We start from the raw sequence: 72,089 nt of genomic DNA on the forward strand, positions 1-72,089 counted from the left end.
TGGTACTAGCGCCTCCAGCTCGGAGTTGGGTAACTCTAGACACTTACCTTTTGCATGCCTTTCTACTGCCGTAAGGCCTAAAGCTCAGAGGTAGCTAGAGTCTCACCTCACTGATGAGTTGCTTGCTCCAAGCTTGGAGGGCTATGGATGTTGCATGAAGGCATGCAGCCAAGCATTGCATTGGGTGTGTTCTGTTGTTGTGAGGTCCAAGCCGTTTGGACGGTCTCAAGGAATCCCGGAATTTTCAATCAAAAGTTTTCAAACCAGAATGAAGGTGGTCAGGATGGCCCATTTTTATTTTATTTTTTTGCTAGGTAGCAGCAGTAGGCAATGATCTAACATGGAGGACGAGAGAGCTTGGAGAAGGTGGGAGGAGAAGAGTGCATCCCAGCTTGTGGTACAGAAGAAGCGGTCCAACGTGACTAAGGTTGGAGCAGCCCTTTTGTTGCTCCACATGAATTTCCGATTATGCAAGCAGATTTCTTTGAGCTCACAACTATTCAGGACCGATTTGAATTGGCCCATTAATCGGCAAGTCAGGTTACTATTATTCTTGTCGTGCGCTTCGTATATCAGATTAAAATCCCCCAGGATGAGCCACGGTGATCCATCTGTTGGCTTAATGTTCATGATCTCTTGTAAGAAGTCCAACTTATCCCTATCCTCAGTCCTCACCAGGCCCATAAACCACAGAGGGCATGAACCTTTGGTTGCTTTGGAGGAGTTGCACTGAGGCTGACAAGGAGTGCTCCCCATAAACCGGATTTGTAAGGTTTATGGGGAGCACCAGAATGCCTCCCCTCACACCATGTGCCGGGAGATAGATATTACTAGCTACGAGTGTCGACAATTTGGTGTAATTGGCGGGGGAGACAATTTGCAGTTTTGTTTCTTGAATACAAGCAATCGCATACTGCGAGGAGTAAAGCATTTCTCTTAGGTTACTATGGTAATGGAAAAAAGATTACCATAGTAAGATCCAAATTAATAATTATATATTCCTCGTCTATGTAGGCTATAAGACTTGAACAACATTCTTGGTTACTATGGTAATATGTGGGTGGTGGCAACATGTCTGCTTGGGTGCTCCTATCTCAATTTGATTGGGAGGGTGGATGATGCCATGAGGGGAGAAAGGGAAAGAAGATGAGAGTAGCAAGGATGGGAACCAAATGCCACCCATGCTTGTCTCTCATCTCTCTCTGTGTGTGATTTTGGAGGAAGAAGAAATGATTTGGGAGGAAGAAGAATAGAGCAAGGACATAATGATATTTTCATGTCTCATTGATGGTTATCAGGTAAAAATGGCACATGAAGGATGTGAATTTTTAACTAGTGGCACAGAAGGAAAGTTTATTTTCTACTGGTCATCACAGCCAACATTTCCAAAATTGAAGTCTGAAGGGTGCTGATCAATGGAGGAAGCTTTGTAAATATCCTCTTTATACATGCCTTCGATTAGCTCTATATTCTATGGAGCCGGCTCTCTCCAGCTCAAAGGCCCCTTCAAGGGTTCAATTGGGCTCCTCTAGATGCCCTGGGCCAGATAGCGCTACCGGTCACCTTCGGTGGAGGCTCCGCTATGCGGATCGAGATGATCACCTTTGACATTGTGGACATGCCCTATACATACAATGTCATCCTAGGTCGGGTAACTTTGAACAAGTTCGCAGCAGACTCCCATCACAATTACCTTTGCATGAAGATACTTGGGCCCCTGGGTTGATCTCCATACACATCAATCAATACTTGGCTAAGTGCATCAAGTATGGGCACCCTGCCCCGCTCAACAGCCACGATGTGCATAACGTGGCTAAAGGTCCCCTTAAATAACCCTCTTAGACATGCCTCAAACGCCGGGTCCCTCTGAAGCCATGGCCGAAGGGGGACATCAAGCGTGTCCCATTGGGAGTAGGGAACCTCGACCGAGCTTTCCAAATCGGGGCATACCTCACTTTGGAGCAGGAAGCCCAGCTTATAGCCATCCTAAGGGACATCTCCGATGTATTTGCATGGTCTCCGCAGGACCTCCCTGGAGTCAGTCGCCACATCATTGAGCATGCCCTTCAGGTCGACCCGTGGGCCTAGCCTGTACGATAAGGGCTTTGCAAGCTGTCCATCGAGCGAGTGGAGGCCGCAAAGGAGGAGGTCTAGAAGCTGCTGGAGGCCAGCATCATCTAAGAAGTCATCCATTCGAAGTGGCTGTCAAATCCCGTCCTAGTCAAGAAGCCTAATGGGAAATGGCGCATGTGCATCGGCTTCATGACGCTCAATAAAGCCTGCCTACGAGACCCGTACCCACTCCCTCACATAGACCAGATGGTGGACTCCACCACTGGCTACGAGTTGTTGAGCTTCCTAGACATGTACTCCGGATACCACCAGGTGTGGATGGTTGCTGAGGACGAGGGAAAGACCAGCTTCATTACCCCTTTCGGAGTGTATTGCTACGTTCAAATGCCTTTTGGCCTCTAAAATGCTAGAGCTACCTTCTCCCACCTAGTATGGAAAATCCTGGAACAATAGTTAGGCAACAACATAGAGGTCTATGTCGATAGCATAGTCGTTAAAAGCAAGCTTGAAGCTGTCCACATTGCAAATCTACAGGAAACCTTCAAGAACCTTTGGGTCACCGACGTGCGTCCTAATCCAGAGAAATGAGGCATCGAGGCTAACCTTGATAAAATTTGTGCCATCACAGAGATGGCACCCCCACCACTTTGAAGGGGGTCTAACACCTGGCCAGTCGCCTGGCAGCCCTCAACCATTTCCTTGCTAAGTCCCTCGAGCACAACATTCCGTTCTTCAAAATGTTGAGGGGCTCTGAGCCATTCACGTGGATGATGGAGTGTCAGGACACCTTTGAGGCCCTTAAAGCCCATGATTCCAACCTGAAGATGCTCGCTATACCTCTTCCTAGCGAGGGGTTCCTCCTGTACATATCCACCTCCACCTCTGTTGTAAGCGTCGTACTCATATGAGAGGAGGAGAAGGAAGACCGCTCTATTCAGAGGGCGGTTTTCTACATTTTGGAGGCCCTAGCCGAGGCCAGGATGTGCTACTCATTGCTCAAAAAGGTGGTATATGCACTTTTGATGGCCTCCCGTAAGCTCTGGTGCTACTTCCTCACCCACAGCATCACTGTACCAACCTTATACCCACTGGGCTACATGTTCTGTAATTGAGAGGTGACATGACGCATAGACAAATGGGCAGTGGAACTAGCACCCTTCGCGGGTGCAGTTCGTGGCACGTACGACCATCAAGTCATAGGTCCTGGCTGACTTCGTTGCCAAATGAACTCCCTCGTCCGTAGGGCCCCCGGAGACCCCTCCCCAAGATATATGGATGTTATACGAAGCATACGGGTCTAGCGTCATGGGGGCCAGAGCCATCCTCATCTCCTCGACTGGCCAGCAGGTGGCTTTCGCAGCTTGTTGGAGTTCAAGGCAACCAACAACATCACCGAGTATGAGGCCGTCCTCCTGGGGCTCCTCAAGGCTCAGGCTTTAGGGGCCGCCAGGATCATTGTCAAAATAGACTTGTAGGTTGCTGCCTGGCATGTTGATAAGAGCTTCTAGGTCTAGCATCTGCAGTCGTTGAAGTACTTTGAAGCCATCTGCAAGGCCAAAGGGTTCTTCCAAGGCATCTCAGTGCAAAGCATACCCCGCACGAACAACCACCAGGAAGACACCCTAGCAAAGGCCACCACCAAAACGGATTCCTCCCTTTGGGGGCCTTCTTCGAAGTCCTCCACAAGTCAGCAACGGGTAACTACGACGAGGTCTCCATCGCCATCCTACCCATTGGGTCTTCAGACTGGAGGGTCTCCCTTTTTTTTCCAAAAGGGAACAAAGGAGCCTAATGACCCAGTTGAGCTCTGTGGTATTCAACAACGCGCCAGAGGCTATCTCCTGATGGACACAACCCTTTACAAGACCGAAGTCTATAGCCCCCTCCTCCGTTGTGTCACCAAGGAGCAAGGGGCTAACATCCTAAGAGAGATTCATGATGGGCGCTGTGGTAGCCACCTCGCGCCCCGTGCCCTCACAAGCAAAGCACTCCGCTAGGGGTTATATTGGCCCACTATCATGACCAACTCCGAGGAGCTCGTCCGCACCTACCAAGGATGCCATTGGATTAGATGATGGATCCACCATCTTTTGACCCTGCTGCACCCAATCGCTCCTGTTTGGCCCATAGAACACTAGGGGATGGACTTGATTTGGCCATTCCCTTACGCCAAAGGGAACCTCCAGTATGCGGTCGTGGCCTTGGAGTACTTCTCCAAATGGATTGAGACCGAACCCCTCATAGTAATCATAGCCAACAATGTCCAAAACATTTTCTGGAAAAATGTCATATGCCACTTCGGTGTCCCACGACACCTCACCATCGACAACAGGGCGTAGTTTGACTCTGGCCCATTCTGGGTGTTCTACGTCGACCTCGGCGTCGAGATGTGCTTCATCGCGGTTCATCACCCATGATCCAACGGGGTAGTCGAGAGTGCCAACGATAACATCCTCTCTATACTAAACCGACGTCTTGTCGTCTTTGCAAAAGGCCTATGGGTTGAAGAACTCCCAAAGGTGTTGTGGTCCCTCCGTACTACGGTCACCCATCCCATCGGGTTTACCCCCTTCTTTCACCTATTCGGTGACGAAGCCATGACTCTGATAGAAATCAAGAGACACTCTCTCCGGGTTCACTTACCAGAGATAGACGCTCCCTCCGGGTTCACTTACCAGAGACCACTAGGTAAAGAGAGGTATCCCTCAACCTTGCGGAGGGCACGAGGCTTCATCCTGTCCAGAACCTCGACCACTACATCATCGAGACAAAGGCTTGGTACAATCCTAAGGTCGCACCATGAACTTTCAAGCCTGAAGATCTAGTCCTCTAACACGTGCTGGCTCCGAGAAAACTCTGGAACAAATGGGAAGGCCCCTACCTCATCCTCACGTCCAATAGGCCAGGCTCCTATCACTTGATAGACACTGACAGGGGCCCCATTGAGCATACCTGGAATGCGAAAGCACTCCATAGATACTACGTGTAAGCAGGGAACAGATAGAGCTAAAATTACTACAAGAGCCAAAATTTCATTACAATTATTCATCCGATGGATCTTACATTTGAAAGGGGCTTCCACACGAAGGATACCCATCTGAGTTCATGGCCTCACAAGCAACCCAGAGGACAAAACACAAAAAAAAACTCCAACATACTACAAGGCCCTAAGGCCGGCAGGCACTTCAGACGTGGCGCCCTGCCTCGGAGGCTGATGTAGTAGTGGGCACCATCGAAGGATGAGGAGGTACTGGGGGACACCTCCTTGGACTCCTCCTTCACCTTCTCCTCTTACTTCTCCTCCTCATCGATCTCCTTCTCCAGGAGATCTTGGTCTATCTCCTCTTCATCATCAAAGATATTGACAATCTCAACAGGAGCAACCATTCAGGCCGAAGATTGAGCTAGAGCAACGGGAGGTGGCCCCTCTATAGGGATTGTAGCTCGATGGTGGTTGGCTCCAGTCCAGTGAGCAGGCCCCTGAGATCGCCTACCCTCATCAGCGATGGCATTGACAGTGGTTCACCCCGACCATTTACACCTAGAGTGGGAGGCGGTGCCATGGGAGCTAGGACATAAGTTGCGAAAAAAAATTGTCTTGCTCGGGGCCAGGAGGGTCGCAAGGACAGGCATTGCTTATAAAGCCTGGTCACAACAAGTCCAATTCCAACTTGGGAACACACAGCAACATAAAAGCCCTAGTTTTTCACACACATGTCCCATCGCATTTATTGCCCAAATTACTTTCGGTGCATGCCAGGGCAGCATGCGCAAGACCCTAGGAGTCAGATGGAGATGAGTCCCCTTGTAGCGAAAATGGCCCTATTAGGCCATGATTGTGATTTTGGTGGCTTGGTGGCTCATCGTGCTTGAGGCCTTATCTTGGTGACTTGGTATCTCAAAAGCCGTGATCGGAAGAGACTTGGTGACTAGGAGCATATCCTTTGTGGAGCTCCAACGTGGACTAGGGGTGGCTTGTGTGCCACCGATACCACGACTGTATTTACCTTGCAAACCTTATGAGCGGTAGAAGTAGACACACTAGATAAGCCTAGAGCATATTTAGATAAAAATTGAGATAGGCTTATCTTGTGAAAGTTTTAGAGCCGATAGTTTTAAATGTCCTAATTCACCCCCCCCCCCTCTCTTAGGACGTCCTCGATTCCCTTCACCCCTGACATCACCCCACCATGTTACATGGTCAGTGACGTACATGGTCCATGGTGAAGTTGTCTCGTGTATCAAACCAATTCTGTTGGAGTCAGGCACACTGCCTTCATTGCGTGCCATCATGTCCCTATGCCAGAAAAAGAGGAGAAGATCTCACCACCGTAGGGCTTCTGACGGCTTCACCTCCGTCAAGCCTTGTTGTGGCCATATGCCAACCCTTTCAAAGTTTAGCATTACTATTTACCTTCGACCCTTACATGGTGTATGAAAGGTGGTCATATCTACTGCTACAATCAGCTATTTGCCCATAACAGTAGACATTGAAACTACATTATATGTTTGCTCAATTATGCCACATATAGAATAACGGGCATGAAAACCCTCCACCACTTCAAAGGCATCAACCTCAGTCACATCGAGCTCCAAACCCTCTGCCACCTCGAACGCATCAGCCTCGGTCATGTTGAAGTCCAAACCCTTTGCCACGTAAAGGCATCAGCCTCAGTTGCATCGAGGTCCAAACCCTCTACACCTGAAGGTATCAGCCTCGGTCGTGTCAAGATCCAAACCCACCGTCACCTCAAAAGCATCAGCATCGGTTACGTCGAGGTCCGAACCCTCCACCACCTGAAGGCATCAGCCTCAGTCGCGTCGAGGTCCAAATAGTTTGCCACCCGAAGGCATCATCCTCGGTCATGTTGAGGTCATAACCCTTCACCACCTCAAATGCATTAGCCTTGGTCGCGTTGAGGTTGAAACCCTCAGCCACCTCGAAGGCATCAGTCTCAGTTGCGTAGAGGTCTAAACCCTCCTCCACCCAAAGGTATTAGCCTCGGTCATGTCGAGGTCCAAACTCTCTGCCACCTCGAAGGCATCTACTTCGGTCACATCGAGGTCCAAGAAAATGCACTCAATCACTAGTACCAAGGATCACTTGCTTCTTCTGCACCTAAGACACCTAGGCATTCCTACTATCGTACCCTCCAGCCGCCAATGACCACAGGGTGCGAGGGGGCCATGGAAAGGGAGAACCTCCAGGGTATAGGTGAGAGAAAAAGGCGAGGAGTAAAATCAGCACATTACTTTATTATGCATGTATCATATGTACAGAAGTTAGACTCAGTGATATGCCATACAGTCAATCTAGGCCTAACAAGCACTACAGACCACCGCGTCTCCCCAAAGTCGAGCTGAGGAGGACTGGCCCTCGCTTCTGGAGCCATCGGCTTCACAGAAAGACCTGCACCTGTGCACAAAGGAACGACATGAATACCCCAGGCTCGAAGACCTATTAAAAACAGGATCCCCCAAACTCGAGGAGCTGAGGGTTCTGCCTGGAAAGGGTATGAGTTGAAGGCTGTAAAATCTAGCTCCTCTGGCACCCCCGCAACCTCCTCAGCATCCTCTTCCTTAACTCAAGCCATGATGTTCGTAAGGATGTCTGATGGCACTAGTTCATTGGGGTCACAAGGGAGAACAAAACGTCAGGAGTCACGTGAGCTAGCAGCCTTGAATGCCAACCACCACTTGTCTACCCCTACGGAGCTTGGGCCGGTCTCCAAAGAAGAAACAGAGGGACCCCCTGGCTTTGCCTTCACCAAGGCATCAGCGGCCACCCTAGGTCCATGTATCCATGGGAATCACAAGGAACAACGAAGCGCACCCATTGTGAGGAAGGTAGTGTAGACCCGAAGGATTGGGATGTTTGGGGTCCCTCTCTCGAAGTGGCGGCCCAAACCCTCAGGATGGTTCCAGCTGTTTCAGGTCGCCGGCCTGCACATGTAAGTCCTACTCAAGGATTAGGACCATAGCCTTTACACTTTGGCATATCAACAGAGTAAAAGAAGACATAGCTCCTCTAAAGGTTAGTCAGCAAAGTCAGAATACATGGAGCAGGAAGGCCAGACCAACATGCTACATCTCCCCCCCCCCCCCATAAAAGAAGAAGAGAAATAAAAAAGTAAAGCCTACTGAGGACTACACCTCAAAAGGCCGACCCAGTGAAGCATCGTCCGCGTGTGGTGACTATCCCTATGGAGCGATGTCCAAACAAGGAGGCCGTCGAGGTGGTGGCAATACGCTAGAGGAGCCATTTGGGCACAGAGCCTGAACTACCAAACTTGGAGTCCCTCAGACACCGGACTTCACATGCTCCGACATGAAACACAGTGTCGCAGGCCAACCATGCCTCACCCATACTCTCTGGTCGAATCCATCCAAGGCAGTGGAATCTGCATTGAGGGTGCCTTGGGCCAGACGTCCTTGATCGCGAAGCCTAGGTTGGCTGCTCCAACGCGCCGACCCCTGCTCGGTACAGAAGCGCCAGCTGAAGTGCCAAGGCCACCCAGACACTTGAGCCAGCATTGGCCTCAGCAGTGTTGGCCATCACCCTTGCCGTGGACTGGAGCCAATGGAGCATCCGAACCAGGACATCCGGGCCAAAGGGCAATGGTGGGTCTTTCACCTTGAGGCTGGTCAGAGCACTATCTACGGCACGGACGACCTCTATGACGCGCTCGGCCAACCATTGGGCTCCACTCGCACCACATCCTTCGCATGCACTGATCGGCCTCAAGGAGAAAGGCTCGTGCTGCCCTCAGCTCTACTTGAAATGTAGCCGCCATGAATCGAAGGTCCTGGGGGTCACCTTCGGTGACCACACAGGCCACATTGGCCTCATTGATAGCCTCCAACGTGACCCGGTGGGCATCTATAGCCTCTTGGGTTGTGGACTTCATGCACTCTTGTCACACAATATCCTTTAGAAGGGAGGCCTTAGCACGCTCCTATCGCGCTGCCTCCTCCTTCAGGGAACCCTTCGGGTGCTCCCGGTGCACCGTCTCATCTTGTAGACGACCCTCTACCGAATCTGCACACTTTGTTACCTCCTCCAGGGAGCTTTGGAGCGCCACCACTTCCTCCCGTGCGGTGCCTTGGGCTTTCGTGAGGGTCTGGCGCTACGAGCAGCTCAATGCCTCCACTAGCAACAGTTGTTGTGTGATGCAGGAAAGGACAGATGAGACAACAATCCAAGGATCGGGGCTAAAAAAGACCTACCTCCTAAAACATACACGTCAAGCCTCCGCCTTTAGACATGTTGCCACCTCCTCCAGGGGCCTCCGAGTAGGAGATGTTACGATCTCTCCACTCCTCAAGAGCGACAAGGTCGAAGCAAAAATACTCAATGCCTTCGGGCGGAGAGTGAAGTCATCTGGGGTCAAAGCCTCGAAACCCAAGCTCCTCCCTGAGAGCACTGGGGCACTTGCCACAGAGGGTCCATCTCCCCCCACGACAGCCACAAGGTCTAGGCCATGGCCTAGCGCAAGGCCTTGAGGCGTCAAAATCTTCGCTTCTGGAGTGCTATTCAGGGGCACCAACAGAATACTCATCAAGCCCTCCGAGGGTGCCATGATCTCGGGAGCGGAGGATGAGGTCAGCTCCAATTAGGCTGCCTCTAAATACCAGAAGGAATATAAAGGTTAGGATCCTCAAGCACTGAAGCATCAAGATAACAAAACGGGGGCCAACAAAGGTCTTACCTACACCTCCGATCGCCACATCCGCGGGGTCTGTGACGTCCAATCTGGCAAAGGGATCACTAAGATCCCACGCCATAGAGTTGCCTAGGGATGCCTCGCTCCCTCCTTCAATCTGTCCATGGCCGGTAGGAATCGAAGGGGCCATAGCCCCCTGGTATCACGGCCCCTAGACTAGGCTCGTCCTCGGTAGCACCGCACGCAGACCCGGCTACACGCCTCTAGCGTTTCATCCCATCTGGCACGGCCTCAGATGAACTACCACACGAGCCCATGGGGCCAAGCAGAGTCTAAGCCCGGTGTGAAATTATCAAAGTTTCAGAGCTCACGGTGCTACCATGCTTTCCCACGGCCTGAGGCTCCGCTGGAGCTGACCATGCCAGAGCCACCATTCCGAGGCGGGAGCAGATCCGGTTGTGTCGCTCCTAGCTCCTCACCAGCTCCATGAGCTGTGGAGCTGGTCCTGCTCCGCGACGAAGGGCTGACCCAGGAATTTCTCCACCACCTCGACCGCTCGGTCCAACAGGAGGCAACTCTCTAAAAGAAAAAGGCGTCTAAGTCTCCATATTCAAAGCTATACAACAAAGAAGACTCACTTGAACTTGTTGTGGGCTTGGAATACGCGTTTGACTCACTTTCCCCACCTTGTTCGAAGATGTGGTGCCAACCCGCGTGAAGAGGCTAGATGCGCAACATCGTGAACTCCTCCGTGAGGTCACACATGCTCATCTTTCGGGTCAACTTCCGAAGAAGCACCATCCTCAAAAGCAACTGAGCCTCAGGGACATCCACCACCAGGGTCCGAACGTACTTAATGTCCCCACTGGTAGAACGGAGGGGGGAGACAGAGCCTACATCATAATAGAACCACCTCTCCATCCATCTGGTGCACCACCAATTATTGATGACCTTCGTTGGGAACATGTTCTGGCATTTCGCCCAGAGCTAGAAGTTCATGCTACAAAACTGAGGGCCTACGTCTCCCCGCCCTTCGTCCGAAGCTTCGGCTAGCAACTTGCTTCATGGATACTCGTGAATAGCTCTGCCCGACCCTCTCAGCCCTCCACTCGCATGGCCCATTCAAAAATGGCCAGGCGTGCGATGGCGTTGGCTGAGAGTTGGGGGAGCTCCACATAGAAGTAGCGGAGCACCCCTTTGAGAAGCGACATGGCCAGGAACTTGAGCTCTGCATCCAAGAAGGCCTCAAAGGTCACCACTTCATGACTCCATGGGGCCCAGATCGTGATACGTCCATGACTCCCTCAGATACACACATGGTGAATTCATTCCTTATTGTTCATATTTTCTTCATAGAGAATAAAATACTACTAAGTTTTGAGTTGTTTTGTTGCTTAGGAACATGGGAGAAACACCATAACCTTACCCGAACTTTGCCCCTTGATGACCAAGTCTACTCGGACTCGAGGCTAAGCTCTGATCGTGGTCGTGGTTGTGGTCGAGTCCTAGGACAACACTTTAGTAAAACAGGCATAACTCTCTCATACGAAGTCCGTTTTAGGCAATCTTGGATATTCTGCAAACCTTATAATGAGCCCTTTCCAATGGATATGAGCTCAACCACAACTGATAGAGTTCGAAGGAATAAGGTGCTGCGCCACTGTTTTGGACCTTGTTATGTCTTGCAATCGTGTCAGGGTCGGAGTCCAGGTTGTGCACACCTCTTTCCATGGTTGCACAACCCTAGGTCGACCTTCCTCACGTCTCTTCTATATATACACAGTAGCCATCGTAGTTTAGGCTTAGGTTTAAGCTTGAGTTTAGCTTAGATTATTCTGTTTTAGATAGTTTTGCTGTTTATCAGTTTGTTGAACCCCAACTCGTGTACTTCATTGGTAATTAGCAATATTTATATTGCATCTATATGTTCTTGCTTGTGTTCTCGATTCGCTTGCAGAAAAAACCTTCTTGGCGAGGTCAACCATGTCTTGGCACGATTGATAACCATGGAGTAGTGGTATACTGGTTGTGAGGGTTCTCGATCTGTTCTGTTTGGAGCCTTTGAATCATCAACGTCGAAGCTCTACCAACTGACTTATCATATTACCTTTCGAAAGATCGGGCAAACGCGCATCAGATCGCCTCACCCACCGGAAGGTGAGCCACCGACCTAGAGGGGATCTTCCCCTCCTCGACCATCCAATCGAGATCGGCTGTGGTAACGGTCGACTCCCCTAGCGCACTAGTATGTAAGGGGTGCTTCTTGCTAGCATAGTAGAGTTCTACGCCCAGCGACAGCACTGAAAGCGACGGGGGAACCGTGGCCCCCATGGCTCCTGCTGGCATGGTGGCCTGGTCCCCAGATGCCGCACGACACCTGGCAGGGGTTTGGATCTACCGCATGCACCAGAGTGAGTCATGATGCCCCTAGGATTACCACAAGGAGCGCACGACAACGATGAAAAGTAGATGCACAGTGGACGACGAGAGCGCTAGTGAAAGCAGGGGAAAAAGAGACGAGAGTGTTGGATGAGGACACCAACCAGCCATGACTCCTACCTTTATCCATACAAGGAAGAGCCGTTGCCACCTTGGGGCACGGGCGCATGTTCTATCCTGTCCTTTCCCCATTATAACCGGGAAGCGGAATCGCTCCCTATGACCCTCCAATAACAAGGCGCCAAACGTCCCACTACCGACCAGCCAGACGCGGCTACGTCATTAACCGTAGGTTGTGTGTAATGTTTTCTCTCGCAGGTGATGTCAGACACTCTGCCTATTCGCTGGACCAGCACTTCCTAGTTCAAAACCACCGGAGGGCCAAGGGCCCATGGCCATGGAGCCAAGGGTCGTCGGAGGCCCTACTCCGAGTACTGCGGGGACAGCCGCACCACTAGCCATCCTCGTAAGGGGATGCTACTGGGGGATCACCATCAAGGACCCCCGACGCCCCTTAGCTTCGCCAGTCTAGGCCCAAGGACCATCTGTCTGAGGATCCCTTCGGAACCCCATGGATCCGGAGGGGTCCCAGAGGCCATGCCTTAAGAGCCCTCCAAACTCTCGGAGCCACCGATCCTTCAGAAAGATCAACCCGGAGGGGTCCTGCATGCCCCCCACTTGCATTGAAATGGCTGGCATTTAATATCCGTTAGGTGGTGGCCACCCGACATGCTGGTGCAAGTGGTGGCCGCCTGATGTGCTGGTGCAAGTATCGGCCGCCTGGCATGCTGGTGCAAGTGGTGGCCGCCTAGCACGCTGGTGCAGTGCGACGCCGAAATATAGGACCAGCCACTGGGACCACCACCTCACTAGCCATAGCAATAATTTACAGGGCTATCCCTATGCCCTGTTGTACAGAAAAGAACTTGTATGTCTACCGGCCTCATATGGGCACATTTGTATATTTACACTCTGAATATCAGTATAAATACTAACCCTTTGCCACCAAGCCAAGAGAGACAAATTTCCCTGAGAACTTTAGGCACTCTTATCCTCTCCACTTCTCCAAACTTAAACCACTCATGTGAGTTGGTTCTCGTTGCACTTTGTTCTTAGAAGATATTTTCTTTACCCAACACTTTTGCAAACCAACCATAATACTCTACACAATCCACACAAAATTCTCATCGTCCCACTGTCCTACCTTCTATCATTCCAATGTCTCAGTACACTGAGTAATTCCTCACTGACATAAATCTGGCAATAGACCCCTTGCCAACTCCTACACCTAGCAGTCCAGCAGTGAATGATTTTTCAGCTAGTAGTGGACCAATGAACCTATTGACAATTTGGCTGCCTCTAGTGTTTTAGAGACTACAAGGTCTCCAAGATCTCCAATTCTGTCAGATTCTAGTGCACAAAGTCTAGATGCTGCTGATCAAGCTGAAGGACCACAAATAGGTCATCTATGCGCATCAGGCTTAGGGAAAATATAATCAAGCCAAAGGAGTTCAGAGATGGAACAATCAGGTATGCTGCTGCTGCTGAAATTATTGTTTATGAGCTGACAACAGCACAAACTGAGCCAAACTCTCACATGCAAGCTATGCAATTGCCCAAGTGGAGGAAGGCCATGGATGAGGAATACTCTACACTTATTAGGAACCAAACTTGAACTCTTGTTCCAACAAGGAAATGAATAAACCTAATTGATAGTAGTTAGCAGATGGGTCTTCAAATTGAAAAGAAAAGCTGATGGGTCAGTTGACAAGTTTAAGGCTCGGTTGGTAGAAAAGGGGTTCAAGCAAAGGTTTGGAATAGATTAAATGGACACATATAGTCCAGTTGTGCAGCCCACAACTGTGAGGATTATTCTATCTATTGTTGTCTCTAAAGGTTGGAACTTGAGGCAGATTGGCATTCCAAATGCATTTCTGCATGGAGTGTTACATGAAGAAGTCTTCATGCGTCAGTCACCTGGTTATGAAGATCCAAAGGTTCCCTCAAACTACATTTGCAAGCTGAACAAGACATTATATGGTCTAAAGCAAGCACCTCGGGCATGTCATTCATGATTGGCATGTCATTCAAGATTGACTTGCAAACTCCAGGAAATGAGTTTCAGTTCCTCTAAAGCTGATGCATCCTTATCCATCTATAATAAGAGTGGCCTAACAATATATATGCTAATCTATGTTGATGATATTATCGTTGTGAGCTCATGTTCAAGTGCTACTAATAAGCCTATAGAAGAACTAACCTGGGAGTTTGCAGTTAAGGATTTAGGAGCACTTGAGTATTTTCTAGGCATTGAGGTCAAATCAAAATCAAAAGGGATTATTTATCACAGAAAACGTATGCACAAGACTTACTGAAAAGGGCAAATATGGACAGATGCAGGCCAATCTCGACTCCTATGGCATCAGGTGAGAAATTGTCAAGAGAACAAGGAATTGCACTCACTGGTGATGATCAATTTCAGTACAAGAGCATAGTTGGAAGATTGCAATATCTGACAATAAACAAGACCTGACCTTCCTTTCTCTGTCAACCGTGTATGTCAGTTTATTCAGAGTCCAACCGATGTACATTGGGTAGCAATAAAGAGGATACTTCGGTGTCTCAGAGATTCTATTGATCCAGGTATGCAAATTCAGATATCGACAACAAGTCTCAATGCATTCTGTGATGCTGGTTGGGCAAGATGCCCAAATGATCGACGCTCCACCAGTGGGTTTGCAGTTCTGCTTGGATCCAATTTGATCTTGTGGAGCTCACACAAACAACCCACATTTTCAAGATCCAGCACCGAAGCAAAGTACAAGGCAAATGCAGATGTAGCAGCTGAGTTGGTCTCGATACAATCACTACTGAAAGAGCTGGATATTTTTCAGAATAGACCACCTATACTTAGGTGTGACAATCTTGGGGCGACCTATCTTACTGCAAATCCAGTTTTCCATGCAAAAACAAAGAGCATTGAAGTGGAATTTCATTTTGTTCGTGAACAAGTTGCTCGGAAAGCATTGGAGACTCGGTTCATTTCCTCCAAGGGTTAAGTCGCTGATATGTTCACCAAAGCACTGTCAAGAGTTCCTTTCAGACTGAATTGCAACAATCTCAACCTTCTCTAGTCGGTTGTGATTGAGGGGGACTGTTAGAATTTGTATTCTTGATAACGTTCAGTGGAATCTGTTGTAGGTGTGCGTGTGATAGCATATGTATAGCGCGGTGACCACGCCCTGTGAGCGAGTCGTGATCGCATATGCAGGCAAGGAGCTGTAGCCTGTAGGCGCCCCTGTAAATCAGATCATAACCGATCGTGTACATGCTGTAATTCGACTATAAATGGAGACCAAGATCCTCAATGGATCGGTACGTTCGTCAATTCATTTCTCTCGTCAACCCTTCTGGAAACCTTGCGCCGGTGGCAGAAACCAAAGGTCTCGTCAGTGATCACTGACATTGAAAGTGGTGTTGCCACCGTCGCGGCAGAGGAAGTGCAGACACCCGCTTAAGAAAACAGCCGGCTTCTTCTCCTCCACCCAACATAAGGGAGGCTATTGAGCATCAGGCCTCCAGTATGCAGGCGTGTCGAGGACTAACACCTCGCAGCTTGTGGAGGTCACCATGCCATTTTCAACTTCAGGGTAGCTGAACAAGCGCACAACTTTGTATGCGCGCCTCGTTCCGCAGTAACCAAGGCCAGAAGATACCTCCAAGAAGAACAGCGGCGGGTGAGTTTCAAACAGTTTATACCGCCAAATCATCTTCAACGGCGCCTCGCTGTCCGGGAGACGCAAGACCGCACCGGTGGAAGGGTTGCAGACCGCATCAGGACGACTGGACGAGGACGCTGCAGGCCTTGGTGAGAGGCACGGCCGCCCCTTACGGGAAGCTGTCAGGCATGAGCTTCTCGACCGGACCACCCCCGGGCCGCCAGAAGTAGAGGTGGCCGTCGTAGGACAACACCGGGGTGAGGAGCAGCGTGGGGCGGCCCCCCCGGTTGGCCCGGCGAGCGTGGAGGCCGACGAAGTGGGCCGAAGAGAGCGCAGCGCGCCACGCACGGGACACGCAGCGGAAGCGCCCGGCCGACTTGGCCGGCCGCTTCTGAATTCCAGTTCCATCTGCTTCTGAATTACGGTTCCAGCTCCTGAACAAGGTTCCACTTCTCATATTCTTTGCTCTTTTTTCCTTGACATGCATGGACAATCGTCTTTGCTTAAACACATGACTTCATCGTGATTCGGACATGCATCCCCACGAGATTCCGCTTTCCCTTTTTATTTCGCAGTACATTCAGTCACTAATTTACATCAGATATGCAGCAAGGGATTTGTGTTAATCCTTTTCAGCTAGGTAGTATTGGATTGGCATCAGACATGCTTGTACAATTCGTTCAGCCTCTTGTCCTCACGATGGTAATCGTGCCCCTCCCCGCGGTGTGGAGCCTGGTGAAGCCGGCCACCGTTTTGCCCGACGGGGCCAGCCGGTTGCCGACCGACACCCGCGGGGCGCACGCGAACTCCCCCACCGGGTGCCGCACGGGGCGGGCCGGCGGCGTGAGGATCCACTCGTTGATGTCCGCGAGCGTCACGGCGCCGTCCGCACCGCCGGGTTTCACCGCGGTGAACGGGTGCGCCACTGTCCCGGCACCGGCGGTGCACGACGCCTTCCTGCTCCTCTTGTTGCTATCGCCGCACCCGGTTTCTGGCGCCTGACGCTTGGACGAACAGTTGGCGCGAGTGGGTTGAAGCTGGCCGCTACCGGTGTCGCTGACCCGTGGACCCTCGTTGCTGTGGGGCGACGAAGAACTGCGAGGCTCTGCTTCTGGCCGTGCCAGAGTTTTGTCACTGAGTGTGGGCCCCGTTGCCGAAATGGAGCTGAGAGTGAAACGATCGTCTGCAGAAACACATTACTCTGTTGTTTAAAACAAGCAAAATTGATGGATTTCAAACATGAAAAATCTAAAAAAAATTCTTTTCGTGAGAAGTTTGCAGCGTTGTACTTCCTGCCTAGCTGATACTCTAAGTTACACAAGATGCATTGTGCTGCTAATCTTTGAGTGAGCCCAGACATAAATTTCAGAACCGCCGTGATTATTTAATAATCATCACAGTCTGTCCTAGTTGCTTGGAACCGTACCACTATGAAATGAATGAGAAATTGTAGTACCAAAGTCCTTGGTTAGAGTGAAAAAGGGTGAGTATAAACTAAGCTAAGTCAAAACTGAGCAAACCAGCTCCCGAATCCTACGTTGGGAAGATGCAGTACTCGTCTCCTTCAGAGTGCAGCAGGAACTGAAGCCCAGGACCTGCTCCTCGTCCAAGTCCCATAAACTCTGAAGAGGTAAGAAGTGAGCAACGATCGATCGGGAAAGCAAACACCATGATTCACGGGATTTAATTGCGGCATCCATGTGAATGTTAACATGGCAAGCTTGCACACTCACTTGGAGTAGTTCTTCCAGCTCCCCGGGCATCACCACCGCATCCTGCGGCAAGCCGGTGGCCGCAGTTGACGCCTCGAACGAGGATGGCTCCATGCCTAGTATACATGACAATAAACGAGTGACATACCTCTCATGGAATGATGGACGGGCTGCAGATGCGGTGCAGATACCTAGCATAGTATATACATGCTGCAGATGCAGTGTGACACCTACATTCGGGGATGAAGAGCTCGAGCTCATGCTCGTGGATATCAGGATCGCCGGCACCAACTCCCGCTGTTCCTGGACCGAAGTACCTGAGCTGTGGTTCCCATTCAAAGAGGAAGCAGCTGCTGGTGCTGGAACCCAAGCTTCTGCATGCCATGGTGTCCAAAGGCCACCAGGCCTGCCTCCCGTGCAGCTCTCTTTCTTAGGCTGTCGCCATGGGAAATAGTAGGTAACTACAGTAGCAAACTAGCAGTAGTGGACTGGTGGGGAAGAGAGACCGCAATCTGCGAATGTCAGACTGAGAGAGCGAGGAGGGGTGCCATGCGTGCTTAAATAGGAGGGCTTTTGGGAGGCCGGCCTAAAGGCGAAAGGGAGTGTCTGTGTGTACACTGCAGGGCATGTCGAGCACTGCAGGGCATGTCGAGCACGGTTAGTCAGGGGACGAGGAAAAAGAAGGCGTGGAAATTTTGCAAAGGGTAAAGGGGGCAACGAGCCAACGAAAGCGGCTTTGTCGTGCTGTGACTCTTCAACATTTCACTCTTTCCCTGTCTCTCCGTTCCAAGTCCTCCCTTTTTTTTGAATCTTTTCAGTTGATTACAATGCGATTATGCGAAGCTGGAGCCGGTTTGTTGAATTCGGATGTTGTTTTGGCCAAAACCTCTGAGAAAACCTAATAAAATTTATAGGAATGAGATTAATGACTAGAGGGGAGTGCACAAGCGTCTCAATAATTTTTTAAAAATCGATGATCTTCTCCTATTTGGATCACTCAATACTCCTCAAAACTCAAGCAGAAGTAAAAATATAGAGAAGTTTTAACAAGAGAAATTGAGACAATACGACTCCACTGATGATATATGAACCATAGATTCTATTTAAGATCAATACATATGTCTTAGTACTTGAAAGATCATAACTTGCAAAGAAACAAGAAAAGATGAACACCGAGCAACGAAACTGTCCAAATTGATTGTCTAGAAGCAAAAGAATTCAAGACCTCATCACATAAGTATGTGTATGTGAATTTAGATGCCTCTAGCAACAAGAAGAATGATCTCATAAGGTGCTGAAATTTCAGCCAAAAATCAAAACAAAAGTCAAATCCGGAAACCGAAAAATTTACAAACTTGCAAGAGAACCAATAGAGTGAAACTAGAAGGATGTAAGCACAATAACATAAAGAAAAATAAATTTTATTACAGCAGAGATCAGCCCTATTTTAACAGATTATAAAGATTTTTTCTCACATACTCTCACCTAATACATAAGCTAAACATTCATCTTTCTCTCCTTAAAAACCTAGCACAATGCTGTCATATGGATGGCACAAAAGGCTCATAATGGTTGTTTCATCTCGTCCCATAGCCCTACCCCTATATTTATAAGCTCGGAAAACTTAACCACTAAGTTTTCTAGTTTTTTCCCAAAATAGCTCTCTCTTGTAATACACTCCTACCTACTACCGAGAGTATTTTAGTCTATTTTCTTCTCAATTCATCAGACGATCGTGGTGCATCCATGACTTAGCTTTACCTCAACGCAAGCTTCGTGATAGTACCACGTACTCCTCTAGTCCTCCCACGTTTTGAGGCCAAACCGCGAAACCCTAACACATTTCTCAAAGTGTAACTCCCCACTTGCTTACACTTTAAGCAAGCGCTCCAATGTCGATGCGTGTACTCTGTCTTGCGATCCTGACCGCCGATAAGTCTCTCTTGCTCCCAATCCCTTGGACCGTCTTGTTACTTGTATCGGCATCCTCTTCGCTTGACTTTGTCAACACGCCGTCTCCATCCGCCTTTCATGCTTTGCTTGACCTTCACGTGTTCAGCTAGGATCACTCTTGACTCTACCCAGCCTCCTTGATATTCCGGCACCAAGCACTCTGCTTGGCCCCAATCATCCCATTGTCGACTGCCAAGTTGCATCCATCACCTACATACTATGAGATAAGCAAACATATATCTCCAACTCTAATTACAGTTAGTCCATAATCAATATGCTCAAATAAAATTCCAAATCAATTCAAATCACATCAAAGCTCATGCAAAATCGAATATCATCGAACCAAATAAATACTAATATTAATCACTTAACACAAATAAACCAAGACACATTTCAACTTGGTTTCTCAAAATTGTTTCAATTCTCCCATGTTGAGTTATGCAAAACAAGGCTATGACTGCTGTTTGAGCACACATTTCAGAGATGCATATATATTTATTGGCAATATTTCAAAAAACGCTAGACCTTAGACGGGCAAAGTTCATGCAGATTAGGAAGAGGCTATATTGAAACCATGACCTTTACTTGGAAACCCACCCCCACCATCTCTTTCTACTCATGACTTTGGTCACACTTCTTCCATCAGTCGTCGTCACTATTTCCCTCCGTCTACTACTCCCTCTCCTTTTTGTACACGCCCTCTTAAACCACGGTTGAAGATCTAGTGGAAGTTCTAGACTGATGACGGAAGTTGCTTCAATAAGTGGTGCTGGAATTGGTGGTGGCGACAACAGGCTCTAGCTTAGCTCGAGTAAGCTTGACAACCACACAATGTAAATGCCCTTTCCCTGATAAGAGGTTGACAAAATCTCGAGTAAGCTTAAGCCCAGCTCAAAAAAGATGGTATCGTTCAATATAACATCTTCTATAAAGGTCAAGCTAGCTCAACTCGACAATAGGTGGAAAGCAAGTGAAGGAAAATCATGTATGAGTAAGTCAATCCTTAACCCCCACTATTCGAGCTTGAGCTTGTTGAGCTCGCAAGCTTTTGTTGAGACTCGAGCCCAGGCATTTTGAAGCTAGATTGCGATCCTCGAGCTTTCTCGACAACCTTACGTAAAAACCCTAAACCCAAATCGCCTTGCCCACTCAACTTCGCCTCGAGCTTCTCACTCGCCTTGGATTGGTTTGGACCACCAAGTCCTAAGTCTCTTGTTGAGGCTCGCAAGTTTTTGTTTAGACTCGAGCCCAGACATTTTGAAGCTAGATTGCGATCATCGAGCTTTCTCAACAACCTTACGTAAAAACCCTAAACCCAAATCGCCTTTCCCACTCAACTTCGCCTTGAGCTTCTCACTCGCCTTGGATTGGTTTGGACCACCAAGTCCTAAGTCTCTTGTTGAGGCTGCCAATGGCACGCTGCTTGATTTATAAAATTTCGCATCAATTTTTTCAAACAATATTTATTGATTCCAGAGGGTTCGACATGAAAGTGGTAGTGCTGATTTCTTAAACACTATTTATTGACTATGAAGGATTAAATATTAAAATTGTGAAAAAATGATGGAATGTAACCTTGACTATGTATCTACATCCATACCACTCTTTTTTCTTGTGGGAGACCGAATTATTGCTACTAGGGCGTGCATCATACAGCAAGGTGAGACAAACGGAGGAAAATGGGCCCCGCGACACAACCCGGGCTCAATCGGATCTTTTGGCTCGAACCAAAGCAACATGGCCCAATAGCGCTAGGTCAAAGGGAGAGTTTTATTATTTTTATATTTTTTAAATCAAAAAATTATAAATATATGTGTCTATTTTAAAAAATTACAAATCTTGACTCATGCCGCCTATTGGAAGGGCGACATGGAGCTATCGGGCGTTGGAAAGGTGACAGGTCGACATGGTATGCCAGCGTGAACAAGCATGGCTACTTGTCGCCCACTAAATGAGGGAAAGATAGTTGTATTTTTTTCAATGCAATTAGGATTGATTTTAAAAAATGATATATTTTTAGAATTGATTGTTTTTGAGATATTTAACATCACAGTGGTGACGGATTGGTTGGTTGAAGTCCTATGTCGTGATGCTGATGTAACAGTTGGTTGGAGTCCTATGTCGCGATACTGACGGAGGAATGAAGCCTGGATAATAAACCGGATGTAGGATAGTAACATAGTAGAATAACATATGATACACACAACGTAGTCCATAAACTACTCCCTAAATATGTCATCGCTTGGGGATGATCCCCCTATGCTATAAGGTTGTGGCACCCTGCAACCTCGTGCTTTCATGTGGTCCACTGAGTAAGTAAGCGGGTCGATCATGATGACTATCTACGAAGGCTGGCCATTGAGAGCTGGCATCGCGTACTCATCCTGGGTATGTTGTGTGCCTACGGGAGGAGCGCCGCCAAGCCGCCAAGCTAGGAGGGCTCGATCTCATCCTACGTATCACCCAAGCCGTTGAAGGTGTCAAATCCAGCCGATGTATCCTTCGTTCTCTCCCTGATGACCTACTTTAGGTACTCCATCGATGCCTTGATGTCATCATAATCTGCGAATTCTACAAGTGGTTTACAGAGCAAAAACATTTAGCACGAATGTACATCATGAGCCGATCAAGCAGCATGGTTCAATAAGCAACGTCCTCAATGGACCTACAACTGAACATCTTCAAGATCTTCTGCGCCTTCTCATAGATCTTACGGAACACCCCACATGTTTTGGAGGTAGGAACATCTATCCTACTATCTAGACTCGACATTAGTAGCAGCCTCCATTAAGATCTGATACACGTGGTCCCTCTAGGGAAAAAAATGTTAGAGAGGATGAACATGGTTCTTTATTAGTTAAATCAAGAGCACAATTGATGTTTGTACTGAAGAAACATACCACCAAAGATTGAGTCCGGTCCTTGTGCACCGAGTAAGTGTTCCGTACGTGAGGCGCATGAGTCAGCACCTTGGACGGTGTCTACGTCACATGGGTCTGCGTCTGAGGTAGAAACTAGGCGACGTACTTCATGAATGCCTCCTCACAGTGTGGTAGGTTCTCGTCAAGCACATCCCCTGCTTCATTATCTCAGCCTGCTATCCACAGCGGAATACGTGGCGCCCGCATGGTGACGATGTACCCTTCCGTGACATCTTGCAATATGAGTTAATTTACTTGTGTGTGACTGGAGATTGAAAATAATGCATAGTACAATTTACATGTGCACATGAGCAGGCATGATCTCGGGGGGGGGGGGAGGGGGTAGGAGAACTGCTGGTACTGACCAAACTGATGCATCACCCGATGCGTCGCGTAGTCCTCAACAAATACCTTGAATACAATGGCCTTTCTTGTACAACCAGTACTCCCTGTCCCGCATGCGCAATGAAAATAGTCCATAGGAGCACACACGACTACATCATTGTAGGTGTATGGGGTCCACCTCACGTCGCTGGCCATGAGATCATCAAACCGAGCTGTGAAATCTAGGTACGCCCTGTGCATATGGGCGCTAGCCCATCTTAACTGAGTAAAGAAGGCTTGTTGGACTAACAAATTAATATATTAAACGTAGGCACAACAGAGATCTTACCCATCGTCGGCACCCACAATGAACCCATTGTGGGTCCATCCACACTATCCGACATCATGTCTTAGGGGATGTGGTCCACTACTGGTCGATCAATGGTGAATCGCTCGTATGACCACAACTAGAGAAGAATTGGGCAACCTGTGAAGATGGTGCAAAAATCCACCTTCATGAAGGCCTCTCATAGACCCTTGTTGGTCATGGTTAGCACAACGGAAGCCCAACTGTACTGGGGGACCTCTCCCAGTCCGACGTCGGCTATCTCCATGTTGTATGGGATCAAGATCTTCAAGACTAATTTGTCATGGGTGGCGGTGAATATGATCCACCCGAATAGCCACAACAAGTAGGCCTTCAAGTGACTAGAAATGGCATCATCATCCACCTCGGGATGGATGTAATCCGCCTATCAGTTAGAAAATTAAAAGCATTAAGCACATAAAAGAGAAAGATTAAGCACGTGAAGAAACATCAGATAAGTAATGTACCATGAATTAGAGTAGAAACCTCTTCGTAGGTCCATACGTCTTGTAACAGAGTAACGCTATGTACTGGGGGCACCATCCCTCTGGATAATGGCACTGAACCATGCTAGGATATCGTCATCGCTAGAAGGGACCTACATCCCTCGAACCCACCGCTTGGCCCGTGCAGGATAGGTCAAGCAGGAGCTAGACATCCTAGTATAGGCGTCATCTCCCCACACGAAAGATGGAACATGTGCGTCTTCGGCCTTTACCTATCCACTAGTGCAGCGAGCAAGGCATGACCAAAACTAAACCGCCATGCGAACTCTACTCGCCCAAGCCCCGTGTTCACCTCGACAAGCATGCAGATCGGCAGAAGCCCAGCCCCGTGCAACCTACAAACAAAATATAATGTAAGTTAAAGTACCACACAAACACCAGAAGCACGCGAAGGAAATGAATGGCAAATCTGTGGATCCAACGCTCGTCCAACCTCATGAGCTTGTCTGGAACCAACAATCAGAGTACTGGGAGCTCAGCCGCCTTAACGATGATCAAGTACGAGTGATGCCTTTCATCCATGCGTGGGTCAAGCAGGTCTGGGTGGTCGGCAGCCATACCGACCCACCATCATTGCTGTAAAAAAAATATAGAATAATAATACAACTCTCCAAAAAAAACCTAAGTCCAACAGTTATAACTATCTAAAAAACTACGTCCAATAATAACAACTATCCCTAAAAAGTATACATGCAACAATTACAGCTATCCCTAAACAACTAAGATCTACCGTTACAACTATCTCTAAAAAACTAGGTTCGACAGTTACAATTATCCCTAAAAACCTACATCCAATCGTTACAACTATCTAATAAACTATGTCTAACAGTTGTGTTACGTTGCTATCAAAACCTATACCTAAAAAACCTAGGTCTAATATAACTAAATCATAGATCTATTCCTAAACTATATCCAAAATTAGATCCAATGGCTAGCCTAGCTAGGTTGTAAAAAAAACTACTAAGATAAGAATATTTACTTTCACCAAAGATAGATTTTGGCAGGACTTCACTACTTTCTCTCCCCTCCCCTCCCCTCTCCTCTCCTCTCCTCTCCTCTCCCTATCTCTCTTCTTGCGTGTGGTGAAAACAACAAATGAGCACGGTAACCCGTGTGAGGCCAGCTACGCTGCTTTATACCACAATTTGTCGCACATTAGAAGAGCGACAGATAACATGTCGCCCATTCAATGGACAACAGGTCGGTAATGTATGATGTGCTTGCCACAATGAACTAGTAAACTGTTGGAAGGCTACTAACATCTCCTGTCGCCCGTTAGAAGGACGACAAGTTGATTGTCATGCTGTCCTTCCAACAGACTATAGAAATCTAGATTTGTAATATTTCAAAATAAATGCATATATTTGCAATTTTATTTAAAAAAAAAATCCGTAAAAGGGGAACCAAGTTTTTCCATGTCATAATTCGTGTGGTCAATTTCTAAAAAAAAATGGTTTTTACAAAATTGCTCATGCACACAGTCATCCTTTCTACATACTACAGAGATCACAATACTGCACACTCGCACATTGTACGCATAATCGTATTTGCAGTTGTACGTACCAGAATTCAACTCATAATGGTGATTTCAAATATTCTGACTCACCATACGTGTACCATATACGTGTCGGAAAGCTAAAGCACGCTTGCTCGGAATACGCAATTATGGTCTATTGCATTATTGGCATCTGTTCCGTGCCATGAAAAGCTTGTGGTATCATTCTATTGGTGGGTAATTTCTGAATTCGCATTTGAAGTGTTGCAAACGGAGAAACGGGCCCACGGTTATCTTGATGTATGCTAGCTCAAATCCATGTATACTTCCTCCATCTCAAATATAAGCTGATTGTCCTAAGTCAAGTTTTTTTTATGTTTGACCATCAATTTAAAAACGTATAAATTAACAACCTAAGGTCGATATTACTAAATTTATTATGAGAAATACTTTTATAGTATATAACTATTTTTATTTAAAATAATATATTTTTATAGATATTGTAGTCAATGTCTTAATAAATTTATATTTCGGAGCGGAGGAAGTACGTAAAAAGAAGCGTCTGAAAACACAGGCTACGAGCCTGCTGCTACTGTCTGCAGTGTGCGAACTTTAACCGCTTTTGCTCTGGTAAATGCAATCCTAGTTCCACGAAAATCTAAGGGCCAGCATGTCTGCAGCCTTTGCCATCATGACACTATTTCGACCTATGTAGCAATGGCAACAGTAAATTTTTTGGTTTGGATTTGATAATAATCAGTCCAATGCTTTATATCCGTAGCTAGTTGAGTCGAATTTTGAGCTGTTAAGTTGTACTAACTGGTACCTCCAAATTGTAGTCAGAAATGGTATGGCAATCAGTGTTACGCAGATACCCGAGTCAAAAAGTTTTTTTCGTCAGACACTTGATCCATGTTAGTCTCGAAGTGCTATTGGTTGGGTTGAAATAACTAGGAAGAGAAGCACGCTTCGTTGTGCCAGCTGTATATGTGTGTTTTGATTGGACAGCGAGTGAGAGAGAGGCGAAGAGGAAGACTAGACAAGGAAGAGGGGATCTTTGGTGGCAGCTCCTCGATCGGGCAACTGGCTGGTTAGATCCGAACGAACTGGGCCTGAGGTCGCGGCGGGGTTTGCTAGTGACCGAGTGACGTCGATGGTGAGCATGTGCGCATGGATGTAGGGTGTCGAACCAGGGAGGAAGACCGACCGGGGAAGAGGGGATAAGATAGAGATGCAGAGTAGGGTTAGGGTCCTGTTGACCTAGTCAAAATTGATCTTGGTCAAGGGCAAGCTCGAACAGAGGTCGTGACTGAACAATGTGACATGGCTTCACTGGTGGCAAGCGGTTGCATGACTAAGAAATCTTATGATACCGAAAGTTTTAATATGGTGTAAGGCTCCAGTTTGAGGCATTAGCTGCAGTTGGTAGTGATTGGCACATAGCTGATGGCAAGCATGGTAACGTGGTTATTTGGCCATGCGTGGAGAAGAGGAATGAAGGCACGAGACAATGGGGAAAATGGGTGATGAGGTTCACCTTGACACCAAGGATTTCGCTGGAGCATGTGTTGGCGTAGAGGAAGGCTGAAGCAGCGAATTCGCCGTTGGGGTCGAGGAGGAACCTGCCGGGGTCGGGGAAGAAAGTCGTGGCCGAGCTCAAATCCGGCGGGGATTCGGTAATTGAAGGCGAGATTCAGCGAAGAAGACCTTGAAGAAGCTTCCCCAAGCTCTGGTGCGGCTAGGACGACTAAACAATGGCGGGTGCACATGGATTTCACATGGTGGTAGGGCTTCCGCTGTTCTGCTCATGGGGGGGGGGGGGGGGATGGCACGGCTGCTAGATCTCGCTGGAGCACGTGTTGGTGCAAAGGAGGGCTAAAGCAGTGAGTTCGCCGGTGCGGTCGAGGAGGAAGTTGCCTAGGTCGAGGAAGAGAGGCGCAGGCAAGCTCGAATCCTCAGCAAAGGAGGCATCGTGAATATTTGGGCCAGTGACTGGAGTGTGCTGAGGCAGGTGCCGGATGTCTCTAGGCTTCAAGCGAGGAGCTATAGTGGATGGATGCCCTAGGAGTTCGTTGAATCTTGGAGCTTTAGGATATAAGATATATTTACTGAGTCTGGCACCTGAATTCGTGGAGAACTTCAACACCCGAATACTGCATGCATAAGTGACGTGTTCTAAACCAAACCAAATCAAATTCGAATCAAGATATTTGTGAACGTGACGTAGTGAACCGCATGCGGTACTACTGAGCCAATTTCATTGCATCTCATGACTTCCATTGTTGGCACTTGGTAGTAAATTGACCCATTTTGCCCTTTGAGCACGTGTGCGCCGTGATTTTTCCCCCCTTTTCTTCTTTGGTGGACATGCTACTGGTCTCTGAACCTTAGAATGGAAATGAATGGAAACGGTCGGAAAAAACTCCAACCATTTTTACTTTTACATTTTTTTTCTCGAGAACGAAATTAAAAACGAGAAAGCTGAAAACAGGTACAAATCCAGAAAATTCGGGATATCAAAAACAAACCAATCTAAACGAAAACACACCCGTCGAGAACCGATAATTGAAACCAGAAACACCTGAACTTAAAACCATGATTTGTAGTGTTATTGCCCAGTTTTCTTCCCGCTCCCGAGACTTCCGTGATTCGTGAATTACTTACTGTTCAGTCTAAGTTCAGCCAGAATTAACTTCGTTGAACAATATGAAACTTTGGTTGTTGTGGGTTCAGATTCTGGAGCTGAGCCGTAACAGTCTCATATCTAAGATTTGGTCTTTATGTTCTGTTCATAAGCATTTAAAATGTAAGCTTCTCAGATGTGATTGTGATCGCCAAATTGATCGTTATACTGAAATAACTACAAGTATTTTGATGTTGTTCATAGAAACTGACACGTATGTCAAGCTAGTTGCAATAAGTTTTTGGATACCTGATGATACCTGATCAATAAGTTCTTGGATGTACTAACAGCTACAGGAAACTAGTTCTTGGCCTTTCCAAGTTTGAAGGCCTTTTCAGCAGGTTGTATGTGCATGCTTGAACATCATCAAAGGCCACATCAGTCTAGATGATTCTCTCATTCCTCTAAAAAAATCTAGATGGACGTGAACTTGTGATTGAACTGCTGAAGCCTGAAGCGTTGCAGCATTAGCCTGGCTGTAATAGCTGAACAAGGTCATAAAAGTGGATGTGCCCCGATTCAGATTCTTCATGCAGTTATATAAATACAACTGCAGATGCAGATACATGAGGATTCTAATGGTTGAGTGCAATTTCACCTCCCGCGGGCGGTTTCTTTGTGCTGCTCCATCCTTTGCTACACCCGGTCTACCGTACGAGCTTGGAGAGGATGGAGAGGACGAGGTCGTCAGGGAGCTCGTCCAGGTAGTCCGGCCCTCCCGCAAGCCGCTTCCGGTGCCCGCCGCCGGAGCACTCGCCGCCAACCGCCGACTGCCCCAACGACGCCCTCTTCCTCTTCTGCCACACGGCCACCGCGATCTTGCCGCCGCTGGATTAGAGAGACCCGCTCCTCGTCGCACGGTTCGTCCCAGCCGCGCGCCGGAGGTGAGGCAGGAGGAAACGACCGGACGAGACGAAGAGGAAAGAAACGCGGTGCGGGGCCGTGCGGTTCTTGTGTGGAAAAGGGAGAGCAAGCAAAGCAGGCGGCTGGCCGGAGCGGGCGGCGCGCAGGGCGCAGGTAGGGTTGGTTGGAGGCGGCGCCAGCCTCTAGCGCGGTGAACGGGTGAAGTTTGGGCTGGCCTGATAGGATGTGGGCTATTTGGGCTCAATTGAAAAACGGAAATCCAATGAGAAATTTCTGATTAAAAACGAAAATTTGAGAACCCAATTAAAAATGAAAATTCGAGAATACGGTCAGAAAAACAGTATAATCATTTTAAACTCCGTTTTTGAATTAATTATCCTGTTTTCATATAAGTCTAAAAAAATTTAAAACAATTGAAAAAAATGTAGAAAACGAATCAGGATTTATGTTGACCGTTTTCATCTCTACCTGTACCTAGCCAGGCCTAGCAAGGACCACCCAATAACAAGCCGGCAGGCTTTGTTCACACAGCCTAGCACGAATCCCAGCACACTGCCCATTTGCCCGTGACTAACAGCCCAAGCAAAAGCCACGGCTGTGTAAGCAAAACCGGTGGCCCAGTCGACAAAAATTGCACCACAGCACCAGCCCATCGATGCAAAATCTGAGGCCTAGTTTGACAACAAGTGCACCTTGATCCTGTCAGGTGAGTCGAGATTGAACACCACGAACAGCCGAAAGCTACACACACGGTACCACGCTAGGTAGCATTGAACCTGCAAGTGCCCAGCAAGCCATTAAGCTGGAGAACGACGCAAGGGCGGTCTCAAGCACTCTCCTGGTTTTCTATCGGCCCTGCGTCGCTCTAGGGACGGCTCAGGCGGACCTCAAGCCTCCTGCTGCAGGCTCCCTCCCTCCTCCATATACCTCGCTGAAGCCTGCATAGTTGTAACGACAGCGGCGACAGGGCTACATCCCTTCGAGACGGCAGCGGCATCCAAAGGTGGCGCAGTCTATGGTGACGATCGAACCTGCTCCGTGACGGCTTAATCCGGTGGCGGTAACGGCAACCAGGCAACGGTGGCGGTTGGTTCCGCATGGGGTTGTCTGGATCCGAGGCGGTGGCCGTCAGATAGGGTGACAGCGGTGGCGCTAGGGATGATGGCCTTGCGTGGGCGACGGCGGCCATGCGGCGCAGAGGAGTGCGGTGGGGTGGCCATGGGGCTAGGCGACCTGAGGTTCGGTGGTTGTCACGATGCATCCCGGTGGAGGCCGGTTGGTGTTCAGCGTGAGCGCAAGATGTTCATGGTGTGGGATGCTTCAGGCGAAAGCCTGGATTGGAGCTGCCGATGCTAGTGACAACGATGCTATTGGGCGTCGTTATCCTTTTCGGAGGCGTCGCGATGACATCCCTGTTTTTCTCCACCCTGAGACGATCCTCTGGGTGAAAACTTTGATCTCTTTCGAGATCAGGCAATGGCGGCTTCTTTGATATCGTGTCCTCCATGGAGACATTGCCTTGGAGTTTCTTGACCTATGCTAGCGGGAACTGATGTTGAGATTAACGGTGATGTGGATATGGGTCTGGGGTGATGATGAAATTTCGACCTCCTTAGAGCTACGCTTCATGCTTCATAGCAGGTGGCAAACAGTCTTGGTTCATCGTGTTGGCGTGGAGTCAAAGTTGCTACGTTGTTAGGGTGTGACAAAGTGACAATGATGACACACAATGCGTTTTTTTCTTGAGGCTGTTTTAGTGGTACCTATGTGCGTGTATGCATCGATAATGAGGCATATGTTGAGATCCGTCGTGAGAAGTCGGAGCTGTTATGTTGTTATTGTGATGAGCTTGACAACGATAACTTATGTCAGACCCCGTCATCTGTAGGTTGTGTGGTGCTAAGCCTCGAGTCTTAGCTACGCGGTTGTACAGTTTTCAAAGCCTGATTTTTCTTTATAAACTAGATCAACTTTGTTCTTCTTTAGTGAATTACAGGAGTTGCTCGCCCTTTTTTAAGGTTCTTTGAAAAATAAAGGGCGGGTCTCTTTTTTGTCTGACGGCCAAGCTTTTCATGGATCCTGTGGCGATGAGGTGATGCGATCGATCACATGGTCTGTTTCTAGCAAATTGGTGCCCGGTTTCCCTCACGGGAGGTCTCGATCGAACTGTGCCTGCCCTACAGCACGCCCCAGTCTCAGTCTGCATCTAATCTAGCAGCTGGAAGGGATTAGCCAGACTGATTAAGTGGTAGGATCCAACTAACCTCCTTCACTAGTGTTGGTCTGTCTTTGATGTGAAGAAACCAACGATAGCAATGGGGTTGATAATCATATAAATTGATAGAACCCGTCTAGGAAATAAGAATCAGCCGTCTAATCATAGAGATTGCAAGGTTGTTCTTCTAAACTCATTCGTCAGTTGCACAATGCACACAACCTGGTTGTGTCTCTCACATGCTGATATGATGCATGATCATGCCATATGGCATTGGGGCGTGAACATAGCTCAGTTGATTAGTGTCTTTATGGTGAAATCTGCCCACCCGATTTTAAATCTTAGACTTGACACCTGATTTTATATATAGCTCAGTTGATTAGGGTCCATAGCCGACGTGTGATGATGTCCGCAGCAGCAGGACGATGCAGAGTGAATGAGCATTGTGCGGAGGTGGCAGTGGCGACGCTGCAGGTGGTGTTTGAGTCTCTGGCATGGGCGAGATACATCGTTAATGTCACTAACTAGCAATTTTTGTATCGCTAACATCACTGATGTCACCAAACGAACAAAACAATTAAACTAGTAGTTTTTGCATTGCTCCTAAATTGTACTCTACGGTTGTAAAGTATGATCACATAGCTAAATTGCTAAACTGAACATAAATATTTTTCTATTAGACTAAACAAGTTCTTGAGTAAATGTACATGCTTCTAAACTTGATCGATAAAATTGGACTAAATACACTAACCGGCATTTCATCAAACAGCTTTAGTGCACCACGCTAACTGCCATTTTTTCCTCAATATCTTCTACAAATGGATGCAAATCCTACTAACAAATGATCCTAATTGGTGATCATGACCGTAATGATGCGAGTTGTACCTGCACAAATACAGGCAAATCCTAACAACAGGAACCCACACACACAATGCCGCTTGGCCTTGAGCTTCCACCTGTCATGGCCAACGACGCTTGGCGCTTGTCCCGGCCAGTGATTCTGTGACTCCGTGAGCCTTCAAATGATCTTGATGCCGCACGTCACCATTCGTCGTCACTGCAGGATGGCCTGGTGATGTAGGAGCCGGGACTCCAGTCATGTAGATAACGACAATGCCGTTCTAGGACTTGGTCTTCTTTGTGATGCGCGCAACAGAGAACTTAGGCATGGACTTGCCGATGAAGAAGGAAACCTCAGTGTCAGCCTTGTTCAGTTACACGCAGCACCACACCTAGGTCGCAATCAGGTCGATCGCGTGGACGGACAGCCTGACGACGGCCTAGCTGGGAGGGGGTGGAGGTGACTCGATGGTGGCGATGCACTGTTGGGCCTGGTAGGCTAGCACGGAGGGGGTGGAGGAGCCTGGACACCGGCAGCACGTGGTGCTGGTAGCGGCAGATTACACCAGTGCCTTCACGCGTTAGACAAATAGGGCACACACACGATGAAATGTTAACAATGAAAGATGTAATTACCCTCATGGGTATATGTGGCTTATTTCACAATTAACAAGATAATTACTAAATTACCTTAGCAAATGGGCGGTTAGATAAAATCTATGATATCTCTCACCAACTGGTATCATAGTACACTGTAAAGACCCTCTTATAAAATGGCTACATATATCTTATTCGTATATGACTCATGTACTGGAACTAGAAGGAAGATAGATATGTACAACTCCTACCAGATATGGAGCAAAGCAAAACTAGAGACATATGAAGTAGACATTTTGGTACCAAGTCTAGAACATAGATAGTTGACTTGCTCTCTGCCAGCACAGTATATTCGAATTTTGTTTCATTTTTAACATTTAAGAAGCAGGAACATCGACATTATGCTTAATTACTGTGCAAAAAGAAAACGATGTAGGTGAAAAGTAAAGGCAAACGAAAAGCATGTTGGACCATTTCTCTTCTTGTTGGGCAGTTGTTCGTAGTACTGATGATAACACATGGAATGTTTGTGCTTTAGAAGCTAGCTAAACCTAGTACTCATGTGCAGGTGCGTCGAACCGAAGTAGCTTTAGTTTGTTGCTTAACTGCAATCCATGCACCACTAGACAAGTGTAGGCCAAATAGAAAATACTAAACATATGTGCGTCACATCCTTTTGGATCGTCAGTAGTTTTGAAGGATCGACAAAGCAGATGGTAGATCTAGAGATGGTTTACACCTCACACTAAGGTAAGCACTAAGCAGTAAACTAGAAATGATGCTTAATTCGGAGTTGTATCAAGTTGTTTAACACATGCATGCTTGACTGAGTTCAGACTTACATATTCATTGCTAAGCTAGGACAGCATATAGTACTATCTTTTTTTTCTTAGCTTGTGGATGCTTGACTGAGTTCATACTTCAGAGTACATTTTCTTTTGCAAGCTTGGAGGATATGCAGTGTTCCCCTTTTGTTTTCTTTCTGAATAAGAGACTCATGCATAATGCATTATCTATATTATCTTAAGATATTCTTCTTTTATTCTTCCTTCATAAAGCTTCCATGGTACAATACCAAATGGAAGCAGGATAAGGCACCCTGGGCCTCAACGCCCGTCTCCCTCTGTCCTTGTCTTCTTGGAAGCATTTCAATTCGGAGCAGGACAAATCGACACAACATGAGATGCATGTCGAGCACAAGCGACCAAATATTGAGCAACTCATGCATAAACTTCACCATTTTAACGGCTGAGGTATGGTCCAGTTGGCCTGGTTCAGTAGAAATTCCCACCTTGAAACAGGCATGCCTTTTTCCTTTCTACTGAAAGGGGAAATTGCCAAAATGTACTCTAGTTGATTGGTGTTTCGAGAAAATATCACTCCTTTATCGGTGACATGTGGAGTCATCTGTATCAATGATATGTAGATCATGATAGTATTTCATCGAAGTGTAATCAACTAAAGTGCATTTATACAAATCTCTCGTTAAAGTAGTACAGAAAAACCGCACCTTTTATTGTACATAAGAAATAAAATTGGAACGAACTCGTTGCGCCAACGGAACACCTATATGAGCACAAATATGCGTGTCTGCGTTACAGATTCTTGGTCATATTCAAATGGCTCCCATGTCTATTCATCTTTGTGGTGCAAAATAGTCTAATCCAACCTGCAGAAAGAGTAGACAAACTTAGCTACATCTCATCTTCCTCCCATGCCTGACTCACTGATCAAACGCGCATCAGAGGCGCTGCACGAGCAAATGCCCCTTCCGAGAGGGCTTGGTCGTGTTAGAGTGAGTGGGGCAGGGGCTTCCCATTAGCCAGTGCCCGGTGCCGATCGAGTAGGGGGGCGCGTCCACTTCCCAGGTCCATGCCTGCACACAAACAGCTCGGGCACATCCGGTTCAGCCGAAAGCTGCTGCTGAACTCGAGTGGAGGCTGACCAGTGGGGGGCCGTGATGCCTTCCACTAGGGAAGCGGGTGAGGGACGACCCGTGGACGCCAGTGGCTTTTGTCTCTGCGTGGTCAGATGGGACAAACCTGGTCCAAGAGATTGTGAGCGCTGTCTCGCTCGATCTCATGGCAATGCCCAAAATCACCTCGCTTACCGGCTATTTGTTTTTGGAACGAAACTAGAATCGTTCGTTCGTACAACCCCAACAGTTCTCAGGTATTTACATTCGTAGGCATCCGAGCACGGGCGGCCCAAAACGCCCGTCGATCGATCCATGCACGCGTTTGCTCGATCTGTACGCCTGTATGCCCTGTACAAACACCTTTAGGCTTATTCCTCAAAAGAAACACGTCAGGCTAGCGAGCGTCCACATTGTCCACTCACGCGAACCCGACACCCACACGGCACTTACACGCAGTGCGTTTCGTACCGCTAGCCATCGTACACGTAAATTCAATAATATTATAAGTTAACAATTTTTATAGAAAAATATTGAAAACAAAAATTTGAGTATGCATCTTAAAAGTTTCTCAACTGAGAAAACATACCCAATTTTTACCGAGAAAGAAAATAAACAAAAAAGAAAGGAAAGGACATGAAATCATTCTATATCAAATTATTATAAAAGATATAGGTTGATTCTAGTTATTGGATATATGAAAGAAATAATGGTTTCTAAATTGATTAGTTGCAAGTTTCTAGATTGATTGTAGGTTGCCAAATAATTATATTCATACGTGAATATGATCGATTATTTCTCTATGCGAATAAGTAAGAAAATAGAACGCAAATCAAACAGAACATGCAGGGAAGCGTTGGATTCGATCTGAAGGTGTTAGATGGCATACAAACACCAAATGGTGGCTTTATAGTTTAGGGTGTGTTTGGTTGGCCACTAAACTTGCCATGTCTAAAATTAGGTGTTAGCCACACTTGTGGCTTGACTAACTTGTGGTAAAATAGAAGTATTTGGTTTGTAGCCATGACACATGTTAGTCCGTGGTAAATATTGTGTGACACATGTTTAGATTGCTACCACAAATATTTGGTAAAAGTTGCGACATTGTTTGGTTTGTAGCCAACATTGGGTATAGTCATCCAAATAAATTAGAGTGGTGATGATACCTTCTCTTGTCATTGATGGTGTGGTAACTGCTCTTACAATGTGTATCTTGTGTGGTAACTATTCTTATAAATTTTTGTGTGGTAATTGCTTTTATAATGCGTGTGCTTGTATGGTAACTAGTTTTACAAATTCTTACAACGTGTGTGCTTGTATGATATTTACTCTTACAATGTATGTGCTTGTGTGGTTACAAATTCTTACAACGCGTGTGCTTGTTTGGTAACTGTTCTTATAGTGTATGTACTTGTATGATAACTACTCTTACAATTTTATAATATATTAGACATCATACCTCCTTTCCTGAGATCTTGTGATACTATAAAGAAATGCATAATTCATCAATGTTATTTTTCTCTAACAAAATTTGTCATAATTCGCACTTCTGTTGGCAAGGGAAGTTTAGAAAGACCGGGCATTGGATCTCCTAAACGTCCATTCATGTGATTTCAAGCCTCAACACTCGAACAAACTAGGCAACGAGTTTTGATTGTTCATAAATTATATCATGTAGATAGAAGATCGCAAATTCATCAGCCAAAAGGCAATAGCTAGTTACATTCACTAGTCATTAGATTCTAATTACACAAAAAGATGACTCCACAACTACTAGACTTTAGAGGCTACTAGCATTGCTGCATAGTTCAGGGTTATCGATTTCTACACACCAAAAATAATAATCCAACATCTATGGAATTTCAGAGGTTGATACTATCGTTGCTGCATAAGAACTTAAATACCTAGGCATTTAGAGTATCATCACCTGCATTGCATAGCCAACTGCGTGTGTCTTTCTTCTCCTTAGAAGATAGGTGCTCACCAAGAATCACCCTTTGGTCAGGGGTCAATGGAATTGTCTCTAACCTGTGCCACAAAGTAGCATGAGGGTCACCAAACCGTGACATTTGGGGAGGAGCAATGGCAACAAGTGTTTCTTGAAGTGATATCATTGTAGCATTAATTTCTTGAGTGGACTCTACAAAATGACTCTTGACCTTTGGTGGCTTCTTAGCAAGTGACTTGCTGCCCCTTGGACGTTTCTTACTAACTCGACTAGTGCTAAAAGAGCTGTTGTCAACACTTGCATGACGAGTTGGAGTTTGCAAAGTGTCAGAATCCTCACCAAGGCCTTCAGGCTGTGTATAGCAATTTAGATCAAGCAGTCCCCTTAAATCATCGCCGTCTGAATCATCACAATCATCCATACATGTTTGATGGTCCATAGCCAAAGAACCATCAACACTACAACCTGTGAATAGCTCCTATATCTCATCAAAAAACTTGATTAGTTTAGATAGAAAGCGCATTGCCCTGTCCTGCATGTTATGCAAACAGGGGTTAGGTTGCTATATGCACTACATTAATAGCTTTCAGAAAAGGAAAATATAGTATATGTATATTGATAGAGGCTTTTTCACATTCTAAAATAGTCAATAAGCATCTAGTAAGGTCAAAAGAATTTCCACTCTTGCTTAAAGTTGCTGCAATAATCTTCTAGTTTTCTTTGTAGTACCTATAGTGATGATCCACTTGATCAACTATCACCCACATAGCAAACTTTTTATTTAAGCTATCGGCACACTTCATAAGATGTTGCTTCCTAAACTTAAATTCTGCATGTTGTTTTTTAGGCTACTCAATACACCACTGTAACATGAACTTGGTTTGATCCTCATCCTAAAAAAGAGTCCTCTCATAAGAGCACATGACATCATCCTTCCACTTTACCTTGCTCATTGCTGCTTCCCATGGCAGAAGACATATATTGTAATTAAAAACACATGAGGTAAACCAACATGAAACAACCAATAATTTGAGCAAGAGAATGACATATAAGGGTGCAACTTAATATGGGATCAATCCATCTCATAAGAAATAGTACATAGTGCCAAAACATAATAAAGCATCACACAAATTTGTTTCATACATAGAAATAAAAAATCACATTAATAACATATTAATTTATAGATCTACTTCAACCTTAACTACAGGTTGTCATATTTTATCCTTCCATATCTTCTCAGCTATCTTATCTCTTTTGAGCACCCATGCTTGATTCTCCTGATGCGTGTCATGAATTTTTCTTCTGCTTTGTGGCAAGGCCGAGTACCAAGTAAGATCATCATAAACATACTCATCAGGACCATCATCTAAGATCTAGTTATGAAGCACACAATAAACACAATTTTCACTTGTGTTTTCAAAGGATAGATTGGCTAACTTGCAAAGGTTTTGAAACTATTCTTCAAGGTGCAAAGTGCTCTTTCAACCGTTGTTCAAAGTGAACCTTAGGTCAAAATCAACTGCAACTAGCACATTTTGGGTGGTAATGGACTTTCTACCCCTAAATTGATCTTCCATATGGATTGGTACACATGCTGTATAAGTGTAACATCCAGGGCTCCTATGCATCCCTATGAGAAAGAGACAGGTTTTGTCCAATTAGATAACCATGAAACCTACAATATACTTATAACTAATGGACCATTTTGGATGTACCTCAAAGTAAGGACCATGAAATCTGCCTTGACTAGTTGTTATCTTTGAATGTGTCTCAATCGATCTGATGCTTATGAGATCACGGGTAAGAAGACAAAGAGAATCTAAAACAAGATTAAAATACCTATTAGCAGTCTCACCGGATCTATTGAACTCAAAAACAATTGATCTGTTAGACCATTTTTGACCCACAACATGAATTAACATTGAAAGTTGTTCTTCTGCAGTAACGTGGAAGGTGTCCAAAAGCAGGCCATGTAATCTAAGCTCAGCACATAGCTTATGAAAAATAACATTCTGCATGTGCAACTCACTTATACAATGGGCCTCAGTTCCATAATATAAATGATTTAGATGTGTGATTCTTTCAACATCACGATTCAACATTGGAGCATATGTGACGGCTCTTCTTTTCCTTTTTCTGTTATTAATCTTATACCAAAACACAGAATCATGGCAGCAATCAATCTTTTCCTCAACATATAATGACAACAGTCCATGTAGTATTGTAAACACATTTTCCTTTGACCCATCTATGTATCTGGAGGATTGTTATTACATAATCAATCAGTTTGTCAAAGGGGATAATACCATATGCATACTAGCAAATGTTCTAGCATGATAGCAGGGGAGAAAAATTCATAGGGTAAATTATAAGCTCAATTATATAATATATTACTCAACCAAAAAACTATGCCCTTCCATATGCATCTTTGAGAAAAGAATATAACAATAAGATTTTACAGGGAACATCTAATCAAAATTAAAAGGTAATAAATAGTTGATATGCCATCTTCTCAATCGCACATGCATGCATCAATTTTAGAAGGGGAAAATATTTTTACCTTTGCTCTAGGCACAAAAGAAAACTTGCCACTCAATAGCAAAAATCTTTTGGTCGACAATATCCAGATTACATTAGGAAAAGAATGCTTCTTGTGTAGATTGAGCTAAGTTCTGATCTGCACGTAAACGAGATGGAAAGAGGTGAGGACAAGGATATGATGATTGCTGAAATGCACGAACACATGATCTCTGAGAAAAGAACACACGATTTCAGACTGCACAGTCAATCAAAAGTAAAAGCTAAGAAATTAATCGTATGTAGAAATTTTAGAAGGGGACTTTTTAACATTTTTTGTGTACCACGAATTGACCCTTCACCACCGATTCATAACTGACTAGCTTTGAAATTAAATCAAGATTCAAAATATGCTAGAAAGAAGGCTGCTTCTTTTGTAGATTGGGGAATCGCTAGATATGCACATATATGAGACGAAGTAGGGTGAGAAGATGGAGGAGATGCTAAAGACTACTTCGGTGGAGATGGTTGATTACCTTGCAATGGATGACTACAACGAGGACTCTTCCTTACTGGTGAGAAGAGGGCAAAGAGTTCTTCGCCATGGGGAGGTGCTGAGACAAGGACATGGAAGACTGATGAAATAGTCAGTTTTATGAGATTTTTTTCTGCTTAATTTGTGCGTGTAGCAGTTTTCGTGGGAATTTTCTTTAGCTCTGTTGGCACTCGCATCAGCTACGATGACGAAAAAGAGCGCCACGCTTTGACGGAAAAAGTGCAGCAAGAGTGCTTCCGGGCACTAAAAATTATGGCAAATCTAACTTTAATAGAAAATCAAATGCTTAACTAAACAGTTATGACAAATCTAACTTTAGTTATAACAAATAATGACCAGCAGTTTGCCCCTCCATGCGCGTACCACAGCTGGTTGTCCAACTGACCGCTCGTCATGTCCCAGACTCCCAACCCACTCCACACGAGAAGCAAATTCTATAGGATCTGATCTTATGAAAGATCATTTTCTCTATGATAACACACGTCTACTTACTCTCTTATCTTCAATCCAATCATTAGATTATGAGATAAATAATATAGGTAAATTCTCATAAAATTTTTTCTGAATAGATGTAGAATTTTGCTTTGCTCTATGCACTCCCGTGCGCCCGCCATTGCGCGCTTTGATCGGCGCGTCCCGGTTCGGCCGGTCCCGGCTGGCACACAGTGCCGAGATTCCCGAGAAACGATCGGGTCAGCGGCGCACAGGACTCGCGCCAGTGGGCGCACGCGCGGTGGCCGATGCGTGTGGCGCGGGGCTGTATGTACGTAGCCGAGATGGCCGTGTCGCGTGCGGCAGCGCCCCTCCTGCCGCGCTGACCCCGCTGCTCCTCGGTCGGTATTTGGCGTCCGGTCCCGTGCCACTCGAGGCAACGATCGCGTTGGAAATTGGAGCGGCCGGCGTGCCGGCCGGGCCACTGGCGAGATGCGATCGAGCTCTCGCCCGCTCCATACCGGGCTGAGCGCGCGCGGCTCCGTGTGGCGCTGTGACCGTAGTCAGCGTCGCGCAGCCTGTTACGTACCTGGGGCCGGCCCGGTCCCCGGTATTTGGAGGCCAGCGGCGTGTAGTGCGACGATACGGTCCGTCTGTCCGTGGGCGTTTCCACGAGGGAACTGCGTCGAGCGCCGCTGCCACACATACTGGCGGCCAAAATGCAGCAAGCAAGCGTCCTGCAGGCACAATTTTGGGACCTGGCATCCGGACATACGAGGCAGTGTTTGTCTGCCGGATTTGTTGGTAGCTTGATTTCGCGACTACTTCGTCGAATAGGTCAAAGAGGCTGGTTGCTCACTTGGCATTCAAAATTTTGAAATAGCTAGCTGATCTGGATTGTTTGAGATGCTCTTAGTCAGAATGGTTTGCAAAGATGAGTTAGACAGCTTAGGTGAAACTTATCGCCTAATCGGATTGTTGCTCAACGTTACCAGATCTTTTGAGATTTTTCTTAGTCTTATCGGCATTGGATGAGTTTGAGATACGTGTACCATCACCTTTATCTGTCTCAAACCATGTTTCTCTTTCCTATTCCTAGATGCATGTATCATTGACCAATAATACTGCTAGTAATGGATCACACGCAGGTGGTTACTGTGTAAGTATGATCGCGGATAAGTTTGACGTTTCCAATAAATAACCTGTCCTGGACTGCCGACTACTCCTATAACTAACTAGCTATGCTTCTCCTCTCGTTTCACATGCCGACACATGGAAATTCTGCGCTAGCTCTTTCTTGGAACGAGACAGGCCTAATCATCTCACTGTAACTATCTGCAATCATTTTTCCGCTATTCAATTTTGCGCCCGTACATCTAAGGACACTAGTATTAATCGTCTGCGACAAATTTCTCGGCCGGATCTGTTGTTCATCAGCAAGCAATACATCACCGTGCATGTCCGCTTTCACATGCGCTGTCTAAAGTATGAAATGCCACAAATGCTCAGCATGTGAACTACCGACTTCTGAACTTCTCGTCGAAAACTCGGTATGTTTAACACAAAATTCGAATATGAGAACCTGACCTATATGTCTTCTGTTCTGCATTTTTTGCCCCGTTGTTTTTGTGAGCTGTCAAAGGATCAAAAGGCTGGAGGGATCTAGCTGCTAGCACAACTGAACCTTTCTGTAGTCTTGTGGTCCTTGGCTTAGTACCTGCACATGAAAAGATAGCTCTTCGACTGGAGGAGATCATTCTTGTCGGTTTCGCTTTCCATCGAGCGATCAGCTCCTCTGGCTGGTCCTCCATTGATCTCTCTTTCACGCTATGGTAGGCCCGTCGATCCGGCCGGCCTTGCATGCATTGTGACGCAAAAAGACATGGACGCTACGTACAAATCAACCTAGCTGAGCTACTGCACCCAAAAGCAAGCCCATGCATGGCCAACGTGCACCCTCAATACAAGCAAATCATCACAAACATACAAGTAACCTAAATTATGTGTAGCTAAAGGCACTATGTGAAAAAATGCTATAAATGACGGATGATAACCGCTATGGATGACGAATCTCGTACTGTCACTTCGAACATGTTGTTGATGACTAGTTATAAGTAACGATTAAGAACATGTCACCAATTAGTTCATTGGTAATGGTTCAAAATTTGATCTGTCACTAATAAAACTTATTAGTGACGAGTCGTAACTCTAACCTGTCACTTATTACAAGTCATAAGTGACGTATCACGGTTATGATCCATCATGATCTGTCACTTATTACTGATGAACGGTTTTTGCGTTTTTTGACATGGAAAAAATCAAAAAAAAATCAACCAAGCCAACCTAACTCAGTGCCATCACCACTTGCCATGTGTCATTTGCAATTTTTCACACTGTTTTCATACTTTGCGTTCCGTGGGAATCAAACTCGTAACATACCTTCGCGCGCGTAGCAGCCTTACCACATCACCCTCACGTAAGTTCTAAAGGGAGCCAGATAAATATCCTTTTAAAATTGAGTTAATTTCACAAACCCACCACTTTCTTGGTCTAATAGTCACAAAACTACCGCTTTTTACGGCTATTTCACAAAACTACTACTATATTAGGGTTTCTTCTCACAAAACTACCATTTATGCGATTCCTTCAGTCTGCCATTCGGAATTTACTGTTTACCAATAGTACTGTTTATGGGCATGGCGGCCTTCTGTTTCTCTAAAAATTAGTGGTCTTCTGTCTTTCAAAAAATCCTATAACTTTTTGTACGTGTTCTATAATCCATATGCAACCAATTTTAATACTTGGAGTTTGTGGCCCTTACATTTTAGCATCAATATGGTAGTAGGCTAGTGTTGTATCAAGTTATGTCATATAGGATTATAGAGTATATAAGTGACGGGTCACAATTATTCTACTACTGAAACTGAGCCAAATATTTGTGAATACTATCATTAGTGATGGGTCATAACTTGATTTGTCACTAATGATTGATCTAGAAAACCCGTCACTGAGGAATTTATTATTGATGAACACCAATGATTGACCTAGGAGAACCCGTCATTGATAAACCATCATTAATGACAGATCACAATTACGATCCATCACTTTTATCATAAATAACAGGTCATATTACGACTCGTCACTTATGTAGTATTTTTTTTATCTATTTTTCACGTAACAAGGTTCACTTTGTGTAGAGTAGTCAAGTTTTCACCGGTCATCAATTATTCATATAAGATAACTCGTCAATGATGAGTCGTCATTAGTGACAGATCACAGCTACAACTCACTATTTTTATCATAAGTGACGGATCATATTACGATCTGTCACTTATATAGTATTTTATTTGTTTATTTTTCATGTAATGATGTTCACTTTGTGTAGAGTGGTCTGACATTGCATCTCTACAAACCACACAAGATTTCCCATTATTCCCTAGGGTTATCTGTAAGGGGTCACAATTGTTATTCTTCTTTAGACTTTTTCTCGTATGGATGGCCGAGGGTATTTCTAGTACAATTTGGAGGTTTTCCAATTGTGAAAACAAATTAGCGATAGAAAAATATTACAGGCCAAGAATTCCTAACAAGACTATGGCATATAAAAAGATGAATGGTAAATGTAGTACAACGCCTGCCACTTAGTAATTTAATCCTTTGGGATTATTGCATATCTGGTAACCAGACAAGAAACGGAGGTCCCTGGCTAGCTAGCTAGTGTGCTAGCCACGCCTTGGAATTGAAGGCTACTTAGCTTCGTGGTTACCAGAAGCACATGCATGTGTGCTGGCATGCTCGACAAAAGACGCAGGGCTGCCTAAGCTAGCATTCTGCATATGAACGTGTAGCGGTGAAGCAATTCTGTAGCGAGGCGATGTGAATGCAAATCTTGTGTTGGGGTGTGGTCAAGCCATGCATATGTCACGGTGTTTTGCTTTGTCTGGCGGCATTGGTTCTAGCTAGAAAACGTTCATGCTTTGTTGGTCACGTACCATACGGTTGCCTAGCAAACACAACTGTATGTTTAAATCTAGCCATGCAATTTACACGGACAAACCGATTAAACACCAGTGCTATTAAGATTTATGCAATGCAGTCTGTAGAAGAGTTTTTTTTCCCCTACCTAACTTAAGAATTGGGATACTCACTAAAAATATTAAGAAAAGAAAAAAATGGAGACAGTCACGTACGTACGGGCATGCATATCAGCAAATGGTAGGACCAGAAACCGACGTTTAGGTACAAAGACCATGGTTAGAATTTACCATTGAAAGGCATGCAAGTGTCATCAGTATTAACTGCCTGTATCTGAAAGACTGAAATCCCCGACTTTACGGGGAAAATCAAAGGAGATCTCCCTAGGCCAAAGGGAGGATCTCGTGGGAATATGTGAAGGTGAGCTCAGAGATGCATGAGACGTTGTGAGCACACCTAGGCCACCTTCTAAAGGCGGTCGAGAGGGCCGGGGGAGCTAGCGAATGATACGGACTAGTGGGCACTTGGGTTAGCATGCAGCTGGTCCTGCGAGACCGGCTGAAAAAGATGGCTCGATTTGTCCGGTGCTTTCCAGCTCGATCCTCACCCCATTACCCCAAGCTCAGTCCCAAATGGTTAACTGAAAAACTACTGCGATAAGCCAATTAATATGGCCAGGATGGACTAATCAGGATGGATGCCATGGATTGAGCAGTGTAAACGTCCTGCAACGGAAACCCTGGATTTTCTACAGTTGATCCGTTTGTGTAGGACTGGAAGTGGCAACTAGAGGAGGTGATATATGTCTCAATAATTTTTTTAAAATAGATGATCTTCTTCTATTTTTAATCACCCTATTGCACCTCAAATTTTGAGTGAAAGTAAAATACTCAAAGAGACAAAGTAAGATGGAAAATTTCAAGATAATATGACTCAACGGATGGAATATGAACCATATGTTCTATTCAAAAATATTTCATGTGTCTTTGTATCTAAAAACTCGTAACTTTGAAGATGGACGAAACAAAGACAAAATCATCGGGCAAGTAGACTCTCTAAGATGATGGTATAGAGACAAAGGAAATTCAAGACCCTATCATATCTGTATATGTATGTGAATTATATGCCTCTAGTATCAAGAAAAACAATTTATCAAGGTGTTAAAATTTAAGCTCAAAAAGAAAAATAAAATAAATAAACATCAAAAACTTGCAAACTTGCAAGGGAACCAATAGAAGGAAACTGGAAGTAGGGGAATTCAAGCATATGCAAAAACTTAAATTTCATTACTCAAAGAGGAACGGATTACAAAGATTTATCTCTTAAAACTTTCACCTATTACATAAGCTAATTACTCATCTTCTTCTTCTTTAAAACTCTAGCACAAGACTCTCATATGGATGGCTCAAGGAAATGGCTTCCCAACCAGCCATACCCCTCTATTTATAACCTAGGAAACTTAACCCCTAAGTTTTCTTGACTGTTCCCAAAATACCTCTCTCTTGTAGTACATTCCTACCTACCACCAGAGGTATTTTGGTCCATTTTCTTCTCCATCCATCGAACGATCACGACGCCTTCATGACTTAGTTTCACATTGACGTAAGCTTCGCGATGATGCCACGTGCACTCCATCCGCTCGTGGTTTTGTGGCCAAACCGGGAAACCGTTTTGCACGCTTCTTAAGGCGTGACTCACAGCTATTTACTTTGACCTCAAGCAAGTCTCCTAATGTTGATGCGTGTCCTTCATCTTGCGATCTTGACCACCAGCAAGTCTCTCTCACTCCTGATCCCTCGGGCCGCATTATCACTTATACCAGCATCTTTTTCGCTTGACTTTGTCAATATGCCACCTTCATTAACCTTCATCTCTTCCCTTGCTTGACCTCCACGTGTACCGCTCGGATCATCCTTTACTCCGCCCGACCTCTTTGATCATCCGGCACTAAGCACCTCGCTTAGCTACGCCGTCGACCCTCAAGTTGCATCCATCATCTGCATACCATGAGACCAGCAAACATGTATCTCCAGAACCATATAACATCATCACATGTTAGTCCAAATCGAAATCAAGTTGAAAAAGATCAAACGTAACAAAAATGTGAACACCGGATGGTCCAGCGTTCACACCAGTGCAACACCAAACCATCCGGTGAGTACAACTCCACTAGAACCTGGTTTGCATTCCTCTCTAAAAAATTAGTTCGGTGATCATAAAATCTCAACACCGGACAATCTGGTGAACACCTCAACATTTACCTCAGAACTGAAATGCTCCGGTGATACTCTCTGGTGTTCACATGCCCATCACCGGACCATCCAGTGAGTACATCATCACTGGAACTTAGTTTTTCAACCTCTCTGGAAATTTTTATTCGATGAAGCCTCTGGTGATCACCCGTGTACACATCGGACCATCCAATGAGGCTACCACACTAGACTTTCACATTTACACCATTCTTTAGAAAAATTAGTCCGATACTTACTCTCACCTACACCGGACCTTCCAGTGAATGAATTTTTCTCTGCCTCTGCGCTGAAAAGCTCCGATGCTCACATCTACCACACACTGGACTATACGGTGAGGTCAAAAGCCCTCACACTGGACTATCCGGTGAGTGTAAGCTTCCTGCACCGAGACAACGATACAAACTCCAATTCTTTTCAATTTTGATTAGACAAAATCAACATTGCAGTATATAACCATGCATATGCTAACCAACAAAAGCCACACAAACATCAGTCACTCATCACATAAGGTAAATCAAGGCATATCTCAACTTAGTTTCTCAATCTCCCCCTTGATGAGTACATTGACAACATCACAAAGAACAAAAGAAGGTTTGAAGATCGCACAAGAAGCTCATCCAAGTGACCAAAATCTCGAGAAAGAGCAAGAATATGTCACTTGGCATAAGAAGATTGCAAAGGCTCAAAAAGAAGAAGAGACTAGCCAAAAAACAAATAAAAACGCAAAAATGCAAAAGAATGCACATGTTCCATTTTCTCCCCCTTTAAGTCTTGCTTTCATTATTTTTCCCCCTTTGGCAATGCAAATATCATGGATAAAATATTATGCAACGCATAGATATGCAATCCTAATGAGCTTTCACAAGTATACCATAAAGCATTTGCAAGAGCTAGAATTATCAAATAGCTGCAAAACTAAGATGGTGGAGCTCACAATTGCATAGAGGCTCAAAAAGAGACAGTGACACAAGGACATAAAGCATTACAAGCTAAACTCGAAGAATTAGTTGGCGCATTGAAGTTCACATAGTCGAATCATGTTCAAAGTGACCACCATATAAGCATCTACTCGTGCCGAGGCAATACAAGCATGAAGAACTAGCCAATTTCAACCTCAAACTAGGTAATCAGGAGTTCAGGACATAGGGCTTTGCAAATATTCACATATGAAACCAAGACTTAGATTGATCAAGTGGTTAAAAAGAATTAATATTTAGGCACATTTCTTTCTTTTTCAATTTATCCTCAAATTGCTTCTTATCCAAGCAAAGTGTTGTTCGACTGGGTACGGCAAACACCTTGAGCTTTCAAGATAACCATATTGGATCACATTTTAGCATAAGAGACTTGATTTTTCATAATTATTCAATTTACACAATATATCAAAATGGTCATAAGATCAAGTTAAGTAGTGCTTTTACGACATAAGGAACACATGTTCTCCCATGGTTCTATCATGAGCTAAACATTTAACAAAGACAAAAAATGTAGTGTAATGTTCCCCAATCCACTGTCTTGAATCAAGAAGTTCTAGAGCAAGACATTCATCAAACTAGATTTAACACAAGCATTGACTAACCCTAAGCAAATATGAATATGATGATCAAGAAAGTAGAATTTTATAGCCTATATGATTCATAAAATTGTCAAATTTTATCTTAGAGAAAGCTAGCTTGCTCGAGATGTTTCATGTCAAAGCATCAAGAAGAGTCTAAGATTAAAATATTGTTCCACACAACTACTCAACTTAGTCCAAATTCAAGTCTAGCACAAGAAAATGCTAAAAACATACAAGTCAAAGCTCAATTACTATGATTATCTTATATGATGAGATGCAATGCAAATGCTCAATAATAAGATAGAGTATTTACAAGAGCAACTCCCCCTCACACAATGCCATAGGGATGACATACTCCAAGCTCTCCTCTTAAATAGGAAAATCTGGTTGCATCTAGAGGCTTGGTAAATATGCCGACTAGATAGTGTTGAGAATCAATATAACTCAACTCAATGTCTCCCTTCTTATTGTGGTCTCTCAGAAAGTGGAATCTCACATCTATGTGTTTGATTCTTGAATATTGAATTGGGTTGTTGGGTAAGCTAATAGCACTAGTGTTGTCATACAAAAGTGGTACACTCTTAAAATCCAACCTAAAATCTCTCAAGTTAGTAACCATCCATAAAATATGAGCAACAACTAACAGCAGCTACATATTCAGCTTCAACAGTAGACTATGTAACGTTAGACTATTTGCGAGAAGACCAATACACAAGAGAAGTACCTAAGAAATGACAGTTACCGGAGATACTCATCTTGTCAATTCTACAACCAGCAAAATCCGCATTAGAAAAACCTCGAAGAGAGAGAGAAGAAGTGGTCCACCTGCTCTCCATCTTCATCCGGATCAAGTATTGTCGAGGTAGCCATCGGTGTGACCAAGGGCTTCACATCGCTCATGTCAAACTTGTTCAGTAAATCCTTAGTGTACTTCATCTGGTGGATGAATGTACCTTATTTGCATTGCTTGATTTGTAGTCCGAGGAAGAAGTTAAGCTCACCTATCATTGAAATCTCAAATTCCCAACTCATAGTTTCTGCAAACTTGGCCACAAGAGCATGAGAAGAACCACCAAAGATGATATCATCCACGTAAATTTGAACAAGTAAGAAATCATTGCCATGTTTGAGAGTGAACAAAGTTTTATCTACATACCCTATCTCATACCCATTCTCTAGCAAGAAAGACTTAAGCCTATCATACCAAGCTCGAGGAGCTTGCTTAAGTCTATACAAAGCGTTCCTAAGATTATACACTCTATGAGGGTATTTGGGGTGCTCAAAATCTAAGGGTTGCTTGGCATGGACATCTTCTTCTATAAAACCATTTAAGAAAGCATTTGACATCCATTTAGTACAACTTGAAACCTTGGGATGCCTCAAATGCAAGAAGAATCCTAATGGTTTCTAGCCTAGCTACTGGTGCAAAGGTCTCTCTAAAGTCTATTCCCTCTACTTGAGTGAAATCTTGAGCTACAAGCCTAGCCTTATTTCTCACTACAGACCCATCCTCCCCCTGTTTGTTTTTCAAAACCCATTTTGTGCCAATGGGGTGAACATTTGGAGGTGGTTCTATTATGACCCAAACTTGGTTTCTCTCAAAATTTTCAAACTCTTCATGCATGGCATTGACCCAATTTGAATCAGATAAAGCATGTCCAACATCATAGGACTCAAAAGAAGCAATAAATGCAGGATCAGTAAAGTGAGCATGGTGAGCTGATCTGTAACGAGTTATCCTCTCGCTGAGATCGCCAATCATTTGGTGTGGCGGGTGACACCGCTGAATGTGCAAAGGAGCCTTATGCTGTGAGAGGACCTCTCCCTTAAACACTGCTGGTGTAGGCTCGAAAGTAGCTGAAATAGAAAAAGAGGTTGCAAGACCCTCTGCCGGTGTAGAAGAGGCAGGAGCCAGCTCAGGAGTGAATATAGTAGGAAGTAGTGGATCATCCTCGTCATCCCTAAGAGCTGGAAGGTCACCATCTAAGAAGATGCTTTCACCAATCTCATGGACACCTGCACACTCAAAGAAAGTACTAGCATAAGGGGTTGATTCATCAAAGGTCACATCATAGGGCTTCATGATGGTGTTAGTGTCAAAATTGAAGACCCTGTAAGAATAACCATGAAAAGAATAACCTAAGAAAATGCCATCGGAAGAATACGACTCAAACTTTTTAAGATTATCACGCTTTAGGATGAAGCATCAACAACCAAAGACTCTTAAGTGTGAGACCTTCGGCTGCCTCCCAAAGCACAACTCATAAGAAGTCAAATTTAAAATTAAGCACAAGAAAACCCTAATTTGAGATGTAGCACGCTATGCTAATGGCCTCAGCCCAAAACTTCCTAAGAGTCCGATGCTCATCGAGCATCATCCTAGCCATCTCCACCAAAGTGCGATTTTTCCTCCCAACCACGTCATTCTGTTGAGGAACGTGCGGGGTAGAAAATTGATACTCAATGCAGTGCTCAAGACAAATGATATCAAAGAGATAGTTATTGAACCCGGTGCCATTATCACTGCGAATAGCTTTCAATGCACTAGGAAGTTCCTCGAACAATCTCAAAGCCAAGCTCCGAAAGTGTGAGAACACTTCATCCTTACTCACAAGAAAGTAGATCCAAGAGTAGCGAGAGAAATCATCAACAATGACAAGTACATACCATTTCCCACCCGCTAAACGAACCTAGAAAGGACCAATAGTGTCCATATGGGGAAGTTCTCCCGGTCATTCAATCATCACTAGATTGACCGATGGGTGGGAGACAACAACCATCTTGCCATGCCGATAGGAAGCATATACAAGATTTTTCTCAAACTTGAGCTTAGGCAATCCTCGGATCAAGCCTAAGGCACTTAAATGAGTAAGCAAATCAAAGCTCATGTGCCCTAGTCTCCTATGCCATATCCAAAGCTCAGAAAAAGGTTAAGCAATCAAACAACGAGAAGAACTAAGAGACTCAGAAAAATTAACTCCAAAAACTCTCCCAACTCTGGAAATCTTGCAAATCAAAGTGCCAGACGAATCAAGAACTCGAGAAGTATCGTATTTGAAGCACACTTCCAAGTCCTCATCTAGCAACTGAGATGCAGAGAGAAGATTGTATCCCAGATGCTCCACCAAAGCCACATCCTTGAGAGTAAAACTCTCAATCATCCTTACCATACCTTTGGCTTTCACCCTTCTTTTCCGATCATCCCCGAAAGTATGTACTCATGCCGCTTTATCGGGGTGAGGCTGGAGAACCACGATGCATCTCTGGTCATAGGACGCGAACAACCGAAGTCAATAAGCCACTTGTTCTCCAGCCCTCCGCTTGCCACCTACATGCGAGAAGAGTAGTAGGTGGATGGCTCAGTACTGGGATTAGTCATAACTTTCTTGGGAATCCAGTACTAGATCATCCGCCCTGAGGTAGTAAAAACAAGTGCATGCAAATCAATCCTAGCACTAGCACACTGGGGGCGAGTATCACATCGAGGAGAGCGTGGTCCGCCAAAGCGCTGTGACTCAAAACTTCTTACACGTGAACCAAAACCATATGAGTCATGGCAGGATCCACGCTGGACAAAACCTCTAGGAAGAGGCTGAAAAACGCTAGGGACTCCTGAGTGGAAGCGAGGAAAAGACACATGTATACCAACAAAAGGGCAGTACATATCCTGGGCGCTCCACTCCCACTCACGCCGCTCATCTCTCCTACAACAAAAGCAAAACCTAACAAAGTGGCCCTCTCTCTGGCAGTAGGTGCAGTGGTAGCGTCTCTAAGGAACTTGACTACCGGTCACTCGGGGCTCTCTCACAGGCTCTCTCATCTGGCTATGAAACTCTCTTGGGTTGTGATGCAGGTTTCTTCTTTGTGGGTTATGGAATGAGTTTTTTGATGGTTTGTGGTGTGGGTATTGATTTTGGACTTCTCAGCTTCTAGGGTAGTAAGTGTGATGAACATAGTCTTACTATCCCCATTGTAAGCAACCCTCTCAAATCCCAACCCATGAGCTAAACCCGTCTTGTCAGCATACATCTTGGTCTTTGCAAAGATCAAATTCATTTTTCCCTTACCCTCTGAGTTGCCCTCTAACCCAGATGAGCTTGTCCTGAAAGACTATGCAAGTGGAACAATTTGACTGCACATCCTTCAAACACCCAACACTCGCCAATCTAGATTCTAGCTCTTTAAGGCGCTTGTCTTTCAGTTTAACATCCTTTGCAAGAAAAGGGTAATTTTTGCAAGCATCTAAGAGAGTAGACTTAGACTCCTCCTCAAGGATCTTCTTCTCGACATTTTCAAGCCGACTGGCGACTTGAGCATGTACACTCTGAAGCTCGGCAAGTTCAGTCATAACCAACAAACAACTCTCACACTCCTCATCATCAGACCTAGACCTAAGAAATGCAAGCTCAGAAGAAATAGACTCATTCTTAGGCTTAAGCTCCTTCAACTCACACATAACTTTCTTAAGTAACCTATCCTAGCTAATGAGAGTATCATTCAAGGTATCAACTTAGACAGAAAGCTGATCGTAGGAAGGTAATACCTCAGAGAGATCAAGCTCGAGGTCTCTGTCCTTGTTGTCATCCGCCATGAAGCAGGGGCCGGTGAAGTCCTTGTTCTTCTTCTTCTTATCCTTCACCAGCAGCTCCTCCTCCTCCGAGCTCTCCTCCTCTCTAGAAGAGGCGTCGATGTCGCTGAGAGTAGCCACAAACGTCCTAGAAGCTGTCTTGGCCACCTTATTGGTCATCTTGTCACAGTTTTTCTTGAAAAAAGGCTTCTTGTTCCTCATCTTGCGCTTGTTGTGATCATGGTCGCGGTCTTCCCTCTTCTTGAGGGCAGTCCGCCTTGAACTGGGTGGTATCACCACACTCAAAGCAGGCATGAGAACTACCCCTCCTCTGGTCTCGACGATTGTTGTAAAAGCGGGTGGACTTCTTCACAATGAAAGGAAGGTCCTCATCATCAAAAGTGTCTACCTACTCCTCTGTGATAGAAACCAAAGAATACAAAGCAAAATCACTCAATGAAAGATGGCGCATGTGGAACAATTTGGTTGTATATCCTTCAAACTTGCAACACTCTTCAATCTAGATTCCAATTCCTTAATGTGTTTGGCTTTCATTTCAACATCTTTTGCAAGCAAAGGACAATTCTTGAATGCACCTAAGAGAGTGGAACTAGACTCCTCCTCAAGAGACTTCTTCTCAGTAGTCTCAAGTTGACTAGCAACTTGAGCATGCAAAAAGCCTGAAGCTCGACAAGTTCTGTCATAACCACCAAACAACTTTCACACTCCTCATCATCATGCCTAGACCTAAGCAATGCAATCTTAGAAGAAATAGACTCATACTTAGGCCTAAGCTCCTTCAACTCACGCACAACTTTCTTAAGTAACATATCCTGGCTAACGAGAGTATTATTCAAGGTATCGACTTGGATGGAAAGCTGGTCGAAGGAAGGTAATACCTCGGAGGGATCAAGCTCAGAGTCACTATCGTTATTGTCACCCGCCATGAAGTAGAGGCCTATGAGGTCCTTAGCTTTCTTCTTGCTCTTCATTTGCGGTTCATCCTTCTCTGAGCTCTCCTCCTCACATGAAGAGATGTCGATGCCACTGAGAGCTGCCACGAACGCCCTAGAAGTCGTCTTGGTCGCCTTCTTAGCCATCTTGTCGCAGTTCTTCTTGAAGAATGGCTTCTTGTTTTTCATCTTGTGCTTGTCATAGTCGTGGTCGCGATCTTCTTCTTGAGTTTGGGACAGTCTGCCTTGAAGTGGGTAGTGTCACCACACTCAAAACAAGCACGGGAACTGCCCCTCCTCCGGTCTCGGCAGTTATTGTAGAAGCAGGTGAATTTCTTCACGATCAGTGCAAGATCCTCATCATCAAGCACATCCACCAGCTCCTCTGTGATAGAGACCAAGGAAAACAAAGCAAAACCACTAGATAAAGTGTTAGCACAAGAAACCTCAACTCCAGACTGGTTGCCACCGCTAGGTCCGGAAACCAATACCATGTTCTGAGACAGGGGGTTTCTGAGACCAATCCGAGCCGTCTTGGCTATCTCGGTGGACTTGAGCTTGCTGAAGAGTTTATCACAAGTTAACATGTTGTAACTTAATGACTCTTTAATGCTCGAGATCTTCACTTCTCATATGCTTCAATCCAGAGCATAGAGAATCTTGATCGCTTTCTAGTGGTCAGAATAGGGCAAAACACCAGTTGATCGAAGATTGCTAACAATTCCGTCAAAGCGAGCAAACATGGTATCCAAATACTCTCCAAGGCCTTGCACACATATTTTATATTCTTGGTTGTATGTACTTTGTCGTCTGGCCTTAATCGGATTAGTGTATTAATAAAAGATACTCAGAATAGTCCAGATCTCCCGGGTAGTATGGAGGTGTTGAACCCTGTCAAACTCATTCCGACTCAGGCTCAAGAACAAAATGTTTCCGATCTTGTTGTTGGCCTCATACTGATTGATTTGAATCTGAGTCGTGCGAGCAGCAGATATCTCATTGTTGGAATCAACCACCTCCCAAATTGCACTTCCTTGGCTTAAGAAATAAGCCTCCATACGCACATTCCAATACGAAAATCACGACAATCAAATAGCGGAATCTTCCCACTTCTCTCCATGCCGCGTATGGATCACAAAGTCGGTTAAGGTCAACAAGTGATCAAACCGGTTCTGATACCAATTGTAGGACCGAAAGTGGCGACTAGAGGGGGTGAATAGGTGCCTCAATAATTTTTTGTGAAATAGATGGTCTTCTCCTATTTTTAATCACCAAACGTACCTCAAACCTTGAGCAAAGCAAAATACTCTGAGAGACAAAGCAAGATAGAAAGTTTCAAAGCAATATGACTCTACGGATGGAATATGAACTATAGGTTCCATCCAAAACCATTTCATGTGTCTTTGTGCCCAAAAGCTCTCAATTTTAAAGATGGATGAAACAGAGATAAGATCACCAGGCAAGTAAACTCTCTAAGATGATAGTCTAGAGGCAAAAGAATTCAAGACCCCATCACATATATATGTCTATATAAATTCTATGCCTCTAGCATAAAAAATAACAACTTTTCAAGGTGTTAAAATTTTAGCTCAAAAAGAAAAACGAAAATTAACAAAAAATACCAAGAACTTGAAACTTGCAAGAGAACCAATAGATGGAAACTAAAAGGAGGGGAATTTAAGCATATGCAAAAACTTAAATTTCATTGCTCAAAGAAATATATCCTATTTTAGGTGGATTATAAAGATTTATCTCTTAAAACTTTCACATATTACATAGGTTAAACACTCCTCTCCTTCTCCTTTAAAATCCTAGCACAAGGCTCTCATACACCTCAACATTTACCTCAGAACTGAAAGGATCCGATGATATTCTCCGGTGTTCACATGTCCATCATCGGACCATCCGATGAGTACATCATCACTAGAACTTATTTTTTCAACCTCTCAGGAAATCTTTGTCTGACGAAACCTCCGATGATCATCCGTGCATACACCTGACCATCCGGTAAGGCTTTCGTACTAGACTTTCACATTTACACCATCCTCTGGAAAAATTAGTCTGGTGTTCACTCTTATCCACACATGACCTTCCGGTGAATGAATTTTTCTTTACTTCTGCGCTGAAAAGCTCCGATACTCACAACACCAGACTATCCGATGGGGTCAAAAAACCTCACACCGAACTATTCGATAAGTATAAGCTTCCTATATCGAGACAACGATACAAACTTCAATTATTTTCAACTTTGGTTAGACAAAATCAACATTACAGTATATAACCATGCATATACTAACCAACAAAAACCACACAAATACTAATCACTTATCACATAAGATAAATCAATACATATCTCAAATTAGTTTCTCAGTTTGATTTCATCTGGTCTCCTGCACGCATAGTCTCTCGCTGACGATTCTCCACGAACTGAAGCCTCGCAAAAGCCAGAAAGCTCAATCTTTATGGGGAAGAACGCTGCGGGTCCGCCATGGCTAAAGCGAGAATCTCATGGGAGTTAGCACAAGGTGCACACTTCAGAATTTTGAGTCCTGAATGATTAGTAAGAGATTCTTGCGCGCTTGGTGTCCGGGAGCCTTCCTGCCGCAGCTGCGCAGCATGCAGCAGGTGGCGATGTATATGGATATCGGGATCTCCTGATTTTAACTTATTATGACTTCACTAACGTGTGAGTTCGGTTCCACATATCAGTAAAGAGAAGTGAAATCAGAAGATCCTCATCGGACATATGTATATGTATATATATATGTATATGTATATATATATGTATATGTATATATATATATGTATGTATGTATGTATATGTATATATGTATATATGTATGTATATATATATATGTATATATGTATGTATGTATATATATATATGTATATGTATATATGTATATATATGTATATATATATGTATATATATATATATAGATGTATTTATATATAACTAGCTATAGAATATCCTATTCTATAGCCGGACTCAACTCACGTATCCGACTCGACCCGAATGATCCGATCCAACCCGACTGCTTAAATTGTGCGTTTAACATCCGCGCCATGGATAATGGCGCGGACACAGACACCCGTGCCATGGACAATGGCGCGGACACAGCCAACACCCGCGCCATAGACAATGGCGCGTATATTGTAGCGCGGACACTGCCAACATCCGCGCCATGGACCATGGCGTGGACCCAGCCAACATCCGCGTCATTGTCCATGGCGCGGATATTGTAGCGCGGACACGGCCAACATCCGCGCCATTGTCCATGACACGGACTCAGCCAACATCCGCGCCATTGTCCATGGCGCGGACCTGGCCGACATCTGGCGCGGACCCGCGCCATTGTCCATGGCGCGGACCCGCACAGCTAGCTACACGGGAAGGATCGGTCGGGATCACTTGGGTGCTATGGCTACAGAATAACCTATATTATAGCTAGCTACATATTATACTTGTCCTATATATAGATGTATATATATATATATATATATATATATATATATATATATATATATATGCAAAACGATATGATATGCCAGTGATGGTTGGCTGCCGGCGGCACACTGAACTTTTCTCTCGAGAGGGTTGCATGCGTTCCAGATCCCTCCGTCTTCCCGGCCATCATTATCCCAACCCCGGCCCATTACCACGCCACTAAACAAAACAAATCGCAACAGGACATGCTATAGAGCTTACATAAGTACACACTTTCTCCATGACCTTGTACATATATATGATACAAAACAATAAAGCAGATGTTTGTGATGAGAGTAAGCTGCCTTCTAGCCATGACTGTTTGTTGTGCGTGTTCTCGCTTTTAGGTGAGGGAGGTGGTTGGGGGGGGGGGGGGGCAGTGCCATGGCTGCATGCAGCCTGGCCTGCACTTGCATTCAGTAACAACTAGCAAAAGCTAAGCGTTCCATTTCCTCGTAGGTTCTTCAAGAGATTACTGATTGAGTTGCCCATCATGTGCTCATATGGTAGGGCCTGCAGGCCTGTTCTCGGCTACAATTTATAACTTCTGATTCCAAGATTACCTTAGCTAGCTCAACTAATGAACTAAACGCAAACGCGCGTAGTATTAACGCGTGCACATATATTGCATGTTATTTGTATGTACTTGGTGCTGTACTTTGTGAGTACGTAGACGCATGCATACATGCACGTTTAATACTTGATGATCGATCTAGCACTACAAAATCGTGCCAGAGTTTGGCTTCTGTTCTGATCGGAACTGAATTAGAGCACTGCAAATCTCGGTTGGTGAGGAGAGCGAACGACGCTGGTGATGCATTTGCATGTGAGGCTGGACCCCTACTAAAGCTCTGGTCACTTATCATCAAACCAAACGGAAACAGTTGATCACCATGAGAGAGTAGAGTGTTCCACACGATCTGCACCCCGCCTATTAATCGACATGCAGGAGTTTGTACATACATAAGTGTATATGTATAGTTGTATCGTACAAGGGACAATTCGCACGGACGACTAGCTGCATGGCATTGAGCTCCTCATCTTGTCAGGGCTCCCACATGCTTCGCCTTTGCCGATAGCTTGATACACTCATACACACAGGGTGTGGTTTGGCTGCTCATATAGTCTTTTTACTCATATAGATCGTATATACAGGCTAAAGCACGTAGGTTGAGTGGAGTCATAGAGTGTGATTGGTTGTCCATATGGATGAATGCTGGCTCGGCGGATGCATATAATCTTAGGGAGATCTGTGTTTGGTTATCCATATGCACTGTTACAGCCTGCCTCAGTGGATACAAATGTATGCCCGTAGCCAAGCTCGCGGGGCACAGCCTGGCTCGTCAGATGCAGTCTCTTGCATTCGCCCATGCAGGCATACCCACTTATCAATGTCACAAAATCATTTTCATACAGCCTTGCATTCGGTCAACTTTGAGGAACAGTGAAGTCCTAAGAGGATAGTGAATTAGAATACTTAGAAACCTAAATCATTAGCTCTAAAAACTTCATAAGATGAGTCATCAAACCACCAAGGCAAGGCCTCAAGCCGGATTAGCCACCACGCCACCAAGGCAAAGCCTCATCACTAGTCTCTCTTTCGGTTACTTACCGCCGTGATCACTTCATAACTTGAGCCACTAAGGCAAGCGTCTCTATGTCCCCGTACACGTGTCTTGCTGCCGCTCCACACCAAATCGGAGAGCCAACAAGCTTGAGCCATCAAGACCCAATTTGCTGGCGAGTCACCAATACTCTAAGGTGTTGACGTACCTTTCGGTACAAGTTATGATCACTCCTTGATCCTTTCTCCAAGCTGTAACACCTAGCTACAACTCACTTTAGGCCTATAAGCACTAAAAAATATCTAATCTTATGCTTAATCACCTTGGACAATCATTTTAATTACTTTGATGGCTTGGATGTCTTCTCAAATGTGTATGAGCTTCCTCTAGATTTCAGCAGCATGCCACACCTTCAAATAATTGAGTGGAGGAGTATTTATAGCCTCAAACCCACTAACTAGCAATTTTTCAATGGCTAAAAAAACTGTTAACACCGGATGATCCGGTGAGAATAACAGTACTAACACTGAATCATCCGGTGAGTACAACCTCATAAACTAGCCATTAGAACTCCACTCAATGCCTTTATGAATATCAGACACTCCGGAGTGCCTTCAAATCCACCACCGGACCTTCTAGTGAGTTATCTTGAGCCATCCGAGCCTTTACAACCTCTTTGTGTAAAATGTTCCAGTGAATTCATCTTCAGACACTTGTAGTTGTCTCTGTACGAAATGCTCCGATGCTATAATCTGGTGTGCACAAACCAAGCATAGGACCATCCGGTGGGTTGATCTTCAGTCTTCTGCACTTGCATTCTTCTCTACAGGAAATACTTCGGTGTTTCCCAGTGTAGATCACTGGACTATCCGGTGAGATCCTCAGTCTTCTCTCCTTTTGTCAGAAATACTTCGGTGAGTTCATGTCTTATTCACCGGACTATCCGGCGAGGCTATCAGTCTTTGGACATAAAACTCCGGTAAGTGCAAACCTCTGCACTGAACCTTCCGATGGAGCAAATCTTCCTGAGACTTTTCCAATTCAATCAAACTTTGTTCCAACTGTGATGGCTTCTTGATGTATTGTATATATAAGACCTATTAATATATATTCTTGACAAACATGTTAGTTCCAATGACTATGTTGTTATTAATCATCAAAATCACAATTATGATCTAATAGAGCTATTTTTGCTACAACCAATTAAATAGAAACTCAACTTAGCCTGTCCAGATACATACAATAAATCAAACACTCTTCTTGTCAACAAATATGACTTCGCTCAGCTTGTATATACAGTCTATATGAGTAAAACTCATGCGGACAACCAATTATATATATATTTATTGAAAAGAAGAGTGTTTAGTTGGTTGTATCTGTCTAGACAAGCTAGCTGAGTTTTTGTTTGGTTCACCTAATTTGAGGTCGCATGAGCGGATACAAGGGTTACTACTATGATGAGTTGCTTATACGAAATTAATTTTGTGACACTAATAAGTGGATCTGTCCGCATAAGCAAATGCAAAAGACTGTATTCACCGTACTAAGTTATAATAGTATATATAGACAATTAAATACGCTTGTCTATAAGATTATATATATTTACAATGTAATTTGCTCTCATAAGGGCAAACAATCACACCCACGGCTAACAGCTACAACGCTTGTTGCCGAGAACCTTGTCGAGCGCAGGGCACGGCATGGTTGCTGATTTGCATGTCGGGCCTGCAAATAAACCGAATCACTCCCCAGGCACGGAAGCGAGACTTGCACTGTTCAACTGATGAGCAATCTTACCGTTGAAGTGAACCTGATCGACGTATGCACTGATGTAGGTGACCAGAGGACTAACTAGAGCTTGACCATAAATGAACGTACGTACTACCTTCAGTAAAGAAAACGCAAGTGCAGTCTGAAGAATTACAACCGGCGCCTTCCAGCAAATGACCGGAGCTAATAACAAGTGATGGAGTGTAATCAGCAGAAAGCACGATATAATACAGGTTAATACAAACTAGCAATCAAATTGTTTAGATAATGAAAGGTACAACTCACAGCCTCCCAACGGACTGCACAAATTAACAATGCAAAGCAGGAGTATACAATCATGCATGCATGGCGCTTGGAGACGCCGATCCGGAGATTTCACAGGAAAGCATCCAGCCCCAGTATGTTGGTTCGATGGACGAAGTGGATTCCTTTGGTTTGAAGCGAAGGGCTTTATGCGTGTGTGTGCATGTGGAACAGAAGCTGGGGAGAATAATTGCATGAGCTCTTCTCTACCCCGGGTGTGGGTCCTCACATTCCTTTTGGCATTACCAAACACTCGGCACACAGTGCCTCCCCTTGTGCTGTCTGCTCGATCCATAAGATTACCGGAGGGCCCCCCCATTAATTTTTGTTTTGCTTGCCCACACAACCAAACCCTTTTCAGTGCACCTAGTCCAATTGGCGCGCTTTAATTTGCTGGGCCAGTTTAGTTGAGCCAGATGTAGATTTTTAGACATGTCTCAAGGAATTAATCATGCACTGAAAGAGGAAAAGAAACGAAAACTTGAGGTTATTTTTCCAGTGCTAGAGTGAGATACGCAAGTAAAAAGAACTGCCACCTGTTCCATAGTCTTCTACGGTGGGCAGTCGTTTTTTTTCAAGAACGTGCAGGAGATGTGCATTTTGATTAAGATAGAAAAAAGAAATCGGTATAAGGATCTACACAACGCGACTACGGTGGACAGTCGGTATAAATGAAAAAAAAAATCCCAGCTATCGAATAATTGTCTCTATATATTGACATTGCTATTCAAATTATGACTGTTAATTTTTAAAAAAATTAAAAGCAACTTGCTGTAATCATTCTATATTCCTAAAGTACTTTTGATGGAAAATTAATAATATCATTTCATTTTACGGAACTAAGTATTTTAAAAATATTGTTAATCAAACTTTGGATAGTTACTCAAAAACGGAGGTAATACATACACTGGCAGCTGGGCCCTATCACCAACTAACTGAGGCCTTGTTGAACTACTGTGAGTGCATTTTTAATCTATCAGTGAGGCCCATAGGGCCAATGAATTAATCACATCATCAAAGGGGATGTTCTGCAGTTGGATGAGATCATTTCCTGATTCCCTCCTTGTTTTTTCTCCCCTGTATTGATCTTCTCCAAAGCTTCTGTAGTGCTCCGGTCCGGATACAGTTACAAAGCATGCATGAGAGGCCCCACATAATTCCTTAGCCTAACAATGCAACATTTGTCCCCATGTGCAAACCTCTAGAAAGCAATCCAACCGGCTCTCTGTATCCCGTTATGCGTCATAGACAGTGGTTAGCATTGTTTGGCTCTAACTCGTTAGCACTCACCACGTGAGAAAAAGTCTTCCATACCAGTTGATAGAAAAAGTCTTCCATACCAGTTGATAACCGTTGTAAGTGACGGATCTGACATTCATCACTTTGAACGTATTATTAATGGTTAGTTATCATAACGGATTATGATATGTTATTAATGACCATACTAGTAATGAGTTATAATAATGACTAATCATTTATAAAGATTATCAGTGACGGGTCATCGATCATGATTGTGTCTACTATGCTGTCATACCCTATACCAGTTTTGTTCAACGTATGAATAGAAATTCATGAAATAGGCTAAACATAAGTTGTAACTTGTTGATGTATTTTTCTGTAAATAGTTGTAGTCTCATACCTCTTTGGTTTGAATCTTAGCTATAGCATGGTTATAATTTTAGTGTTTATATTTGTTCTTTTATGCGTAAATATTCAGCTATAGTATGATTATAACCTTTCTACATAATATTTTTCAGATCAACATAATACATTTAGTTTTTAGTTGGGTAAATTAAGTAAAAAAAATAGTACCTGGCTAGCTCTAATAACAGAGCTAAGTCATTGGTGACAGGTCATAACATGATCCGTCACTTATGACTTGTCATCAGTGACATGTTGTAACATCATCTGTCACTTATGACTGGTTTAAGGAGACCCATCACTAATGACTAGCCTAGAATAATCCATCACTGATGAGTTGGTCATTAGTGACGGGTCATAACTTCACCGATCACTAATATCATTAGTGACGGGTAACTTTATGACCCGTCACTGATGAGCTGTCATAAGTGATAGGTCATGATTCGATTCTAACCTAAGACTATATAAGTGATGAGTCGTACCCATCACTTATGTAGTGTCTTCTTTGTCTGTCTTTCATCTAGTGACTTTCTACCTCATGCAAACACAGACATGGTCAATCAAAAGATAGCATCTAAAAAAGACAGTTGAAACTCATGTTGATCTGTTCTTTGACATGTTTTTTAGAAAAAAGGAAGCTTTATTAACTCTCATAGTCACATCAAGATGATATAACGCACAAGAGTTCACCCCCGGCTTCTGTATAAGAATGCACACATCCAAATAAAAGAAACAAAGAAAACAAGAGCAAAGCTAAAACAAAACAGAACATGTCTTCAAAGAGTCGTTTATGGTGGTGGAGCTCCAATACAAAGATTAGAGCGCCACCCAAATCGGGTAAAGAGCTCCCTGGCCGCTCGCTCCAAGTGTGCACATCCAAATGCAGTAAGCTGACGATGTTGCTCTCGTTGCATCACTGACCACATAAGGAGCAAATGTGTACAAGTAAAAGTAACCTACAAAAGAAAGTATATTTTCTTTTGTTAAAGGCAATATCGTTCTTGCATAACCACATCGACCAACAAAAGGAGGCCGTCATCACCAAGATATTAGCTTTCAAATTTTTACTAAGACCACGTAACCAAGTTTCAAACATATTTGGTGCACTTCGTGGTTTGCCACATGTACTATAAACCATGTGGAACGAGCGAAGCGACACTCAAAGAAGAGATTCTTAATTGTCTCTAGTTTGTGATAAAAGCAACACTTCTGATTGCTTTGCTATTTTATTTTAATTAGATTATCCTTTGTTAGTAGCACACCTTTGCGTTACTACCAAAGAAAAATCTTAATTTTCAATGGTAATCTTAGTTTCCACATCTGTTTATATTGGATAGGTTGACGATATGAACAAGGGCTCTATAGAGTGCATAGAGAAACTTTCCAATTGGTTTAAGTTCCATTGAAATTCATCTCATTCTTTGGTCAAGTTAATACTTGTAAGGCAAGAAAGGAGATCATTCCACAAGATTTGTTTTCAATCAGGTCCCTTCTGAAGGTGACTTTTGGTGGAAAATCTTGTAAACCGGTAGCCATCATGTTTTTTTTTTGGAACTATGTTATATAGTTATGGGTATTGGTCTCTTAACGGTAAATTGCCTAACCAACTGTCTTCCCAAAATTTGATTTTTGACCCATCCATAATATGAAAGGAGCCATACCAGAACATGATATGCTTTACTTTCATTAAGTCAGACTAAAAGTGTGAATCACTTGATTTTCCCTCCACTTGAATAAGTGGTTTATATCCCAGATATTTGTTTCGAAGGAGGTCTTGCCACACCCCCTCTTCAGTGAGAAGTTTGTACAACCATTTGCAGAGGAGAGCAGTGTTTTGATGTCCAGGTCCAGAATCCCTAAACCTCCTGGTTCTTTGGGTTGTCACATGAATTTTCATTTAGCCAAGTGGTATTTGTACTTTGCTAGTAAAACCTGGGTCGAGAGTAGTTAAGTATTTTTAGAACCCCTCTTAGAATTAAGGAAAATGACATCATGTATGCTGGAAGATTGCTCAGAACTGAGTTCAGAAGGATGAGTCTGCCCCCTATTGTTAAGTATTTTCCCTTCCGGCTACTTAGCCTTTTTTCAAAACATTCTTCAACTGTTTTCCAGTCTATATTTCTTAACTTACAGTAATGTATTGAGATCCCTAGATAGCGTAGGGGTAGCTCACCCTTAGCACATCCAAATATATCCATATATTGATCAGCCTTGATCCTTCCTCTCGCAAAAGAAGAATAGTTCGGTTTTGTGAAAATTTATTTTTAGACCAGAAAGTTGTTCAAAGCTGCATAGCATAAGCTTTAAGTTTTTCGCTTTTTCTTTGTCATGGTCCATAAAAAGGATTGTGTCATTAGTATATTTAAGGATTGAAAGCCCATTATCTACTAGGTGGAGCACAACACCTATAATTTTTTTGTCGCTTTTGGCTCTCTCAATTAAGACTACTACATGTCTATGATAATATTAAATAGAATCAGAGAGAGTGGGTCTCCTTGTCGTAAACCTTTGTTGTTTGGAAATACCGACCAGTTTCTTCATTTACTTTAACTACTACACTTCCCCAGTAATATAAGTTTCTACCCATAAGTACCACTTAGGTGAGAAACCTTTCATACATAGGGTCTGTAGCAAAAATGGCCATTTCACTTTGTTGTATGCCTTCTCAAAATCTATTTTCAGAAGAACCACATTCATCTTTTTCCTATGAAGTTTGTGTATAGTCTCATGCAAAATGACCACTCCTTCGGGGATGTTATAACCCTTCATGAACGTAGTTTGCGTTGGTCAGATAATTTTGTCAGCGACACTGTTTACACGGTCAATAGCCACCTCTGTGAATATTTTGAAGCTTCTGTTCAACAAACATATGGGTCTATATTGTTGTATTCTGCAAGCATATTTCAATTTTGGTATTAGAGTAATTTTCCCAAAGTTTAGTCTATGTAGGTGTAAGTTCCCAGAGTGCAATTCATGAAACATTGCCTTCAGATCATCTTTGATGACGTCCCAGAATATCTGGTAAAATTCCATTGGAAAGCCATTAGGGCCTGGGAATATATTATGTTTCATTTGGAAAACCGCATTTTGTACTTCATTTTTCGAGAATGGGGATGTTAGAATATCATTTTCTCTGTTACCTGAGTGATGTTGTCTGTCCATGACTCTCACATGAAAAATGATTGTACTCAGGCAGGCCAAATAAATCCTTATAGTAATTTGTCGCATATCAATTTATCTGAGGTTCCCCCTCAATTCTTCCTTCGTCTTGATCCAAGCCGAAGATTCGTTGTTTCCTATGTTTGCCATTTGCAACTATATGGACAAAAAAAAGTGTGTTGTTGTCTCCTCTGAGGACATCATCAATTTTGGAACATTGGTACCATTTTGTTTTCTCTTCTCAGAATTTTTTTACTAATTTTCATTTAATTTGTTCTTAATGTCAATCTCTATATCGGTTAAGTTACATGTTTTTTATATCTTATCCAAATTGTTGATAATTGCCGGGAGTTTATTATTTTCTTTTTTATAAGTCCCGCTAGTGTGTTTTGCACAAACTCTAAGGTATCACCTTAGCGAGCTAAGTTTTTTTATCTATCTTTGTGTGGGAGTCTGTCCTTATGATGGTTGGTTCCAAATGTACCGTACTCTGTCTATGAACCCCTCCCGATTCAGCAATCCTAATTCGAGGTTGAAGTGTTTATGACCCACTGGAGGAACTGAATCACCAATATCCAATAAAATGGGAGTGTGGTTATACACTTTCTTTCGCTCCAGAGCATGGACATTGGCCAATGGGTATTTTACCTCCCACTCAGTAGACATTAAGACTTGGTCTAATTTCTCAAAAGTGGGGTTTAAGGTATTGTTAGACCAGATCTGATTTAGTTGGTAACAAATTGGCATCCATAAGATCTATCTGGACCCGAACGATGCCACGGGTCCATAGGCAATGCATGCCTATATCCATTGGTGCACCAATCACCGTAGAAATAGCCCAGATTGCCAAATAAAATGTTAGAACACTGGGGGAATTCCTAAAGTAGCACCCAAACTGAGTCAAGGTGGAACATGGGACTCGACTCCTCGGATGATTTCCACTCTCTAATAGAGATAGTGGCCCTGTGTTCTTTGAGTTAGAATTCGGCATCCACCATCTTGCTTAGCTCATCCGAATTCAGAAAAGCCACAAGATAGCTATCCACTCCATGTGGAACAACCTCTCAGTTCTTAGTCGAAGCGAATCCTTTGTTGAAATTCATTCTGAATAACCTCTGCAGATAATTGATTACATTTCACCTTTACCAAAGCCAAACGCGGTACCTAGAGGTTGACTCCAAAGTGTCCTGCTAGAAGAACTTGGAAAAAACCTAGTTTGTCACCACCAAAGCCAAACATCAATGCATTCGGTTTCGGTAGTTTTAGGATCGGGTACTTGGCTGAAAGGTGGTCGTCATGCTTGTTACAAATAACACAATAAAGCACAGCATCACACACCTCCATTGAGTGCCCCTTTGCCTTACAATAGAAGCAGTACACCATCTTTGGTTTTTTCTTGTTGTCCTTTGCCTCGAAAACTGAAGGTGCGGGTTTAGGGAAGGCAATCACGCCGGACCAAGCGGAGCTGCCCACTTCCGACGTCTTCGAAGGGTTTTGATCTCTACCAGGGTTGTGCCTTGTCTACTTGTGCAAAGACCAATGCCATGGCACCCCCTTGAAGGAGGACGGGCTAGGGGGCCTGTGCCAAATGTGCACCATGACCAGAGCCAGGTCTGGCTTGCGCCCTAAACCTGCCAAGATTGCCCACCACATTGATGTCAGCAAGCAACTGGAACACTGGTGTTCCTAGGCACACTAGCGTGATCAGACCATGTCATCTAAAGGGGAGGGACTTGCTGGCGACAGGCTGTCCAGTGAAGTATCGAGATTGGTATTACCCTGTCCTCCCATTCGGTTCCCAGTAACAACACTTTTGTGGGCGCCACCAGGAGCATTGACATGTCCCTGGCCCTGACCACCGGCACAAGAGTTGGAGCCGACACCATGGCTAGACATGACCTCCTGTGTGAAGGAGGGAGAAAGACTAGGAGGAAAACAACTAAGTTGCGACTGGACCTTAGTTGATTGTGGAGGCATAGGAACATTGCCGAAGGCAGGTGGTTTTGCACCATTGGAAACTTGCCTCTTGCAATTGGCCCCAAAAAATGTCTTTCCTCCTTCGGTCGTGTTGACCATGATCACCTGCCGTAATTGCCGTAATTTCCTTGGAAGCTTGATCTGAATATTGATAAGCCAACATGGAATCAGTCTTACTAGATTTCTGCACACTAAATGTCTACCTCAATTTGTCACTTAAAAGAAAATCCCCCAGAACCACTGATTATTGCGGCTGACATTTGGGGAGGGGACCTCGCCATGTCCGCAACAGCCAACCGCAACTCTTCCCATGCTCCTGTCACTAAGCGGAAAGTCCCTTCCGGGAACCACGTTGTTGCCGAGGTGTTTTGCCACTGCCTCAACAATGCATGAGGCCAAGGAGAACTCCCTCCCTCCCTCCCCCCAGTCGGCACCTTCCTCTGCGTGGAAGATATTTTCATCAAAGAATCCGGTGAAGCGAGCCACCTGGATGAACTCCCAGGTGGATAGGGATCGATCACCAGTGGCCTCTAGGTGGACCGAGCCCGGTGATCCGCCATCCATGCGACGCTCCTGATGAAGCTCCGGCTCTTAGCGGCCTACTAACGGACCCAATAGCATTGTCGGACCATCAACAAGCGGAAGCCGACCGACAGGGAGAAGAACTTTAGACTATGGTGGCGATCGACAGTCCGACGACATGCCGACACGGAGATGGGATCCGGAATTGCCTCCGGGAAATTCAAAATTCAAAATTCCAAAGAACATCTTTATCCTGGATCATTGTAAGACACTGCTTGTTCCGGGTGAAATTTGCAACTTTTCCTAGATCTGTACCTTTTGTTATGGCATCAGTGACTAGCTACCGTATCTGTATGTGTATTCATACAGCTGCTGATTGTTGTTTCAGTGTTCATCTTATGATGAGACATAACACAATGAAATTAATAGGCATCATATACACCCTCAATTGATTACAGGGATTAAATTTTTCTCCGAAATTTCGGTGAAATTTTGAAGGAAAACGGAATCTCTAATTCTGTAATTTTCTTCTACTCACATGTGAGACCCACAGGCCAGAGGACAAAATTTCACAAATTCTGATCTTTTCACCACTTAACGATAAAATTTGTAAAACGAAATTAAAATCTCTGATTGATTACACGAGGCCCGGATTCTGGGTGACAGTGTATCTTATCTGTAGCTCTCTCACCAATCTCATAATTCTCTGCTTGATCTCTCAAATAATTGAGTCTTTTTGAAATGAACTCAAATAACTGAGTCGCTTTCTAACTAGTTGCTTTGGAAAATCTTGTTAACCTTTTTTTTTAAAGAAATCTTGTTAACCTGATGACCAATAGTTTCAGGATATATAGTACTGCTACTGCATGTGAGTAGGCATGCTTGTTATACATTTCTGATCCATTTAATTACATGCATGCGTGATTGGTCTAGTTACTTGTCTTTCGGAAAAACCTAGTAGCAGTACAAACACAGTAAAACACAATTGAAGATGCATTTGCTATCATATACTATGAAGATATGAATGAAAATATGTAGATCTATATATTCTAAAATTCTTCTACTGTACATTCACCACTGAGATACGAGATCTTCTGCGCATTCTCGAAGCACATGAGAGGAGAAGCATGCATGTAAGCAAGGAAAAGATAAAAACAAACTATTGTCTAAATCGGATCTCCACAGTGCTGGTCCAACTAAAAATCTGTAATTCGAACGCTAGCTGTATATAGTAGTACAATGACAAATAAAGAGCGGCTATGTTATTCAACCCTCTAGTCGTTTTGTTCGGTCCTTCAAATCAAGATGCAGATATACAACAAGAATCCAGCATGCGCACGATGCTTGGCCAATCGAGAGCGTTTGAGCATGCAGATAAAACCTTCCATTTGGAGCCTAGGTAGCAGCGAAGTACCACTACTTAACTGGCAGTGGCGTTGCGTAGTGCTGCGTACCTTATTCTAATTGATCCCTTCAACATAAGTTATACACACTAAACAGTTGGTCTTATAAGCGTCCAAACCAATCATTCCCATGGGCTAAGCAAGACCTCACCTTCGAATCCTTTTAGGAAACATGACAAAGGCATATGTTTAAGACGGGAATCAGAAGACCAATCACGAGGCAGAAAAATGAAATAATTAACAAAGAAGCACCATGCATGCAGTTCAATCGAGAATAGACAGGTTATATATATATCAATCTGTTTTGTTTATGTATGCAATGCAGCCAATGCTGCTTCTGCTGTCCTTCAGGTACTCCGATACATGGCCGTCATGGTCTAAACGGGAGGCGTTGGCTATAAAATATGCAGCGTAACGCTGTACTGGCTGCGTTACGCACGAGGGAGCTGGCTGCTGGGTAGGGGTGAAAATGGTGAGGATATTTTCAGTCAGCTAGATCATAGGCTTTGGAAACAGTGGCTATCGGATATTATATGTACCTAATTTTAGGCATGAGAAAAAATTAATACAAGATGACTGTACTTGTCAAAAGTATACAATGCTATGTGTTATGAAAAAGTCTATTATGATTTTATTTAAAAACAAAATATTATATTTATAGATTGTTATATATTCTTAGATAAATAATACTGAATGCTCTTGTTTTCATATTTTAATGATCACTCTTTGTGCTTATTTTAATTGCACTAATATTGTTTAATAATATGCTATGTGGTGATGTAAATAAAGTAAAAAAATTCTATGTATCCGACTAACCAAAAGCTAATGACACTATTTGCTCTAAGTCTAACTCAAAAAAAAATTGAATATAATATAAGATAAAGAAATAATTTTTTGACACTAACCGTGTCTAACTTCGATTTAAAAAATACACAATATAATACAAAATTAGCTATATCCGCTTGTATCCAATAGAATTACACCTCGGCCTATGCTAGGTGCAGACCAGTAGCGCCATGTAGACGCCCTATGAGCAGCAAATGCTTGCACAACTACGTATGCACACCCTACTGTGAGACAGCAGCTGGATTGAAGAAAGGGTCAATGAGTCATGGAGCATGGAACAAATGTCTCTAGTACGGTGAATTAATGTTACTTTAACTTTCGGAAATATTATGAGATGAAGAAGTATACTGTAGTAGTAGTAGAGGTTAAGTTATTCAGAACCCAAAACCTATACCGTGAGTTTTGACAGTCATGTATAGTTGAAATGTGGCCAATTATGCAGGAATGGTTGTACACATTTCTATTCAAGATTACTAGCTGCTTTTATGACAAGCTGACAAAGAAGCTCAAACATATAATTTCTATGTACGTAGAAAATGATAGTTTCGTTTTTAAAAAAAGAAAATGATAGCAGAACCTAAATGCAATCTCGCAGCACTTGAATAGTTCCATTCTTCCTCTCCTTAATTTCTAGCATCAGCTCGATCGGTGCCTTGGCCAATATCTTCACTTGTAAGTTGTAATGTTTATATTCATATTTTTTGTCCAATTTTACCCGACACGATCAACTATTTGTAACTTGTCTGATTTTCCTTGTCGAACATCCCCGGTATTGAACTAGCCGTGAGATGTATGTTTATCTGATTCTGGGTTTTTTATTCACTTTTTTTTGGAAAACATTACATAACTTACGAAAAATAATTAACCAATTTAATTAGAATTAAAATATAAAAAATGGCGTTAATCTAGTAATTCCATTGGTTCCAGTTTTGCGCTGCAAGGTATCGGCGCCCTCCATTTTATATAAAACGAATTTCTCAATACTGCATAAAAATATTAATGTTGTAGCTATTATCTCTTTAGTATTACTTGAATTTGTAATAATAAATATATAGCTTCCGATTTAATCACCTGAAAATTACTTACCTCTCAATCACCTAAAACCGCAATAATGTACCTTAAAAATGTAATATTATATGAGTTGTCGGATGTTGAATTAACTGTGAAAAGTAATGGGAAAGTAATAAAATTTCAATGGCTTCAAAACTAGACACCGACATAATAAAATAGTCAGTTTCTTCGATTTAAAAATGTACTACTATCTCTGATATTTATAAAAAAAGTCTTTAATACTTAGACTGTCATATTACCTACGCAATTGTTTTTGTACGCTAATATTTCCATACCAAGTTACCAACTGTCATCAACCTTCCATCCAACACCATTTCTTCTACTGAACTGACATTCCAAGAAGCCATTATTATTTATTTGGAGTCCAGCCACAGCCAGAACCCCAGAACCACACCCAGCTCTCTCCACACCCCTCTTTACTTTGCTGCAATTGCAAAGCCACTGGACAATCAACCCCAGAAACCAATAAAACACCTACCAACTCCATCTCCTTCGTCCCTAACCTCCCCCCTCCCCCCCCCCCCCCCCCCGGGCATGATACAATCCTAAAGAAAGCTGCTGAACCTAAAGCTGGTAGAAAGCTGCCTCCCCTCTCCCCTTTGGTGTTGTCTGTGCAGCAGCAAAGCCAAAAAAACAACACTGCTCCAAGGATTCCTCCCCCTCTCTCTCAAAATTCGTAGCTGTACTCACATCTCTCCCCCTTGTATTTATTCATCCCTGTCTCTCATCTGGCCAGCTCATATATCCCAGTGATCTCCCTCCCTCCCCTCCCGGCCGGCCGCTTATATAGAGATATCTCAATTCCATTGGCCCAGTCCCATCGCGCGCCCTGCAGGCTTGTGATCACAAGCAAGAACATACATAGATTTGCGGGAGAGGAGAGAGGGGAGCAATTATTTGCTTTGATTTGGTTGAGGTGGCATTACGGATTGATCTAGCAGCAAGAGGTACAAGTGCCGGTGTAAGTGCAGCGCCTGAGTGCCACCATGTTGAGTTCTTTCGCTCCGACGGCCGTGACGCCTCCGGAGGGGGCCGCAGCGCCAGCGGAGCCGTTCCGGTCGCTGCAGATTGCCACGGCCAGCACCGCCGGAGCCAAGAAGAAGCGGCGGCCAGCCGGCACTCCTGGTAAGCGCCTGCCTGTCTCAAGAAACATGCATCCAATTACACACACACACCACGTAAGTGGATAAAGAAAGAAAAAAAAAACCTTTTTAATTGCTCTTGCTCGTCTCGTGACAATGGCGATGGCGCCGCGGGATGGACTACGGAGCAGACCCTGACGCGGAGGTGGTGTCACTGT

The 72,089-nt window shown here is 44.2% G+C and overlaps 2 protein-coding genes, 1 long non-coding RNA gene and 1 pseudogene across 3 annotated transcripts in view; 1 reads left to right on the plus strand and 3 right to left on the minus strand.

Moving 5' to 3' along the window:
• Positions 1-16,570: 16,570 nt before the first annotated feature.
• Positions 16,571-17,255, minus strand: LOC133898614 (uncharacterized). The gene is made up of 2 exons (XM_062339306.1): positions 17,213-17,255; positions 16,571-17,078 (listed from the first exon to the last, which is right to left on the minus strand). The coding sequence occupies exons 1-2, from the start codon at positions 17,253-17,255 to the stop codon at positions 16,576-16,578; spliced, it is 546 nt and encodes a 181-aa protein (XP_062195290.1). The 3' UTR covers positions 16,571-16,575.
• Positions 17,256-27,993: 10,738 nt separating this feature from the next.
• Positions 27,994-28,913, minus strand: LOC133899205 (uncharacterized). Its single transcript, XR_009906324.1, has 2 exons — positions 28,455-28,913; positions 27,994-28,341 (listed from the first exon to the last, which is right to left on the minus strand). It is a non-coding gene; the product is annotated as an uncharacterized LOC133899205 (long non-coding RNA).
• Positions 28,914-36,397: 7,484 nt separating this feature from the next.
• On the minus strand, positions 36,398-37,188 carry LOC133898890 (uncharacterized; annotated as a pseudogene).
• A 34,119-nt stretch (positions 37,189-71,307) lies between these two features.
• LOC133899144 (protein indeterminate-domain 16-like) overlaps positions 71,308-72,089 on the plus strand; it is a 3,118-nt gene continuing 2,336 nt past the window's right edge. The window contains exons 1-2 of the mRNA XM_062340097.1: positions 71,308-71,914; positions 72,063-72,089. The exon at positions 72,063-72,089 is cut by the window's right edge and continues 376 nt beyond it. Of these exons, the coding sequence (XP_062196081.1) occupies positions 71,776-71,914; positions 72,063-72,089 (166 nt within the window). The 5' untranslated portion in view covers positions 71,308-71,775. The remainder of the gene's footprint in view (positions 71,915-72,062) is intronic.

Source organism: Phragmites australis, chromosome 18 (assembly GCF_958298935.1).
Source record: "Phragmites australis chromosome 18, lpPhrAust1.1, whole genome shotgun sequence".
Lineage (NCBI taxonomy): Eukaryota > Viridiplantae > Streptophyta > Magnoliopsida > Poales > Poaceae > Phragmites > Phragmites australis.

What these genes read in the sequence shown, in the direction of transcription:
- LOC133898614 (XM_062339306.1), bottom strand. Translation starts at nt 17,255, where the DNA reads ATGTCTGGGCTCACTCAAAGATTAGCAGCACAATGCATCTTGT. An exon ending in AGCAGCACAATGCATCTTGT is followed by an intron (nt 17,079 to 17,212) that starts GTAACTTAGAGT and finishes GTGTTTCTGCAG; the next exon opens with ACGATCGTTTCACTCTCAGC.